This window comes from Helianthus annuus, chromosome 1, assembly GCF_002127325.2.
Source record: "Helianthus annuus cultivar XRQ/B chromosome 1, HanXRQr2.0-SUNRISE, whole genome shotgun sequence".
Taxonomy (NCBI): domain Eukaryota; kingdom Viridiplantae; phylum Streptophyta; class Magnoliopsida; order Asterales; family Asteraceae; genus Helianthus; species Helianthus annuus.
The window spans coordinates 141,069,447-141,141,535 of record NC_035433.2 but is presented as its reverse complement, the minus strand read 5'-3'; the positions used below and the strand labels follow the sequence as shown (position 1 = coordinate 141,141,535).

Genomic DNA, 72,089 nt, shown 5'->3' with positions numbered 1-72,089 from the left:
TCGTCTGAAGCCTCTATGTCATCACTTTGTTCCACTGGCTCGGAGGCCGATGGTAGTTCAGCTCCCTTCAACATATGTCGGATAGAAGCTTTGGAAGCACCAAACCTAGTAAAGCGTTCGACATTTGGAACGTTCACATAACCTGAACCCTCGAACCTGTGTTCAGCACCTTTGGCAACAACATCTTCGCCGGGGGTAGCCCCAACATCCCCAAACACAACATCAGAGGTATCATCACTCTTTATAAAGCATAAGGCAAAACATCATACCCTGATCATCCCGCATGAGCACAGGGTCACAATCTGGCTTGTCCCACAAGATGCTCACACCCATCAACACTAAAAAGTGTTCAGGAAAGGGACGAAGCCTCGAAGGACATTTCCTAAATGGCTTTTAACAACAATCTATCTAGTTAAGACTCAAATGGCTCAAGCTTGTCTAACACAGCATCAGCTCGAAGGGAACAATGGACTCTGAAATCCAGAAAAATCGATCCTTCCAAGAACCAAAGGTAGTAACCATTGAGGAAGTCAAACAAACATCAACTTGGGATATCTCAAACGTGACCCAATCGTCGTTCTTGGTCAAATGGAAGAAACATCGGAACAACAACGATGGGTCATACAAAATCATAAAACCTCAAAATGTAAAATCCCAGCAAGATCTTGAGGACGCAACTAACCAAGCGACACACGATAATACTCTAAAATATTCAGAACAAAGACCAAAAACGAATGACACAAATTGGAAAACTCGAAATGACAGCAATAAAGAGCAATCGAACCAGCGGGACACTGATCGATCGATTTATCTAAAACCCGGAGCCACCGGATTAAACTTTAGATCGATCCCCCATTATTTACAAAAAGCCTCAACTTCCTATCTAGTGAGACAAGAATAACTCACATACAGATCTTTGCTAGCACCTAGGAGAAACGATCAAAAGAAAAAGAAAGTGAAGTCTAGGCAATTATTATTACGCAAAAGGCAAAAAAATTGCCATCCATCACATTAACTGTCATTTCAAAATTCAAATCCAAAAAACTTAGACGTCTGATAACCTTTCAAGCCTTGAAGCCTTTAAGCAATAAAAATCGTGTACAAAAGTCAGAAGCATTTGAGCTTACACCCCAAATACCTCTGACTTGGGGGGCTGATGACGGGGGTAGCTCAAACCTTAATAACCTGATTAGAGACACAACAGCTTAAAAGGTTGAAAGGTTAAAAGGCTCGGAAATAGTCCAACGGTCATGAACAGTAAAAAGACAAGTCAGAGCCTTGTCACATCACCCTCTGCGTGTCCAACACTCTCACAGCCGTAAAAGAGAGTATGTGCACAGAGAACACGCTTTTACCCGCAGGTCTAAACCCTTCAACCCTCAAATGGGCAAGTCCCTCACTGTAGCCAAGGCTCACTGGTCAAAGGCTTCCTCTTATAGAATATTCTTTCTCTATAAATAACAGCCTCTTGCCATCCATTCCAGCCATTCCAGATCAACTCGGATCACTCTTGATCTCTGATCTTACTTCTCCTCTCTAGAACTTGCTCCATGCTTGTTCTATTCTCGGCTCACTACAATATTATCTCACTTAACATAGACATTCTGGGTTGAACCCTTCAATCCAAAATTCAAAGTGAATAATAACAAAGTGATCTGCCTCCACGTGCTACAAACGTGGGGGGACCCCACGACCTGCGTTAGGCTAATCGAAACCTTGAACCCTTTTACCCCTGAGATATCGCTACAGGCCTTGGTCTTGTATTTGTTGCATCAACAAGTACATATTATTAAAATACAAAAATGTATAGCTATTTGATATTAAATTACCAGATAAATTTACACATTACACATAAGTTTCAAATAGTATCAGTCCATCACAATAGTAAAACCGTCGTTACAAACCATAAGGGGAAGGGGTGATGATCACTTATCACTCACGACATCCAATTAAGTTCCGCCATTTCATCAAACATTATTCTATCACTCACAACCTTTTTTAGTGTAAATGTTCATCACTCACAACAACACCCAACAATAAACCCTCACACCCCCTCACATCCTTTCCTCCATCACGCGTTGATTTTATCACGGAATCCATGTATCACTCGTGAAATTTGATGGCTGGAGGTGGTCTGTTTTCATTTTCCACGCGTGGAAAACTTCATCACGCACAAAAAATGGCACCACCCCTCCTGTCCTAAACATTTGCCTATGGCATTATAGCTTATTGGTATTCTAGGGGAGGGATAAAGCTTAGGACTATTAGGTCTTGGGTTTGATTCTCACAATGGTAGTTTTTTCAGATTTATTAAGTTTTCTCATGAATTGGTGTATATGCATTATTACCAAGGGGGGATGGATATGATCAGATGGTTCTACTGGTGGCACGATAATACTCTAGTGACCCGTCAGTAATCTAAATTTACCATTTAAAAAAAAACCATAAACATTTTAAACTGGTTGAACAACCGGTTTCCTTCATTTAAAACGGTTCAATCAGTATAAAAAATTTATGCATCAATGATAACAGTTATATATATCCTTCAGCCAATCAAAATCATAACTCTATACTATTTTTGGGTTTTTAGACCATGTGAAGTGGAAGACAAAAATAATGCCCTCTATCCTTGGGTGTTTTGCGTCATATGGCAGTACAGTCAGCAATGAAGCATTGTGGAACATTATGTTAAAAGGGTTGTAACGGGGCTTGAAATCTTGTGGGGCATTATATTTTAATAGAATTAAATAAAAATAAAAACCATAAAAATGTTATGGGCCAAAGATTGGGAAGGTGTACGTCATTGGCCAAAAAAAATTGAAGGAAGGTGTGGAAAAAAGAACGCTTGGGACAAAATTTTTGAAAAAAAAAACGCCCAAGGGGGCGGGTAAGGAGAGTGGGGAGCTTTTTTTTAGGGAAAAAACGCCAAAAATCACCCCACTACAGGTGATCTTATGAAATGAGTAATGGATCCAGAATATCATATTTGTAGTTGGAGCCTGGAGGTTTTATGACACTCATAGAAGTATACATTATCCTTTATCTTATGAGGTGTCGCACAGAGCAACCCTTTATAGACTTCCCCATGAACCTTTCATTTCCTTCTATCCTCCCAATCTCATAAACTATTCCATCACTCACAACATCCAATCAGGTTCTGGCATGTCATCAACCATTATTTCCATCACTCACACCCTTTTTTGCTGGAAATGGTCATCACTTGTACAAATTCCATCACTCACTAATTTTTTTATTTTTTATTTTTTTACATTATAAATTAACAATGGTTAAATGATATGAAGTATATATCAAGGTTTTCACAAATCTCGCGTTTTTGTTGAATTACGATTGACTTGAACGGTTCGTCGAGATGGTTGTGCGGCTCATACAAGATTTTTAAATCTGTAAACCGTTTTTTTATAAAAAATCTGTAAACTGTTTTTTTAATAAAAAATCTGTAAATTGTTTTTTTTTATCTATAAACTGTTTTTTTTTAATCTGTAAACTTTTTTTAATAAAAAATCTGTAAACTGTTTTTTATTTAATAATAAATGTAAACTGTTTTTATTAATAAAAAAAGACCCACAACCGTTCCATTTTCAATTTTGAAAACGCGTGCTCCGTTTGACGCGTTATATGTAAAACGCGTTATACATAGGGGCGGCGCCGGTGTTTGGTTTTCAATCACGAGTGATGGGGGGTCGATAACGGACCACCCCGGGTCCTCTTATAGACTTCCCCATGAACCTTTCATTTCCTTCTATCCTCCCAATCTCATAAAACCTGCAAATAGAACCCAAAGACCGATTGTGGCGATGGACACGAACTCTCTCTCACATACCTACGTGAGTTGCATTTCCCTATCTTTTTCACAATTGTGTCAATGGAGTTTATAAACCCCATTGAAGATGATGTTATAACAAAATGTGAATTTCCCAATGTATTTAAATGATTTTGTAGCTATAAATCTTTCAAGATCATAAAAGATCACAAGAGAATTGTTATAGATTTATTTATTGGGGTATGAATAGATATTATGAATGATAGTTGATTTGGTAGAATCAATGAAAACCAGCAAAAGTATGAATGATACATTAATGCACTTACTACTTCGTCTTAGATAAAGTATCACTAGAAAGAATAATTTAAGAATAGTCCAATGGCATTATAGTCTACTAATATGTTGGGGTGGGATAAGGCTTTGAGACCATTACATCATGGGGTTTTCCTATATTTATTGGGTTTTCTCCTGAATTGGTATGTAGGCATTATAGGCTAGTGGAGATGAATATAATCGTTTTGTTCCGCTGGTGGTACAATAATACTCCAGTGGTCCGTCAGTGATCTAAGTTTGCCATTAAATTTTTTTTATGAATATACAATTAAACTAATTATAAATAAATTGATTAGTTTTATAGCTTTACCTTTTATAGGTGCATCAAGTTTCATAAAATTGTAATTGATGTAATCATAAACAATGGCATATACAGGAAAAAAAAAAACAAGTTGGTGAATTATTCCTAGATAAATTTTTATTAAATTTAATTCATTGTAATTATCTCGAATGTATGTTGTGTTTCTTTGATAACTTCAAAGATACCATATTTTATATGATTGTGTTAGCATTGATACTGGTATCGATGTTGTTTGTTCTGAATCTACGTGGTAATGATGATAATGGGACGGTATCCGCTTGGTTCGTCGCGGATAAAAACACTTTATTGCAAATACAACTTCGTTTTTAACGACATTTATACAAAAAAAAAAAAAACTATAAAATCGAATATTAGTAAACATGGGCGGAGCTAATGTTTTAGCAGGGATCGCAAGGGCTACGACTCAACCCTATCTTCGTAGTATAAAAATACCCCTCAACTCCGTCTCTGTAGTTAAAAAATACCCTTCAACTCCGTCTTCATTATACAAAGGATACTCATAAATTTTTGGACTAGTTCCGCCACTGAAGTTGTTCGGAAGGTATTGGTTTAGTTTGTCACGTTAAAGAAAAAAAATCAATCACATTTGACCTGTTCGATTTTGAACAAAACTTTTATAAACGTAGATAAAATAGGATGGTTGCAACATTATTGCCGGAAAATCTATAAAACATTACATTATAATTATATTAACAGAATAACAAAAAAGAGAAAACTAAATGCATGAAAGCTTTGATAACATGCACGTTTATGATTCCATTAAAAGAGTAAACAACATCATAAAGAAAAACCTAAATGCGAGAAAGCTTTGATAAAATGTACATATGCGATTTGATTACTTGTACAGTACTATTCGCAAATCGGTTTCGATAAAAATATCAATCAAGAGATATGTAAAAATAGATACCTTGCAACAACAAACTCGATATTATATAAAACATTTAATTTAAAAGTTATAGAAGAAAAACAAAATATTCTCGATATTAAGTATAACTATAAAGTAATCTAAAAAAATAGAAACTTAAAAAAAAATGGAAAAAAATAAATGTTAATTGAAATAAATAATAGAATTACTAATTTAGTTTTTATTCAATTAGATAAGAAAAGAGACAAAAACACCATTTTGGTAAATATTTTTGAAGAAACACCACTTTGGTAAATATTTTTTTCAGCCACACTAGTTTGAGAAAAAAACTCATATTTTATGAACACATGGGTTAAATCGTCTCATATCTTGACAAATACTTAAGTATAACTGCCGAGCTTTTGTTTTTATATCAAGGGTGGAGATACAATAGAAAGTTTATTTGGCTAGGAAGGCTATGAAGTGATCTTGACCATCCATTTAGTTAATCAAGGGCTAAGATTAAATGATGGAAATTAAAGGGAAGAAAAAGAGGCGCGTGAGTTTGTTTAGAGATATTCTAGTCAATCCAAGCCAATAGTTTCTCTCTCCTCCAATTCCCCCCATTTTTTAAACGTTAATAACTCTTTCATACGACATTATTTTTTTATAAAAATTGCACCAAAAAACGAGCGTTTTTTTATCTTTAAAACGAGTATACTATTGCTATATTTAAAAAAAAAAATTAACCCAGTTGTGTAAAACGCAATAGAAAAACCCCCAGTTACGTAAAACGCAATGAAAAAAAAAATCTAAAAAATGACATTTTTCTAAAACGCAATACACTAAAAACACAAAGAAATGTCTTTTTTGTAAAACGCAATGGCCAGAAAACACAAAGAAATGTCTTATTTCTAAAACGCAATAGACTGAAAACACATAAAAAAGTGTTTTACCTAAAACGCAATGCACAAAAAACACAAAGAAATGTCTTATTTGTAAAACGCAATGGCCAGAAAACACAAAGAAATGTTTTATTTGTAAAACGCAATGGCAAGAAAACACTTAAAAATGTCTCATTTCTGAAACGCAATGACCTAAAAAAACAAAAGAAAGTGTTCTCTGTAAAACGCAATGGACTGAAAACACCTAAAAATGTGTTTTACCTAAAACGCAATGACTAAAAACACTTCAAAAATGTGTTTTACCTAAAACGCAATGACTAAAGACACTTAAAAATGTGTTTTTTCTAAAACATAATAGCCAGAAAACACATAAAACTCTCTTATTTCTAAAACGCAATGGACACATAAAACTGTTTGTGAACTGTTTGTGAATTGTCTGTGAACTGTCTGAATTGTCTACGAATTACTGTCTTCGAAATGAGCCAATTTCTGGAAAATTAATTTTTCTGATGCGTTTTTAGTACAGCAATTTAATCGAAAAAAAAATTCCCCAGCCAGGGGCTCTGCCCCTTGAACCCCGCCAGGGGCTGCCGCCCCCGGACCCCCGCCAAGATCGTAAAACGCAATAACTAAATAAAAACCCAGATCGTGAAAATGAAATTAAAGAATTTCTTACATGGACCGAAGTCGGTTTCTTCATCAATTGACGAAATTTGAATGATAGAAACACTTATCAGCGATTGAATCGAACAAATCGAGTGATTATCTTCAAAATCACCAGAAAAAACGAAATTTTGAATGAAATTAAACTGGGTTTTCTTCGAAAAAAGCTGAAGAACACGTTGATCGGGTGGTTGAATCATTGATTGATGACGAAAATCACACTATAATGTAGTGATTATTGAGATAGTAAGTGAAGAAAAGGTTGGAGATGGTGGGTTTTGAAGTAACTGGGGAGAAGAAGGAAGAAGAAATGATGAGATTGACTAAAATACTCTTTCTCTTTATTTTAAAATTTGTCACATGTCATAATCCTATGGCTTCCTATCCTTGCTAGCCAAAATTAACTTCCTATTTGATCTTTTCCCTTTATATCAATAGACAAAACCAAAAAAAGAAAAAAAAATGGAACGGGACCTATCTAAAAAAAAGAATTATTGTAATAAATCACACATTTTTTTGAAGGACAACTATTTTATTTAACGCTTAAAATAGGATAAAGGGGCCAATAAGAAAATGAGGAACCCAAAAAACAAAAACAAATAACAAAATAATGTCTCGTACGTACATTGAAATCTCACCATCTCTCCCAAACACGCCTTTTAAGTTTTGATCTAAACTTGATCCATAAAAAGAAGTCTTCTTTGATGTTTTCCACCACTTTTGAGACGATAAATGGAGCTTTGTCAAATACTACCGCATTCCGAGCTTTTCAAATTCGCCAAAGGGTAGTGTGGAAGATCACTTGAATAGTTTTCTTCCAATCTCCCGAGCCTTTTAAACTGCCAATGCAGTCCGCCATTACTTTAAGCGAAGTACGTTGATGAGATATTGGAATCTTGAGCCATAAACGTACATGCCACCACACCGCCTTCAGAGTAACACAAGAAGCAGCGAGGTATATATCCAAAAAAAAAAACAAAACAAAACAAAACCTTCAGAGATAAACAAGGAAATGAATATTCGATCGTAAAGAAAAACAAGAAAACATTTAGGGAACTTCAAAAAAATGGGTTGCAGGTCGTGCATCTAGCATGTTAGTAGAAAAAACAATACAGAGATGAAATAATTGTGTCACATACACCACGCTTTCTTATTTAAGTATAAGGGGGGGGGGGTTGCGAGTTCGTTGCAGCGTGGCAACACCGCCGCCATCCCCTAGCAAATAGCAATGCACGGGTAGTTTGCCTAGCGACAAACCTTTGCTGAACGGGTTGAATGTTTGGAGAGTTTAAGGTGAGGGTGATTGGTGGGTGGAGTAAAAGGGTGTAGACCATGGTTCTAGGATACTTGTAGTAGGCGCCGCCAATGTTTTGGTGGTTTTAAGGTACTTGAGTACAAAATTGACATGACAACGCAGGATTGGACTGGACTAGGGTTGTACTCTGGGTGCCCCTTCGACCGATCTTCTTCTTATGTAGCCCACTGTATTTAAATATTTTTATAGCTTAGCTATTCATATAAAATCGTTATGAAAACTTTCAAAATCATAACAGAATTATTGGAAAAGTAAATGTGGTATGAAAGATATCATTTATATTCGACTAAATAACAAGATAAGATTAGTTACACACTGATTCTCCTTAGCTAGAAAATAAATGAGTCAGGTAGAATAACAACAAAATTTGATGAATCACAATTGATTCTCTATAACTTTTGCTAGGAAAATAGACGAATGAGTTGGCAGAACAAATGAAAACAAGCCAAAGAATAAGTGATTTCATCCATTAAATATAAAGAAGGGTTAATGGATTTTATTACTCTTAATTATAGGGTATTGACCAGTGGCGGACCCAGGAAATTTTTTCATGGGGTGCGGAATATTTTTAAAAATTTTAGGCCCCTAGGTATATAAGTAAAAAAACCGGTTCGTATCGGGTCGGGTCATGTAAAACAAACGAACATCAAACTAAATTTATATAATCATCAAAAACATGTCAAACCTTGTTACAAACATAATTAAAACGTCGACGCCCTACGAGTTTTCATTTTTTGAAATCTATCCAAAACATCATCTAAAATTAAAATTTAAGCAATTCTTTCTCTATATAACATAAGTTTATCGCTCCATAACATAATGTTTCAAATTTAATTTTAATTTTCAACTAATTAAGCCCTAGAAATCATAACGTAAGTTGTAATCACCCTAAAAATATATAAACAACATAATCTAAAAATATATAAACAACATAATCACCCTAAAAATCATCTAACAACCATAAACAACGTCAAAACACACAAAATTTCAAACCTATTTAACAACTTTATTACCCTTTTTTCTCCTATAATATCAACCAAAGTCATCAAAATAACAAAGAAACTTACCCGTGTTCGGATTCCGGTTAGATTTGGTGTCAAACGACGGTGGTATGGTGGCTGATTACGGTGGTCGCCGGCTTCTGGACTGTTGTCGTTGGGTGATGTTGTTCGTTGGCAGTGCAGGGACGCAAGAGAGAGAGAGAGAGAGCGGGAGAGAATTTCTAAAGGTTTTGGGCTTTAATTATTTTATTATAGTTTGAAATATTGTTAGGTTTGGTTAATGGGCTAAAACTTAGTGGGCTAACTAGTTAGGAATTATAAGTGGGTATAGGTATGGGTATTTGGGTTTAGTTAGTTAGGTATTAAAAGTTATATAATTTAGGTAGTATTTTTTTTTTTAAATAGAAGTTTACTAAAAAAAATATAAAATATAAATTGATAACACTTTTTACTTAAGGAGTGCGGACGAAAAATTTCAAGGGTGCGGTCGAAAAATTCCAAGGGGTGCGGACGAAAAATTCCAAGGGGTGCGGACGGGATTTTCGACGGAAATTAGCACTAATTTTTTTTTCACCAGGGGTGCGCCCGCCCACCTTACGGTGGGCTTGGGTCCGCCCTTGGTATTGACCCATGGTTTTATAGTCTACTGGCATCTTGGAGGTAAGATAAGACTTTAGGACCAATAGGTGTATAAGCATTATTAGGGCTGACAATTTTACACGATTAGACAAATACACGACATGAACCTACACGAAGTTAACAGGTATCGTGTATGGCCTTAACAGGTATCATACTATCGTGTACCAAACAGGTAGACACGAGATTACCTGTTAATTTTCGTGTATAAACAGGTTAAATACCTGTTAATACCCGTTAGTACACGATAAAAAATTAAATTAAATAAAACTCATCAGCCATGTGCGTGTGAGTTCCTTAAATAAACAGGTTAAATTAAATTAAATTAAATAAACAGGTTAAATACCTGTTAATACCCGTTAGTACACGATAAGAAATTAAATTAAATAAAACTCATCAGCCATGTGCGTGTAGCCATGTGCGTGTAGCCATGTGCGTGTAGCCATGTGCGTGTAGCCATGTGCGTGTAGCCATGTGCGTGTGAGTTCCTTAATTCCTTTCTATTTTCATTCCTCATTCAATTCAAAAAAAAAAAAAAAACTCTGAACTCCCTCTGTAACTCTCAGATAACATGTCGTTTTCGTGTTAACAGGTATTAACATGTAATTTTCGTGTATAACAATTGAATAGTTGTGTTAACAGGTATTAACATGTAATTTTTGTGTATATCGTGTCGTGTTTGAAAAAAAGGACACGATAAATTATCGTGTCGTGTTCGTGTATGTGATTTCGTGTATTGTGTCTTATCGTGTCGTGTCTTATCGTGTACGGGTATAAACGATATGCCAGCCCTATGCATTATGCCTAGTGGAGATGAATATGATTGGGTGCTTCCGCTGGTGGCACGATGATACTCCAGCGGTCCGTCAGTGATTCAAATTTGCCGTTAAAAAAAAACTATATTGTATTGGTCGTTGTCACTCTCAACTATCACTTTGACTCCTACCACTCTTAACTTAACACTTTGTATGTTGTCTCACTCCAGAGTTAACCAGCCACTAACTATGTTAGTTTTCTTTTATCCTACGTGGCAAGATGACATGACAAGTTAATATGTGAAATAAAAAGTTTAAGTTTCATACTGAATCAACCACTAAACTATAGGGTCCTATTTTACAAATCATTTACTTCGCCACGAACGGCTAAACCCTAATTCCACTTACATAGCAGTTGCCTTCAAACCCGCTTTCGTCAATTTAACCACTAAACCCTAAATCGACTTATCAAACCTGCCTTCATCAATTCATAACTGACCATCAGACAACTTTCAGGTGGCAACAGTTTGAAGATGACCGAAAAGAGGAGGGTGGTGGCAGATCATTAATCACATCAGAGATTTAGTAATTCGGTTGCAGATCGGTTCGGTAGATTCTAGAACCTTCGCGCTCGATTCGTTGTTGAAACTAATTCAGGAAGATGATAAGAGCGTGTTAATCGTCGTCTCACAAGGCGTTGTGCCAGTGCTCGTACGGCTACTGGATTCTGGATCTTCGCCGGAGATTTGAGAAAAAACGGGGTTACGACAACCGTTAAGAGGTATTGGTAGTTTGAACATTACGTGTGAACCAAATTCTAGTTTGATATTTGAAACAGTTACTCCCCGGGGTTAGGTTTGTGTGCTCTGATGCTGGTTGTTCAGTATGCCATGTCAGCAAAAAAAACTAACGGAGTTAGTGGCTGGTTAAATACGGAGTGACACAGCAACCCAAGAGTTAATTTGAGAGTGGTGGGAATGAAAGTGATAGTTCGGAGTGGCAGCGGCCAATACCCAATAGACGGCAATAGTTGAGAGTGATAAAATCCAATAACCATATAAAGAATGGCGTTTATGCAGTTACCTACTTTTTCTTATTAAGTTGAAAGTGATAAAATCCAATAATCATATAAAGAATGACGTTTATGCACTTACCTACTTTTTCTTATTAAAAGTTATCATTACATACTTTCTTTATAATGATGAATTATATAAATTAGTGTATTTTCGCCGCGCTACGCGGCGGGAACTCGGTTAGTGTTGGTTTGATTCGTTTCGTATTTTACATCAATCGAAAACTATAAAAATGAATACCGGTTTCGATACTACTGATACCGGTACCAATGTTGTTTTATCGAAATTGTCATGGTACAAATATGGTTTTGATATATGTATAGTTTACTATGAAAATGAAAATGAATATGTTTTTAATACAACTCCCTTTTTTAATAAAAATGTTACCGGCAGTCGTATAGTTTACCATACAAAATAATACGTTATTATGAATTCAACTCCGTTTTCAACAAAATTTATACCAAAATGTCGAGAAATTTCAGATTTTAACAACTTAACAAATGCAAGTTATTAGCAAAAAAATCAAACTCAATTATAAAGCAATTAATATTGAAAATATAAAAGAAAATATTGAAAGTCTCTATTCATTCGTATTTAGTATTAACATATGTTTATAATTAATTATTAAAGTTCCCACCTAACATCTTAATAATAACAATCAATCATCTTCTTCTTATAAAATACTTTAATAGTTATAAAATTAATAAAAGAACTAAAATATATGTTACTGTTCATAAAGACTCTAAATTCATATGTATAATTTTGAACATACTATTATTAAATGTTTATTTTTCCATATAGTTTTCGTTTAAAACGGAGTTTTGCCTCATGAGCAAGTCATCCAAGCATATACGTATATGTCGTTAATTTGTAAAGCTGTGACGCCTGGGTTTACGCTAAGATTTCTTTTTCACTACTATCTAAAGTTAATATATTTTCAATGTCTCCACCATAACGCGTGAAAATTCAATTATCTTTATCAACATTTTAGACACTTTTTTCACGGTTTAAAGCTGCAACCTTGACACACAAGTGCTTATTTTCATTAACATTAACTTTTCTAATAGTTTTGTTTTTTTATGTATATTTTCGTTCATTAACAACGACCTCCCAACTAGGGATGGCAATCAAACCCGAACCTGCTGGGTAAACCCGAAACCCGACATATTTGTGACGGGTTTGGGGTCGGTTAATCAGGTTTGGGACGGGTTTGGGATTTAGTGATATACCCGTTTCCCGACCTAATTACCCGATAAAGTGTACCCGTTTACCCGATTGTATACCCGATATAATTTCTTTTATATTATTAAATATGTATATATATGATGCATCCATTTTTTACACATATAGGTATTCTATTTCGTATACATTGTAGTTATTTGATATATATTTTTATAATGACAATACAAAACGTAACCGGTTAGTAGTTACCTGATAAATACCCAATGGGTTTTGAGATGAGTATACCCAACGAGTAAATTTTTTAAATTAACGGGTTTACCCGAAACTCGCGGATATACCCGATACCCAATAGGTATTTACCCGCTAGAAACCCGACGGGTTTTGGGACAAGCTTATCTAATCGGGTTTGGGTTTAGGATTACCTAAACTCGTCCCAAACCCGACCCATTGCCATCCCTACTCCCAACAACACATAAATTTGCAACAGTTAACATTCAGATTTTATTTTTCTTATATAAGATTACACATATTATCTACTGCCTAAGGCTATTAGGTGTAGAGGAGGATAACCCTGAAAGGATGACCCGCTACGTAGACATCCATGTCAGCGGGTGTGGGGATGAGCCTAAAGGGGATAGACTTAATGTGTGGGGGATGGACTTCAATGTATATATAGAGGCCGGTATTGTACAATATCCCTTAATGTACATTACGTACGCGATTTGTGTATAACATGCGATTTTATAATTTTGGGGAGTCCGAGTTTATCAGCCATGCAAATTTATACATGTCCGGGTTTGTATAACATGCGATTACGGGGAGTCCGAGTTTATCAGCCATGCGAATTATACATGTCCGGGTTTGTATAACATGCGATTATGACATGCGGGTTTGTATAACATGTGATTATGACATGTCCGAGTTTATGTATAACATGCGATTTCTAATCACGTACGTAATATACGTTAAGGCAAATTGTACGATACACTTTTTCTATGTGTGTGTGTTGCGGGGCGTCGAGACCCAGGTAGTCGAACTCCCTGTTCAACTTATAGGTTCGCAACATCGTTAGTTTTTCTCACGAATTTATATACCGGCCGTAATTTAATGATCCTAATCCTAGGTTGTGTACTTGTGTGTCATAATGGTCCTAATCCTAGGTTGTGTACTTGCGTGTTAAATTGTAGGTGTCATCAATCGAAAGTGTATAAAGTAATAAGACTAAGGGGTATGGTGAGGCCCATCCCCACGAGGATGGGCCGCCACGTAGGCGCCACATCATCGGCTCGTGAGGGATGGGCCTCCTTCACTTTTGAGGGGGTGGAGGATGGGGCTACCCCACATTATTTTATAATTTTCTATGTTTTTTTTATTAACTTAATTAAAACTTTATAAAAATTAAAAAATACTACATAAAACAACATAAATAAATTCCTTTCATAACATAAAAAATTACATTTCCTAAAAATAAAAAAACATAAAAAACATTTCCGAAAAATAAAAAAAATTATATTTCCTAAAAAAAAAAGCCTACGACGTCCATTTTTTCTTCACCTCTTCCTTCATCCTCCGATACACCTCGCGTTCATCCTTCGGAACCGAGTCGAGATCCAACCTCATTATCCTAAAATCCTCCGCTCGAGCATAGTAGGCCGACACGTTTTTCTTGTGACTATATGTTTTTTTTTTGCGCTTGAGTTCTTTAGGTGGCGATTCGGGGACGACTTCATCATCATCGTCAAGTTCAACCGAGGGTTGCGGTTGCGAAGTTGGCGGTTGCGATTGGAATTGATCAAGTTGAACCGAGTTGCGTTGCATGAATTGTTGAAGTGCTTGGTATTCTTGCAATTGTTGAAGTTGGGACATTTGATTGAATGCGTTAGGTGATTGTTGGAAACCCGAAAACGTAAATGGTGGAGACCCCCACGAAGGATCCATAGTCGGAGTGTAAGCGGGACTCGAAAAAAAGTTAGGATTGTTCGCGTTGGGATTGTTCGGATTGGCATTGTTCGGGTTGGGGTTGTTCGGGTTGAAGGGATTCATGATTGTATAAAAAATGAGAGTGTTTTTTTTATAAAAATGGATGAGATAATGGAAGAATAATGGAAGAAATGGATGAAAGTTGTATAAAAAATGGAAGTAAATGGTATATATTTAAAGTGGAAAATGAATTTTTTTTATTTTTATTAAATCTATCCGTTACATAACGGATATTTTTTTGAAAATCGGCCCGTCACAATCGTCCACTCGCTGCTGTTGTTGTCGTTTTTGGATGTGGGGGGGGGGGTGTGGGGGACCGGCGCCGGTCCTAGCCGGGCCTCAGCCGGCCCCCATACCCACTAGTCTAAGGATACACGGTGTGGAAGAGGGTAGTTCTCAAAGAATGCCCCATCACGTAGGATGAGTGTGAGAATGGGCCTAAAGGGGATGAACCTAGGGAAATGAAGGATGAGCCTAAATATATATGTGTATGTATGTATAGGTGTGTGTATAAATAAGAAGAGAGGACCGACAAGAATGGCTACAGAAGGACGCTGAAGACGTCGACGAACGGCGCGAGGGCTTGACGGGACAGGTACGTCACCCGTACCGTATAGCCTAATAATATATGTAATGTAACCAATTTATCAGAGCGCCAAAGATAACAACACTCGAATCTCAAAATGGCGGAATCTCAAAACTCTCTCAGAGTCTACAACCCCACCACCGGAATCTACACCTCCCCACGCCCACCACTCCCCCTCCCACAATCTCCCACCACCTCCATAACCGACTTCCTCTTCCGCAACCTCCACACCCACTCCAACTCCCCAGCCTTAATCGACCCATACACCCACAAAACAATCACCTTCTTCCAACTCAAACAACACATGACCCAACTAGCCCATGTTCTACACCACTCCTTCAACATCTCTAAATACGACGTCGTTCTCATCTTCTCCCCTAATTCAATTCTCTTTCCTGTCGCCTTTCTCGCTGTCACTTCCATTGGTGCCATCGTCACCACCGCTAATCCGTTGTACACTGTTGCTGAACTCTCACATCAGATTAGTGACTCTAAACCGAAATTGATTATTACCGTTGACCAGTTGAAGCCTAAAGTCAACGGTTTCAATCTCCCTGTGTTGGATCTAAACACGATTTCAGATCTCATCGAGAAAGCTGACAAAACGACGTCGTTAGCAAAGTATCCAGTTGGCAAATCATCTCACAAAACGACGTCGGCAGAGCAACAATCTGAATCTGTGTCTCAAAACGACGTCGTTAACAGGATCTCATATCCAGTTTTCAACTCATCTCACAAAACGACGTCGTTAGCACAACAATCTGAATCTGAATCTGTGTCTCGAAACGACGTCGTTAGCTCAATCTCAAATGCAGAACACAAAACGACGTCGTTCGCACCAACCGTCTCCCAAAACGACGTCGCGGCGATCCTATACTCATCCGGAACAACCGGATTAAGCAAAGGAGTGGTTCTAACTCACCGGAGCATAATCGCAACGTCGTTAATGGTGACGTCAGATCAGGAAGAGTACGGGGAAGGAAGAAGTGTGTTTTTGATAGTGGTGCCGTTGTTTCACGTGATGGGACTGATAACGTTCACGTACTCGCAGATGCAGAGAGGAAACGCGATGGTGGTGATGGTGAGGTTTGAGGTTGAGAAGGCGCTTGAGGCGATTGAGAGGTTTAAGGTTACGCATTTGTATACGGCGCCGCCGGTGGTGTTGGCGTTGGTGAAGCAGGTGGCGGTGGTTAAGAGGTTTGATACGACGTCGTTGGTGGAGATTGGGTCTGGTGCGGCGCCGTTGGGGAAGGATGTTATGGAAGAGTGTTGTCGAGTGTTTCCGAAAACGAAGGTTTTACAGGTGATTAAATTCATTATATTGTTTAACTAGATTAGTTCCCCGTGTGTTACACGGGTTGAACAATTTAATCTATATAGTATAGATATTTCCTGTAAATGCAAAACAAAGACAGAGACATTTACATACCATATTGACATAAATGAGTTAATATAAATGTAACCCATCAACTTGTACATATTAATTAATGTCACAGAGTTCGATAAGACGGCTCTAATGTCGGTTGAATAAGGTCAATTAGAGTCTATTTGATACCCTTTGTACGAGTTTTTATTTTTTGAATCTTTGTATTTGATTCTAAACCTATTATTAATATTATTGATAATAATTTTAGTTATATATATTTCAATAATATATTTTATATATATACCAATAATATATTTAGTCTAACATATTAATATTATTATGAATTTCAAAACTTGTTTAGCTAGGATTTAAAATTCTATTGAAGTTTTAGTTTAACAATAGGTTATTGAATTAATAATAAGAATTTGTATTAGATTAGATTAGATTAAATATTATTATTATTTGTATTAGATTAGATTAAATATTATTATTATTATTATTATTAATATTTTTAATCAATTAAATAACAGAATGACAAGTGTCTCAAAACAGGTTTCTTTTATTATATAGTATAGATTTGTGAAAAAAAAAAAAAGTTAATAGTGCATCTTGTCTAAGGCTGGCAATTTCATATATAGACACGAAAAGGTAAGACATTAACAGGTTTTGTAGGTTTTGTGTTTTAAATTGGTCGACACAATAAGACAGTAACCGGTGTAACCGGTTGGGATCGGTTTTTAACCGGTTTTTGCCAAAAAAAAAAACGTTTTTTAACCGGTTTTTTAAAATTGGTTTCGGTTATTAACCGGTTTTTCAGATCAAGAATAGTAACCGGTCACAAACCGCCGGTTTGGTTCGGTTCTAAAACCGGTTTAAAAAAACGGTTAAAAAAACCGGTTTCGGTTTTTTTTTTTTTTTTCTGGTTACGGTTCTAAAGGTTCGGTTTTTTTTACACCTCTACCTATATCTACCTTTCAAAAAAATAAAAATAATGTTAATTAATCAAAAATTAATTGTGCATCTAATTTTGATTTGTAGTTGAATATGATTATGTCACATAATTTATGTGATAGTGAACTCAATTAGTAGGTTGAATACGGTTAAGGGTAGGCTTACTTTGTTTACTGTTTTATGACAAATATATTTGAGAGCGAATTACAAGTTTTGTCCTTTATCTTTATAACAAATTTTAGGCGTGTCGTTTGTCTTTAAAATTGATGAATTTTGTGCTTAATGTTTGAAAAATCTTACACGTTATGTCATTTAGGCCTAACCCAGTTAATTTTCTTTGTTAATTCAGATTACAAAAAGGCATTTTATTCTTTTCACCCGTTTACATAAAAAAGAATTAACAAATAAAACAACCAAACAAGATTTGAGACACTGAAGAAAGTCAAAGGTCAAACCAGACTCTGATTGCGTAGCTAACTCTTACAACCCAAACACCATTTAAAAAAAAAAAAGCTTCTTTTTTCAAAAACTCAATAAATTATAAGAAGGTAAAAATTGGAACCCAAAAAGAAATGAAAGCCCGATTCTTAGGGTCTCGCTCGCTAGAAAAGCCCAAAAGGTCGGCTGATGGTTATTTGGCCCAACGACTACATTTCTATAAATTTTGGGTTATTATCTATTAATTTACTGGAGGTGTTTCCTTTTAGGTCTTTGAGCTATCGATATTGACATGTATTGTTTGTGGACTTAATTTTGTCTTTCGTTTATATATTAAAGCTCTTTATCTATATTTGTATTTATTTTAAAAATAATTATTATTAGAAAAGGCTCCAAAAGGCCTCTATGATGTAGGGGTGTCTATCAATTCGATTTATGGTTTATTCGGTTTTTAAAATTTTGTGTTCCCAACAGCAAGTCAACAACTAATTTAAACCGAATAAGCAAACAATACAACATATTAATAAAAGAAAGTTTTAAAGCAAAATAAAACAAACAAATTCAAAAAATAGTCTCAACACACAAACACAAAGTTAAAACTTCAAAATAAAGATCATAGAAATTACAAATAGTCAACAAGTCTATTACCACAAAATTAGTCAACGGATAGAAAAAAAACCCTTCAAACATGAGTCTTTCTCCAACTCGAGTGGGCTTTATTTTGAGTTGGGTTTTAAATTTAGACTCTGGGCTAATAAATTTATATGGTTTATTAAATATTATTATTTTTATTTAATAATTAATTAGATTAAGGATTATTTGGTTTAATAAATATTATTATTTTTATTTAAAAATTAATTAGATTAAGGAATATTTGGTTATCCAAATAAACGGAATAAACCAAATAAAAAAACTGTGGAACTAAACACCGAATCAAAAACCAAATTAACAATTCGGTTTCGGTTAAAAACCAAACCTAACATCAAATTCGTTAATCAGATAGGTTTTTTTGGTTATGATTATGGTTCGGTTTACGGTTTATTTGGTTTCAGTATTTTCTAAACACCCCTACTATGATGCTCTTAAATGTTAGTTTAAGACTTTAAGCTATACTTAATCAAAACCAACATTTGTAATAAATTGTGTTGCTAATTGTCATCAAAATCTTGAAGGATTACAAGAAGCTTAATCAAAAAGGCAGTATAAGTTACTTGAATCTTTATTATCTTCTTGTGTAGGGTTATGGAATGACCGAAACCGGTGGAATTATAGCAATTGAGAACACAAGGGTCGGTTCTCGCCATTCGGGTTCATCAGGAACACTTTGTCCTGGAATGGAATCTCAAATTATACATATACAAACATTAAAGCCTCTTCCCCCTAACCAGTTGGGTGAAATATGGGTTCGTGGCCCGAATTTGATGACCGGTAAGTGATGAGGTTTGACCACTTTTGCAACTTTCGACTTCCGTCCAAGGGTTTCTTTTTCTTTCGCATCTGGATCCAAAATGTTTGAAATCTTGCCATTTTCATCTGGTTTGTTAACTCCATCAATTTTTCTCCATTAAGTTAGGCGTATTTCTGTCTTTTTAGTCAACTTAAAGGTCAATTTTGCCTTTTTTTCACTTTATGTAAAAAGACCGAATTGCCCTTTAAGTTAACAAAAGAGACGGAAATACCTCTGACTTAACTGAGAAAAAGGGATGGAGTTAACGAGCTAGATGAAAATGGCAAGATTTCAAACCTTTTGGACCCAGATGCGAAAAAAAACAAACATTTGAACGAAAGTCGCAAAACTAGCCAAACCTGACGGAGCAAAATGGCATTTTACTCTAAAAGTTTTTTTATAAACATTGTCAGTTTAACTCTATTTTTTAAAAAAATTAATCAATGCCTTTTAACTCTATTTTTTTTACTTATATTCTGTGTGTATGAATATTGTGATGAGTATGTATGTTGATGTTTTATAATACAGAATATTTCCATAACAAAGAGGCCACAGAAGAGACAATAGACAAACAAGGTTGGTTGCACACGGGTGATCTTGGATATTTCGATGAAGAAGGGCGGATATATGTTGTTGATCGTTTAAAAGAACTTATCAAATATAAAGGCTATCAGGTAGTAATTCCGTTCTTATATAAACGATTCGGGTCAAAACAAGGCACCGTTTCAAATGGGGTGTCCCTATTGGCATACTTATTTGTCTATTGGCACACCAAAAAGGTGTTTTTTGTCCTATATGCACACCCTGCAGTGTCGAGTTGTGGTCAAAGCGTGACGTTTTGGCCCGGTCAACCAGACAAAGACTGACGGGTGTCGGACGGGTCTGTTGACCGGACCAAAACGCTGAGCTTTGGCCGCGTTTTGGTCCTGACAGGACCAAAACGTGGCCAAAGCTCAGCGTTTTGGTCCGGTCAACAGACCCGTCCGACACCCGTCAGTCTTTGTCTGGTTGACCGGACCAAAACGTCACACTTTGACCACAGCTCGACACTGCAGGGTATGCATATAGGACAAAAAAACACCTTTTTGGGCGGCTATCTACACACCAAGTGTAGATAGTTTGAGCCTTTCAAATGTGAATTGGTCGAAATTAACGCTAACAACCAACTTGTTGCTAGGTGGCACCTGCAGAGCTTGAAGGGCTGCTAATGAGTCATCCTGAAATCATGGATGCCGCAGTCATCCCGTAAGTAACGAATCATGTTTTTTCTGTATGTATCACATTCATAGAATACTAAACTTATATAGATATATATTTTCTTAATCTTATAGATATATTGATGAGGAAGAAGGTGAAATCCCAATGGCGTATGTTGTACGTAAAACTGGGAGCTCACTTACTAGCGAACAGGTTCAAGATTTTATTGCAAAACAGGTACAAAAACTAGAATACCGAAAACGATTTTTAATATTTAAATAGAAAAACTTAATGTAATTATTTTCATCGTGTAACCTACCGCTTTTATTTTCTCAGGTTGCACCATTTAAAAGAATAAGAAAAGTAGCATTTATCGACATTATTCCAAAATCCGCAGCAGGAAAGATTTTGAGGAGGGAGCTTAGACAGAAAGTTCAATCTAAACTCTGAGACAGAAACTTCAATGTAATAATAATGTAAGGGATTTTATTATATATCCCCGTATAAGTTTTAGTGAGGGAAGATGTCACTGAATAGTAACCAAGTTTTATACCTCTTTATTTAAGTCATTCGGCATCTCTAAATTTGCGTTGAAGTTCGAGGTTGTATGTATATATTGGGGTTTACGGGTTGCATTTCAAATTCTGAGATTGTTATACAAGTATGAAGGCGAACTTGTGTTACAAACTAATTCTAAATTTGTGGTAACCAAGTTATCGGGTCGGACATAAGGTTAGCTAAAAATAATTTCCTTTTAAGAACATTACATATAAATATCAGTATACGCATGGTTTCAGGACATGTAGTTAGATATATACACACAAAGATATATGATATGAGGTCCAAGTACATGTGATAAAGGAATAAAACTGCATACCTTCTTCGGGCATGGGAGGATCGACTTTCTAAGTCTGATAGGTCCAGATCAAGCGAAACTAATTAGTTGCCATAGTGTGTTGCTTTAATATTGATTTTATTAACAGCAATTCCTACTCAGCTTGTAGTATTTGAATGGATTAGGTGAGACGGTTTGGCGTGAAAATAAGGCTCACTGAGACCGGTTTAGCCTTAATCGATCAATTAGTACCTAAATATTCTCAAGGACCGGTCTTAGCTTTCTAGGTCTGGTTTAGATGGTCTTATATTTCTAGGCCTCGTTAAGACCGTCTTATCTTCCTAGGCCCAATTAAGAACGTTTTATCTTCCTAGGCCCGGTTAAGACCGTCTTACCTTCCTAGCCTTAGTTAAGTCCGTCTTATGTAATTAACTTTCTAGACACGATGAAGACCAGTCTTAGCTTCCTAGGCCCGGTTAAGACTGGAGCCCAAAAAGATTTGAAAGCCCGATTCTTAGACTTGCTCGCTGAAAAAACTTGAAAGCCCAGCCAACGGTTATTCGGCCCAAACGACCACTTTTTAGATATTTTTCTTGTATAAATTTTGGGTTATTATTTTTTTTAATTGATTTGAAGTGTTTCCTTTTAAAATTTTGAGTTATTCATAATGATATGTTTTGTTTGTGGATGTATTTTTGTAATTCATATCTATCTATATTTGTAACTAGTATTAAGCCCCTGCGTTTCAGCGGTTGTCATAAAACTATATCATTGTCAGCGACCACCAACACCGGAAAAGCTCGTAAAAGCAAAATAAATAAAAACAGGAAAAAATAACGCCGAGCGAAAAGCAGACGTAAAATCTTTGAATCACACACGCTCGTTGCTGAGAAATTAAACCGAAACGTGAAACACAGAAAAAATAACTAAATCCATCCAGGACCCGCATGTTGGACGAACTTGTCAAACGCAGAAAAATAGATGTGACGCGACGGGTCAGTCAAACGGGAAAAAACTATGCGAAAAAATGTTCAACCCCACACGCACGTTGCGATGCGTTAACTCACAAAATTTAGAACGAAGCAAAAAACTTGTGAAAGATTAAAAGTATGGTGGATCAAAATTGAAAATAAAAAAGAGTTGGGATTAAATTGCAAAAAATGCAAAACTTTGGGTTAAAAGTAAGAAAACAAAGGGTCTAAATTGCAAAATTGAAGTTATTTATTAATTTTAGATAAAGATAAGGATAAAAATAAGTGATATCTATATATTTATTATTAATTAATATTAATATTAAAATAAATTTATTAAACAAATATAAATAAAATTTATGAGCTTGAAGGAGAATATGTCATGTGTCATTATTTGGAGTCTTTTATTATAAGTTAGATTAGATTTTTAATAATAATAATAAAAGTTATTAGAAAATGCTCGAAAAAAGACCTGGACTGGACCTGAAAAGCATTGATTAGGTCTGATCAGGACCATTCAGCCCAGCTATTCTTAAAGGACTGGGCTTTTCGAGACCCGTCTTTTTTTAAACCTTTAAGACTGAGCCCATGCCGCCGGGTGTTTGTGCCAGCCATAACAAACATTTGCAACAAAGTGTGTTTGATGATTGCATGCCATTGTCATCAAATTTTTGAAACATTACAGAGTGTAAACCTATATTTTGATATCATGGACCACCAGGCAGGCAGCACATTGTCAGTCCCGGTTTTATCTACTCCTGTATGCCCTGGCGACTTGCTTCTTTACCTATGCTTTTGTGGCTTTGAGGGTCCAATCGTGGGTGCTACAGGACCACATCTTAAGAGACAGTGGCATATGTGGTATAGATTCTGATTATGCTTGTGCTTTGGCCTGTCTTCGTGATACGATTCCAAGCTTCGACTTCAGTCGTTTCACTAATAAGGACCCCCCCCCCCCCTAAAGCCCAACATGCATTGGCGAGTGCTCTTTTTAGTAAATTGTCCACAGAATCTAAGTACAATTTGACTTGACCGTTAGACAAAAAGCCGTTTTTGAGTGTCTCCGAGCACCACATGTACAAGATTTTCTTCTTGCTATACCTATAGATGGGTTAGGCCAGCATATGTCGTCGGTGGAGTACCGTACTATCCTTAAGTATCGCCTCATGATTCCTTTATTCCCAGTTGATGAGGTATTCCCAGTTCATTGTAGAGAGCTCCCGGGGTTCAAATACCGACATGATTTGGTTATGGATGTCATTTTTGACATATTTAGGCATGCTGGTATTTCTGCTAGGAAAGAGACACCCGTTAATTTCTTAACAGGCCCGTTGGAAGGGAGATCTACCCTTCGACCAGCCGACATTCTGGTCTTTGAATGGGTAGGAGGAAAACATGCGTGTGTGGATCTAACAGGGATTTCCCTGCTTGTGGGCTTAGGGGGTAATGCTTTCACGGTGGGTCAGGCTGCTTTAAAGGCTGCTTCGGGTAAAGTGACCAAACATGAGAAAGCGAGCACGTGTTTATCCCATTTGCTTTTGATACTTTTGGTTTTCTGGCGCCAGAGATTGTGGACCTACTTAGTCGAGTTCAAAGGGTCATGCATAGTAATGTTATGACCCCGAGATCTATGGACGTAGTTTTTAAAAGGCTTGGTTTTACTATTCAAAAAGGGGTAGTGACGCAGCTTGTAAATTCATAACACGACTCTAAGTAAATTACATGTGGTATGTTGATTACAATGGTTTGGCCCGATCTTTGCATCCCCCCCCCCCCCCTCCCTTAGTTGACCAAACACTATTTTCTCAAAGAGTTAATTATTGCATCAAATATGGATAAATGATTTAGAAGGTTATACCGTTATATGCATAAAAAGAACTCACCGCCTTTTAACATTATTTTTTTTACTTGACCCATTGAACATAACTTGGAATCTTGGATCGACCCGTTCATCAGCAAATGGGTCAAAATTGCCACCTCTTAATGGCAATCGATCTCTTTGCTACACACACACACACTTATTCTTTGCGTGTTATGAATATTGCGATCTCTTAACAACCAACATCTTAATGGCCAATGACCGTTTTAAATGTTAATTGGTCGAGATTGCCATCTCTAACAACCAACTATTTGCCAGGCGGCGCCTGCAGAGCTTAAAGGGCTGCTAATGAGACTCTGAAATCACATAGCATCCAATTACTTATTTATTAAGTATAGATATGTACGTATGTATTTTCCATATGTAATCTTTTTTATTTTCTGTCGTGCACCATTTAAAAGAGTACTAAGGTATATAGCTTTTCGGCATTTATTTTATATATATCAATGTAATGCAAGTGCTGTAATAATAATCGTTATGTATCTTATTATATATCCATTCTAAGCGCGTATATATCAACGTTTTTTCACCAGTTTTGTTCATGTTATGGTTCTCATTAGTTTTTTTGGTCAGTTAGCTCATATAACCAAACAGATAGCATCAATGGTCCCATTTGGGTCCAAAACAGTGAAAAGTACTTGTGAGTTGTGAATAACATGCTTGATATTTTGGTTATTGTCTTTGGTCAAACTTTGAGCAGTGAATACATGGCCTGCTTCCTGACCCATTTACTCCAATCAAGCCCATACATTTCGTTGAATGTCTTAAAAAAAAAAAAAAAAAAAAGCCATCAAAGTAACTAAAACCAATATTTTGATGATTGGGCGAACCGAAAACTCGACCCTTCATTTGTTCAGTTCGATGGTTTTAAACAAGTCATTTTATGGGTCGGACATAAGGTTGACGTTATCTGGTTTTTAAAAGCGGTCCAACATGTGAACCTCCAGAGCGACTTGACTTATTCGATAGCTAGTTTGTTTCTCAATACATTGGTTAAAACTTAAAAGGTTGAGATTTTTATCAAGATGATGATATAATAATATGTTAATTTTGGTTCAAGGAGTTATCTATTTATATATCAAGGTTTTGGCCACAATATGCACTAGGTGGACTCAAACAAGGTTTTTTTTTGTTGCCCCCTTTATCATATATTCAGTTGAATTAAAAATGAAACTTTATTTGTATCATTCACTTTTCATATAGTAACATTATAATTTTGTCTTAATTATGGATCATCATAATAAAATGGCGAATCAAAGTTACATAATGAAACAATATCTACCCATATCTTTTAGCTTACCTACTTCAGAAATTAATTGAAATAGTATATTTCATGAAAGATATTTTTTTTGTTTAACCTTTTGTAATTATATAAATTAACATGTTAATACTTTATACACAAGGCTACGTGTAATAGTTTAGTTCGTTTTCAGTGCGATGCCATTAAGTGTATGTTACATTACTAACACATCACGAGACCACTTTCTTTCACTTGATTTCACTACATAGTCTAATGGTTTCGTTGCACCCCAATTATTTTTAATCATTAATCTTTTTATTTAAAGATATTATCTTTTATCACAAAACTAATATTAAATAAAAATAAGTTAATTTAACAAACTAAATAAAAAAAACATTGATAGATACTAAAAAACACATTAGTAAATACTAAAAAAATACAACAATATAATATAATCTAAGTCTTAATTGTCGTTGCCGGTATCATCGTCACCAATGGCATTCTCTAGAAGATTCGCCCAAAGATGTTCTGCCAAGTCTGTTTTAAAGATTGACGTTTATTTCCGAAGAACGTGTTTTAGCCTGGAAAGCATGTTTCTCACAGTGGCGAAGGTTGACCCGAATGACGGGGGGTTCGAAAACGTATATACCCAAAAATTTCTATGGAATCGGGGGGTTGAAAACGTATATACTCAAAAATTTCTATACGAAAACTACGTATATAACACTACTGAGCGAAAAGTTCGGGGGTTCGGACGCCCCCTCCCGTCCCTTTTATACTTCGCCCCTGGTTTCTCATCAAAGATTAATATACTAACATACAATATGACACCCTCTTTGTAGTGTTGACAAACCGCTTTCAGTTCCTCTTATATTCCAATATCGTGTTATGTAAAATGATAAGTGTACATGATGTTCGTTACTTTTTCTCTATTCCACAATCGTGTCGGTTGTGCAATGATACTCTAAATTTTCCTCAATACTCCAAAGCCACGCTTAATATCTTTTCTAGCTGATTCTTCTTCTCTCTTTTTTGTTGTGAAATATACTCTTTTTTCATTATTCATATATATATGAAAATGCTTTAACTAACGTGGCCCAATCCGGATAAATCAAATCAGTAAGACAATACCCGTGCTCGTAAATTAGCACAAAACGAAGGAGAGCAACTCCATTAATCACATCATCAAAGACAAGCGACTACTCTACAATGCTAATATTATTGTTCGTGTCATCATACCAAAGTATGCATGCAATATCCAAAGATCTTATGACACCACGACCTCAAGTATTAATTTTGGGTCATCATGATCACCACAATGATGTTGACCTCGCCCAACACTTTGATCACCACGACCAAAGTATGCATGCAATATCCAAAGATCATATAACACCACGACCTCAAGATTAATTTTGGGTCATCATGATCACCACAATGATGTTGACCTCGCCAAGCACTTGAACAGTTAGACCACGCCTAGTCTGTGCCATCAATACTATCAAGCATATCGAGAAAGTCATGTACACTTTGATGTACCTCGTATATTTTGTTGGATGTCACTAAAAGTCAGCTTCCTCAAATATCTTTGACCATATAGATCAATCACACCTTTAAAAATTAATAAAAATATTATTAACAATAATAATAATAGTGGTGGTAGTGATTGTAGCCGTCATAGTAGTCATACCAACAACAGAAATAATATAATTAACAATAATAACAATAATGATAATAATATCCTTGTAAAAATTGTGGAGACTATCTCGGGATGATTTTTTGGACATTTTGAAGTGTTCGTTCCATGCCTTGTGCAAAGTGCTATATGCCAATTGATGGACTGCCAACGTGCATTTTTGTAATGCGGTGAAACCTAGTAGAAGTTGGGCATCTTCCCTTTGTTGAAAATATTTAAAACTCATGATCTAAATCGTTCATAACATACGAATAGTTGTTGGCCCATGTGAAAATGAAATAAAAAAAAATATCCGCATTATAGACCGGATTTTCAGAAAAATAATGGTTTGCCAAACGATTATGAGCACCTTCACGCTCCCCGATGAACCAATTTGCTCCTGTACGTGGTTGTGAATGGTCGGCATGTTCACGTAAAAGTTGGATCCCCAAACGAGTCGCAAAAATTATTATCTGATCTAGTTCTGAATTGGATGATGAGTAGGGTATGTTATTCATTTATTTTAAACGTAGGAAAGGTTTATAAATATTGAGAGTTCGAGGAGGGAGTTGAGTTGTGGCGTATGTAAAAATGTTATTTTCTTCAAAATAAAACTAACCGTTGGATGTGGATGTGGCGCCCACATAAAACTAGCATATTTTTTTTACATAAGTTATATATTTTTTTCCACATAAAACCTACTTTCTTCTTAATATTTCATCTCACATCCCCTCATTTCACTCAATTTCTTTCATCGAGTATATATTGTTACTTCAACTCGCTTAGCTTCGCTCTATTATTTCTTCATCAAACCCGCCCTTCCATCACCCTAACTCCACCGTTAGCAATTAGCACCGCCATAACTCCACCTCCCACAGTCCTGACTCAGTTTGGTTTATGCTTAATGCGCGTGGCATAAAGTTTGGTTTCTACTTAGCAATTAGATCTCAAACGAGGTTTATGTTAACCCTACTTATACTTTGGTTGATTTTGATGATTCTAGATGGTCCGTGTGGTTCTTGATTGTGGTTTTGGTGGTTGTAGTGGTAATAAAAATAAAAGGTTTTAATTTATCAAACTTTTTTTTTTAATTCAATAAAAGAGTTGCACACCTATGTATAAGAAATACTAATAGAAAGTTTTACAAAATTAGTTCATAATATGTATTAGTTAGGAGTGATAATCATGACATATTTTTCAAGAATTAAGTTAATTTCAGTTTAAAAAAATTACATTTAAATTCATATGAATCAACTCAAATCATATAACTAGTTAATTGGGTCTACTCAAATTACCCAACCCATCAATTGTAAATTAATATATTTTCTAAAGGATAAGTTTAATAAAGTGTCATATGTTTAAGCGAACTGAAAACAAGAAAGATGAAAAAGTAGTGACAACCCACATGCGAGTGTTCATGATTTGAAACTTTTTTTTTATTTTGCTAATATGAAATGCAAGTCCAAAGTGGTGTAAATTGACACACACTCACGTCATAATCAATATTATTATTAATAATTTGATTGCAACTTAATTGATTCCTATACAAAACTTGATCAGTAGTTGTTCATAACTAATTATTTAAGCTACATATTTACTAGGTAATTGATTACTAACAAAATCAATAATTCTGATATAAATTGAAATTCATTAAGAAAAGTTTTAAAACAAAATAATAATAATAATAATAATAATAATAATAATAATAATAATAATAATAATAATAATAATAATAATACACATGTTTGAAAATTTTCATTTTTAAAATTATTTATCTTGAAAATTTAAATCAGTTATATAATAAAGAAATAAAAAAGTTTAAAAAAAACTAAAAAAGGGTGATAGAGATGACAAGTAACTAATCTACTTGAATTGTTGAAAGCAAATTGTGTGGACAATGACAAAGTGTTAAGTTTCTATCAATGTTTCCTCCAATATTTCACCATCACTTTATCATGATGTGCCCCTCACCTAGTTTTTTAATATCCTATGATCAATTACTAGAGGTATTGGGATTTTAGTTGAGCAATTTGTATTTACATTTATAATAATATTAGGTAAAATGTTTTCATAAAAATTAAGCATGAGGACATGTATAATCAATTAGTTTATAGTATTGCTTATGTACATCCATAGTTATGAACAACTACTGATCAAGTTTTGTATAGGAATCAATTAGCAAAATAATGAGGTGATTTCTTCATATATTGTTGTTTGGTTCATTATAGTATTGATTATGTACATCCATAGTCATTAAGTGGAGAATTATAAAAACACTTTTAGAGTGGTGAATTGGTGATATAATACACTGAAAAGGATAAGAGGAAATGGATTATGTGATTAGATAAGTATATATATATATATATGTATCAAAGTTAAAACATTATACATTATAATTTTCTTCTTTAAACTGATTATATTGAACTACTCTCTGATTATATTGGCAAATTATATATATAGGTAGAGGATCCTGTACAAAGTGGAACTTTTGTGAGAAGTGTGAGAAATAATTTGGGAGTGACAAGTGTCATTTATCCTAATTAATTCAAAAGGGTATATTAGTAATTTGACATTCTTATCATTTAATTGATTTCCAAAATAACTGCCAAAAAAAAAAAATGGTGATGAGTTTTTATAGGGATTGATTCGAATTTTGAATTTTTTTTGCAAGATCCAATAAGATTATCATCTACGCATCATTCTTCATCAATTATAAATACATGAAATCGCCAGATACCTTCCCCAGATACAATAAAGTTGTTTACTTTCTGCGTCCTTTTTTGATTTTGGTGTTTTATAGCATTTACAGATGTATAGTGTTTTATCCTCAATCAATAGTGTTATATTCTGTACAGACATCTTAATTTCCTTTCATAGTGTTTTATCCCCAATCAATAGTGTTATATTCTGTACAGACATCTTAATTTTCTGGTTCATAGTGTTTTATTACCAATCAATAGTGTTATATTCTGTAGAGACATCTTAATTTTCTGGTTTATAGTGTTTTATCTCCAATCAATAGTGTTATATTCTGTACAGACATCTTGATTTTCTGGTTCATAGTGTTTTATCCCCAATCAATAGTGTTATATTCTGTACAGACATCTTGATTTTTCTGGTTCATAGTGTTATATCTTCATATAGTGTTTTATCAAGGGTTCATAGTGTTATATCTTCATATAGTGTAGGATACGGTTACCATTTTTTATTGGGGAAAGTTGCTGATTTTTAGGAGAATAATGGGGGTTTTGGTTGTGTAGAAGACGGTTACCATATTTGAAACATTTGAAAAGACACTATTGCCCTTCAATTTTACATAAGGCCCTTCTAATTAAAACACAATTTACATTTTATACCCTATTGATCTCAACCATTAGATCAAATATCCAATGGTTTAAAACACTTCTTACCCTTCTCACATTTTAAACACTTTTTACCATATCCCTACCCTATATATATATATATATATATATTGTTGATAAAGGTAAATGAATAGTAATTTTAATTTTATAATAATATATAGTTTTTTTAATTATTTATTATTTTAATAGTGTAATACTTTATTATTATATTTGCTTTTCACTTTTTAACATATTTTTTTTCTTTCCCTAAACCATATTTCCTCTATTACTTATTTTCTATTTTTAATAATTATTTTTCCTTTCTAAATCATATTTCCTTTTTAGTTAATTAGATATTTTATTAATAACTTAGATTCGTTATTTTTTTCCCTTGATATTCCCGTATAAGTTTTGTTAAAAACAAACATGTACTCAAAATATAGTATTTATTTGGTATCATAAAATGGTACGATGATAAACTGAACCGATTTTTTACGGTTTGGCTTTCTAAACAAGATTCTTCTTTTTCAAATAATGTTTGTTTTACCTTACCATTTGCTCTATTTCGTCGCAACGCGCGACGTGAACAAATCTAGTTTAAGTGAAAAATAGATGATATCTTAAGGAAATAAAATTCAAAAAATGGTTGAAAAAAAGTGTTATTTTCAACATCTTTAAGTGATTGATTATAATCATGGTTGCAGAAATCGGTCTAGGCGGCCGATTAATCGGCGCCTAGGCGCTAGGCGGTCATCTACTGCTTAATTTTGAGCTAGGCGGTCAATTAATCGGTCATGGTCAAAAATCGGTCAAAATCGGTCGTAGGCGGTCAAAATCGGTCCTAGGCGGTCAAAAATCGGATTAATCGGACAATATTAGTCGGTCAAAATCGATCAAAATCGGTCCTAGGCGGTTCTAGGCGGTCCTAGGCGGACAAAATTGGTCAAAATCGGTCAAAATCGAACCATACTATCTGAAACTTGAAGTATTTATGTGAATTTTGAAGTATTATTTTTATATTATTGGGTATATATATATATAATTTTGAAAAAATACATATAAAAATCCCATTCCGATTAATCCCGATTAATTCTGATTAATCCCGATTAATCCCTAGGCTGTACCTCACCGCCCGACTAGCGCCTAGCGCCTTCTACAACATTGATTATAATTATTGAACTTTAAACATAAGTTCCGTGAGTGATTGGTTGTTTAAACAACCCCTTTCTGAAAATGTTTTTTTATTAATGTTTCGAATAAAAACCCGGTTGTTAATTATATTGGGGTGGATATAAGCAATGAAGGATTTGGACTAGGCCTTGTGTGAGGTTGTCAGTTCGATTCCCGAGTCCAACCGGGTTTTCGTCCCACCGTGTGTTACGTCAGAGAGTTCCACTCTTGTGGTGGCACAACGACTGTCAAGTGGCAGCCGGTGGTATGGTTTCCCGGGGGAACGCCCAAGAAAGCCAAACTTTAAAGCCAGCGAGGGCCCTGTTAAGACAACATAGTCTAGCCAGAGTGGGGCAATACGGAGCTCTCCGATTTGGAGAGTATGATAACCTTATACATGAAGTTCACCATTCAAAAAAAATAATCATAATCTAGTTAGCATGTACGTTCATTTGAAACCCCATAAAAATGAATACGGGTTCTTAGATTAAAAGAATAAAGATAAAAACCAGACTTAATAGCATTCATGTCACATGTGTCACAAATTTCTTCACATATAAATTAGAACGTCTTCACATGAAAATATAAGGGTTTTTTTAATCTAATTGCAAGCTTTATTATTTTGCTTTAAATTTGTTGTAGTTTTCCTATTCCTTTGTAGATGGTGTTGACTGCTTGTTATCTTTATATAGCGTCGTGTTAAGCTTCATTCCATGTCGGATCTAGAAGACAAGATAAGGGTATCCTAAAAAAATTTCTGGACCTAGAGGTATCCTAATATTTGCTCATGGGTATCCTCGATACATAAAACAGAGAGAATATCTTTTTGCACTAATTTTACATTCCGTCGACAATATTGAGGATAACCATGCTTGTACACTACATCCACCACTGGCTTCATTTGATCAAAGTAAATAGTGTTATATATTTGTACCATGTGTTCATTTGAATGTACATTTTGTTACCAAGAACTGAGTGCTTTATCAATTATAGAAGGAATTATTTTTTTCCAAGAAGAAAAGTTCAGATTTCCCTAATCTTTAATTTTCAATATTGGGTCCTTTTAATTTCAACACATAAAATCATTGACATGGTGGGATAACATGTTTCGGCACATGACAATGGGCCCAAATTTAGTTGCCATAGTGCAAGTTTAGGTTGACTTTGTGGCATTTTGCAAAGTTCCAAAAAAGGGCCCATGCCCAATTTTTCAACCATGTATTTGTATACTTGGACATCTTTTTTAAAATATATACTAAAAGTAAATTTGATGATTTAAAATTGACATCCTATATGTGAAGGCATCTAAAGATTAAAAAAAAAAAAAAAAAAAAACCATGCATTCATATTATTTACTTAATGTGAGTGGGTGTATTGGTGAGCTGCCTTTACCATTCATCAACTAATGTGAACTTAAAAGACAATAAAAAAACAAATATAACATGCTTGCCATTAGAAAGTGAAAAATACATAAAGAACAAATGTCGTATGGAATAAATAATAGTACTATTTGTCCTAATAATTCAACTTTTAGGACATGAGTTTGATAAAACTAATTCTCATAATCACCTTTAAGTTGTATAATGCATACATGTTGGCAGATCAAATTTATATTGGGGACGGATCTAGAAAATTCTTATAGGGGCAACGTTTCAAAAAGAGGAGTAACGAAATCGAGAAAACGTCAAAATTTTCCAAAATTTGCACTACCGCCGAAGCGTTAAGGAGAAGCAGGGGCTACCCCTATTTACAAGCTATATCCGCCCCTAATCCTTCTAATATATGTGGTGAATTTGGATTACTCTTCGTATATTGCACATAAAAAGAAGTTTGGATACTAAATATCGTTTAAGGATGCCAAACTATATGTAGATCAACTTTTAAAAGTAAATATGACATGGTTAGAGAATACATCAAAGTTGAAAGTAGTGAAAATAACTAAAGTATGGACTATTTGGGTATTAAAAGAAAATAGACATTCAAATATTGATCTATGATAAGATGGTTTTCGTAATTAATGCAACATATAAATTGTGTTTCATTGTAGTCGAATCTCCAATTCATTAAATTCATAGACGGACCCATATAGAAACCACATGGGTGCAGCCAGGCGGGCCTCATGAATTTTTTTTAGTGTTATTTACACGCTAAAATCTTGATCGTTTTATATAAAGATTTGGTTAAACTCGCATGAAAAAAAAGGTTTAGTTCGGCTACTGATTAAATTTAAATAGTCAGTATCTATTCATTTATAAACTAATTTGGTAAAAAAAAAAACAGCATAGTCATATTTAGAGTTTATTCATCATTTACACACTTTATAAATCAGTTTTCGCATTGTGAAAACAGGAACTATTTGTTAAAATATAATTTCTTCAGTTCAATGTATTTCTGTAAAATTAAATTTGAAAACAAAAGGATAAAGTCAAAGTCAACGAGTCCAAATCACACCTATAGCGGTATTATTTTAGAGTAGTACTGAAATAGCCCGTTAATTGGAAAAGATTTATCTTTTCAGATATGAAAATATGATATACTGATATATTTTTTTTGGCCTTAAAAAGATTAAGGTTCAATAAGAACATAATGTTATGTAACAATCAGAACCTATTAGCAATGTATAGAGAAAATTAGGAGAATGTTTTCTTATTCATTAATTTATATACACCATATACAAATGGTACTATATATAGCCACATACATGATACATTAATACAAAATAAACTAAAAAGATAGGAGTTATGTATGTGAAGAGTTACCGTATAAATAATATATTCATAACACTAAATGAATCATTTGATGAAAAGTTTGTTTACATTTATTTATTTATCAAAAGAATGAACATGAAAAACATTTTATATATGTTTACTAAAAGAACGAACATGTCCAATCACAATTATAGTTATTATTTTATAGAATTACTAGTAGTCTATTATTTATTTAATTTTTATAAAAATTAATATGTTATATGATTACGTGTTCTTCACCGCCTGTTTGTTTACCACTGAATGAGAACCATTCAGAGGTTCACATCTGATTCGGTTAGATTGCAGTGCATTCATAGCGTTTGGTTCCAAAAAGAATGATGTCTGAATGGATGAAATAAAGTCTGAATGGTTCAGATTGTGAATAAAGTTGAATGGTTCAGACATGGATGTCTGATTCGGTCAGATTTTAACCATTCAAATCTGAATAAACCAAATAGGCCCTGTATTCTATGGGCACCACCTATCTAGTATGTGTATGTATATAGCATTTTTTTTAAAGAGTTGCACCTACGTAAACAAACATAAGAGATAATAATATTAAGTGTATTTTAAATTATATAGTATATTTAATAATGTATGTTAGTTTAGTGAACATAATAAACATGAATAAATCTATTCTTTTAACAAAACCAAAGATTCACTTGTTTTGTGTTCATGTTAGTCCATCTTAAGGTGGAAGGGGCATTTTAGGGTATTATTTTTGTCATACCCTGGCTTTGTGGAAGCGTGGTTAATTTGGTGTGACTTCTTAATACCATAGCTTAATCATAACAAAGCTATATGAATTAAAAACATGCAAGATCATCCATTAAGTTTTGAAAACCATATACAATACCATTGTTTTAACGGGAATACGCCCTAACAACCACAACCTTGTTCAACAAACATTACAAACTTAAACATAACATAAACACAGTTTAAGGACTGTGACTTGTCCAGGAAAGAGTCACATTCCCTAAACCCCGGATGATCTCGGAAACTAGTGCAGCGGGAAAACGTGCCATACCGTGCCAGATCCCTTAGTTCCCTGAAATACATGTAAGTTGAAAAATCAACAATAATGTTGAGCGAGTTCATGTGTAAGTGAGTAAATAAACCTTTGTATTTATCAAAACCCTGGTATGTAGCAAATAAGGAAAAAGAGATCACCAATGGTTTGCAAGGCCATTGATATGTTTGAAATGCAAGTAGGAAGGCTCAAACCTAGCAGATTTATGCGCCGGGTACAAAGTCATCCCGAGGTCCGTTATGCTGGGCCTGGGACTGGGCTCGCTACACCCAAATAGATCTATCGCTCTTGCCCCTCGGTCCTACCCTGAGGATTAATGACCTCAAGTTTCCGCCTACCCATTCACATGATCTAAATAGTAACCCTCCTTACGCTAACCATACCATGTATAAAGTAATCATAATCAAAGTAACATGTATTTCACCCCCGCAGTTTAGAAAACTGAAAACAGTTAAGAGAAAAGGGGGACATGAACTCACAGCGGTGCGTCTCTACCAAGTATACTCCAAGTCAAGCAGCTGTGCAACGACCTACATGTACTAACTCTATTAGACGGACGGCCGTGCCTTAGCTTTATGGTTTAGGTTTTTGGGAAATAGTTAGAGAACTATTTCGTGTTTACATTCCGTGCATACTTGGTAATTATTCTCCTTCCCAAGGATGGGGGATTTAATACATGTGCGTTCGAATTATATCATTAAGTCTCACTTAATATATATTTATTTCTAATTCCAAAATATAAATATTTTTCTCAAAAATATTATATTTTCATTTCACATAATTTTCCCCAAAAATAATACGTTGATAAAATACGCGTTCATAATTATTTCCGTAAAATGCGTAAGTTACGTTTTAACGATCGGGTGGTAATAATAATAATTACCGGTGTAACTTATATGTTTATTGTGTAAGCGATCGTATTATTTTGGGTTCGTTAACGTTCGATAATATTATTTTTACCCTAAAAATAATATTATATATTTCACAAAATAATTAACAAGTAGCATTGTGAAAAATATATTTACTAAATATATATTTATCACGTTTGATTTTGTGAAAATCCCACCTCCGATATTTTGTAAATAAAATCGTGGCGAAACTTATATTTTGAAAACATGTCGAAAAGTATTTCTAACACTTGTAGTGAAAATAATTCTAAGTGTTAGGTTTTTGGAAAAATTTTGCCAGAGTTTCCTCTGTAACTGGAGGTGGCCACGCTTTCAAGTGTATCATTTTCTTTTATAGATCAAACCAACAATTTTCTCATTTAATCAAAACAATATTCAATATATCAACAAACTAGTTAACAAGTACGTAATCGCATAATCACATGAACTTGTAGTTTTTTTCTAAAATTTATAGCGTACGTCTCCTTACATTTAGTGGATCTTCATATAAAGTAATGTGATCTCGTAAAAACCTCGTTTTTAAAGTAAATCCGTCTTTACAACTTCCCATCATCTTTTACAAAGATTGTTATTTTGTCGAAATTTCACAAGTGTTTACACACTTGTGGTTTATAAAAATCATGCTTGTTAGTGTAAGATCCATTTTTAGAAAAACATGATTTCTTTGACGCTTGGTCCTTTGAAAATACCACTTGCAGATACGTAGATCTGCTAGTTTTAAACACTATTCCACAAGTAAAACATTTTTACACAAGTTCATGATCCGCGTGTGGTAGAGTTTCACCCTTTAACCCATGTTCTATTCAAAACAACCTTATGTCATGATTCGTGATCATGACCAAACCGGGTTAAATGATGATCCGAGCTACCACAACATAGACCGGGTCTAAATAATCACAAATTTCAATTACTACAACATTTACACAACTAGTGAGCTTTTAACCATCATTTTTCATGTTTTTAGTAGACTTTAATGCACCATTTTGTAAGATTTCGAGTTTTAATCATTACACCACCTATTAACCGCTTTAGATTAGTTCAAGATAGGGATTTAAACATCATACCACTAGCTCGAGGCTAGGGAAGAATCTATGCGCAAATGAGGTGGATAAAAGCTAGAGAAAGAGGTCCTTCAAGCTCCGAGTGCACCAAGACTCCTTATGCTTGATCCTTGACACTAGAATGAGCTTGGAATGTGTAGGAGATGATTGAATGATGGTGGTTATGGTGGTGTGGGTCTCGGCCGAACTCAAAGAAGGAAGGAAGGAGAGGTAGTGTGTGTTAGTGTGTGTAAGTAATGAAGTATGATCTCAAGGGTCCTTTTATAAACCATTTCAACATTTTAACTATGGACAATGTGTTTCGTAAAGCAAAGACAAGATCTAATAAAGAATTGAGACAAATCAACATGTGGGCCATGTGTTGGCCGTGAATATAGGTGGGGGGGGGGTAGTTTGGTTACTTTTCAACTATTAGTTAGATAATAGTTAGGTTAGTTTAGTTAAGTTAGGTATTAACCCGGTTAGTTGTGCGTTGTGTTTTAAAGCGGGTGTTAGGGTATTCGGGGACCCTAACTGGCTCAGAAAAAGATGAATAATGTTATTAACAATATTTTTATGTTCCGGGTATAGTCCAGTTGTTCGATTGGATAGTAATCCGTTAAAGTGCTTAACAAAGCTTTTATGTCTCGTTAATACCATTTTTAGTGACACAGCTTATTCGTGACACTTTGGAAAGTGTCTAGTAATATTTTTCTCATGTTTTGGCACTTTATTAGTTAGCTAAAAGCTGAATTGTTCATTAAAGTGCTGAGCTTTGTGCTTGGTGCATGTCCTAGGCACATCCTGTCATTGTATCTTATTCCTAGAGACGCAGTTCTACAACCCTTGTATCCCTACACTCACTATGGGTGTAGTAAAGTCTTTCTGGCTCATACAGGCCTTAGAGGCAGTGTCTGCCTGATGCTGGCTTTATCAGCATGTTCAATAGGTTATCCGTTCGTAGTGCTACTGTGCTTTTGTGCATCATGTTTGCCACTAGAGTTCAGTATGTAAATAATGTAGTGACGGTATGTAAAGTATGATGCAGGAATATACAAGTATCAGAAATCAAGTAGCAGTTCATCAGTAATTTCAAGCAAGCACAGTAATTAAGCAGTAATTAATTATTAATTAAACCGTACGGATACCTGATTTAGTGAGGGTTGTCACAATTTTAGCCCCGTTCAATTAGACGTTGTCATGTAATTTTTAACCCTAAATATCTTAGTTCATATGTAGTCGACGGTTATGGGGGGTTATAGCTCAAATGTGTAAGAAAATGGGGTTATAAGGGGTTATAAAACTTGAGTGTGTAATGGGGGGTTATGTAGATGTGGGGTTATACATGTATATATATATATGTGTGTGTGTGTGTGTAAGAGAGGCAAATGTGTTCATCACGAGCAAGAACAATTCAAAGCCATAGCACCCCGGGAGGGGGGGGCGGTGTGCCCGAGCGCTATGGGGCGTTATGGCACCGGAAAACGCTCGACTATGGAAGGACTTAGATGGGCAAAACACTAGCGTCACCTACCACAAACACCCACAACTACCCTAGTCTAGTTTATGACCGTTCAACTTTAAAAAGGTTTATGGATGTGTGATGTTTAAACGACAACGGTTTACTGTAAACACCAATCCGCATGGCAAACCACAAGGGTGGCGGCGATGTTGCCTAGCGGCTTTGAACCCGATTTGAGTTTGCCGCATGGCACCCTCTCCCCCTTATTTTGGAATGGCAACATGAGTTCATTTAAACAAAAAACAAAATCGTATTGTTTATTTGCATCAACCTTATCATCATCATCATCATTTAGGTTTTATAAAAGAGAAATAATTGATCTTCATAACTTATATGTTTGATTATATGCTTAACTAAAAGATTAATACGCATATCAAAATCAAAGATAATTACAAAAGAGAAATATATCAAAATCATAATTCAAAATAATAAAATGAACCACATATATACTTAGTCACACGAATTATTCATGCCAAATTGCCAATCATTTTTCACACATGTTTAGTTTGATGAGATTCATTAATGAAAATTGTTTAATTATAAGTTGCTACATAATTGAAATAATCCTAAAGGTTATGTAGGGTTGCTTCCTTAAAGGATATCCTATAAAGATTCATTAATCAATAATTCATTTGTAACTAGCTTTATTAATAAACAGATAATTTACATCGAGATAGTTGGTAAACGGGCAACAAGCTGCGCCGCTACCCCTTTTTGAATAGATAAATGGGTAGCCATTTGTTTGATTCTCAAGAAATGGATTCCAACCAGCCATGGACCTCTTTTCTTTCAAATTATTCACACTTTAAATCAACCACCATATGCAACTTTGCCATTGTACATATACATACACACATATTTATATATATACATGGTTGCCAGGTTTGCAAAGCCAACTAAAAGGGTTCAAAAGTTTGGAGTTTTGCATTTTATGACCAATAATTCGATACAAATCTTAGAAATGAGTTGGTAATGATGCAAACCAGATTTCCGTACATTTTCCTTTTGTATTATCATGGGGATTACATTATTTAAATGTAAGTGGGAATAAATATTTGGTTCAGGTTACAAACACTACTATAAATAATCTTTTTTAGTGGTGGATCTAATCTAAAAATTAAGGGGCATTCTATTTTTTTTTTTTTTGATCAGGGGTATTCTTTATATAAAAACGAAAAAAATAATTTACAGTACAAAAGTTGTACGAAGACTGGGTTGAGAGGCCCGTGCTACCCCTCCTAATACACTAACTCCGCCCCTTTCTTTTCCCACATATAAGATTTATTATTGTGCTACCCCTCCTAATACACTAACTCTGCCCCTGTCTTTTCCCACATATAACATTTATTATTGTCAGCTAAGGAATGAATTGAGAAAAAGTATGTGTAAGTTAATATTTACGTGTTTCCACAACCAAAACAGGATAATAAAAAGTTGTTAATTAAGAATTTTTTTTCTGAATATCAAAAAAATTTAAAGCCCACGATGAAGAAATTGGGGCTAAGGTTTAGAGCAAACCGCCTGTGGCGCTTGTCCAAGCGTCTCAATTTAGGGCTGCAAACGAATCGAACGAACACGAACGTCGTTTGTTAAAGAATATATGTGTTCATGAACGGTTCATGAACACTTACCGAACGAGATTTTATGTTCGTGTTCGTTTGTTAAGGAAATAAATTTGTTCATGTTCGTTTGTGTTTGTTTATTAATGTTAGACAACGAACGAAAACGAACGTTGATGAATACAAATGGAAATAAACAAAAACAGACACGCGTTCATGAATAGATCATATATAAGACACTAACACTTATTAAATATTTTATTTGTCAATATCTTGTAATATTTAAAAAATATATAAAAACAAAACACTAATGAACTATCGAACACAAACGAACACGTTACCGAACGTTCATGAACATAAATGAACGAACGCGACCTTTGTTCATGTTTGTTCATTTAACTATACGAACGAAATTTCTTGTTCGTGTTCGTTTGTTTAATAAACGAACGAACACAAACGAACTTCCCGCCGAACGATTCACGAACTATTCGCCGAACGTTTGGTTCGTTTACAGCCCTACGTCTCATCCATGGCGTTTCGTGCGTTACTTCTAAGTTTCGTAACTTTAAAAGAGTGAAAGTTTTTTTCATTTTAATTATACATATTCCAAGCCACATGTCCATGTCTATTTGATCCAAATACGAGTCTAGTTAACCCTGAATCAACTCTGTATCAATTACTTTGCGGCATTTGTTTTTCTATCTACTTCAAATTTGTGTTCTTCTTTCTCTACAAGATCATAGTCAATAATGAAATATCACGGTATGTTATGTACTTTTTTTATTCATGACATACATATGTTATACCATTCATTATGGGCGGACTTACGCCTCATGCCATTTGGCATTTTAATCTTGCTTCACGCCTCTTTACACTGCATCAAGGGGCGTTTTCATGGCTTTGAATCTTCCCTCCGTGAAGCCCCTCACGCCCATAAATCCCTGCAACTCTCTTTTTGTGTGATGAATTAATTCCTTAGACCAATTAAAAAACACATCACCCCTTTTAACCACTTTTCCTTTTTAAGTTTTATTTTTATATAATTTAACTATTATTTTAATAGGTGGTGGATGGTGAAAACTTATGAAATCAAATTACACGTTAAAAGTGAATACAAGTAAGCGAGGGCTCACACTACTACAAAAAGAGGCATTTGCTATGAAATTTTGCTACGGAAAAAAAATGGTGGCAAATTTTGCTACGGGTTAGCTACGAATTAGCTATGAACACATTTTGCTACGAATTAGCTACGTATTAGCTACGAACTTTCGTCGCAAATGAATTTCGTAGCAAAACGCATAGCAAATCCATAGCAAAATTGACGAAATTAATATAAAACATATAATGTAGAAAACCGGTAGCAAAATCCGTAGCAAAACCATAAAAATAAGTATTTAGAAATAAACTAAAAAAAGTAAAATAAAATCTGTAGCAAAATCGATAGCAAAATTGTGAAAATAAATATAATAAAAAAAACTTAGTAAAATTGGTAGCAAAGTCCTTAGCTAAATCATAAAAATAAATATTTAAAAACTAACTAACTGAGGTTTAAAGAAACGGTAGCAAAATCGGTAAGTAAATAGAGTCCGTAGAGAAATTGGTAGTAAAATATAGAAAAATTCTTAAAAAGTAACGTAGCAAAATCTGTAGCAAATCCATAGAAAAATTCATTGCAAAATAAGAAAAAGAAAGTATTCAAAAAATAATTTCCCCATAGCAAAATACGTTGCGAAAACAAAAAATAAAATTAAAATTAATTAATAATAGTGGTAGCAAAATCCATAGCAAAGCTAACAAAATAAATATTCAAAAAACAATAAAAAAAGACGCGTAAGAAAACCCATAAGCAAAAATGAACAAAAGAAATATTAAAAAATAATTAATAATATATACAATAGAAAAATCAAAAGCAAAAATATTAATTACTTAAAAATAGTTAAAAAAAGTCAATTTTACACGGACTGATGTAAATATAAATACATTTAATATAGCTATCTCATACAAATAATACAAATAATACGTACTAAATTAAGCATATGGATGAGCAAATGGTGCTGGGTACTGGTACCGAATATATTTGGTACCAACTTTTGACGCTTTTGGTACCGGTATTTATCGGTTTTACCACTCAAATACCAGTACCGTACTAGGTATTTTCGGTACCGGTGCCCATTCTTGGGATTTTCAGTACCATTTGCCACCGAACTCATCCCTAGTTAAACATATTAGATCATTCTGGTAATTGATTTCTATATCGTTTTCATATTATTTGCACTCATTTTATAAATATACAAAATCCATGGAGGGGAATAGTGCCAGGCAGCTGCCTGACACTTCTCCATTGACCCGAACAAATTATGATTTTCCCCCAACTTAGAATTACGATTTGAACCCTAGTTAATATACAAAATCCATGGAGGGGAATAGTCAGGCAACTAGCTGCCTGGCACTTCCTCATTGGCCCGACAAATTACGATTTTACCCAAGCTTAGAATTACGATTTGCCCCCAGTTCAAAATTCCAGTCCTACCATCATTGAAGATTTCGACAAATTACGATTTTACCGCAGTCAAATTTACGATTTTGCCCCCAACTCAAAATTACAATGTTGCCACCGTTGTAGCTTTTGACAAATTATGATTAGACCAATGTTTTAAAATCCGATTTTTATACCGTACCCGATTTGGCTCAAAAACGGCTTAATAGAGTGTATAGCGGCACAACCGGGTGTACCGGACAGTTTGACCGGTTTGACTGGATGGTTCAATAGGTACAACTGGCCGGTTTGAACCGATTTTTAAAACATTAGACTATACCCCAGTTGAACTTACGATTTATCATGAGTTCATAATTACAGTCTTTTCATCGGATTCGTTTTTTTCTAGCAAAACTTTGATAGTGTTTTATTTTAATTGGTGGCTGAGCGCCCCGCAACGCGGGCGGGGCGTAAACTAGCATACTACAAAGACCATAAGGGGAACAATGCCAAGCAGCTGTCCGTCACTCCCACATTGGCCCAGACAAGTTACGATTTTAGCCACAATTTAAAATTACGATTTTAGCCACAATTTAAAATTACGATTTTCCCCCTTTTCAAAATTATGATTTTGGCCCTAATTCTAATTTACATTCTTGCCACTCTTTTAGCTTTTGACAAATTATGATTTTACCCCAGTTAAAAATTATGATTTTGCCCCCAGTTCGAAATTACGGTCTTCCCATCATTTTAGTTTTTCAGCAAAACTATGGTTGTGTTTTTTTTAATTGGTTGACTCGATATAATTTATATTCATGTCAGGCACCTGCCTTGTACTCGCTCATTGTATTGAAATTCGACCGGTACGATATTTTTCGCTACTAGTACCGAATTGTTCATCCTTAGTGTGTGTATATATTGTAAGGATCAAATACAAAACGATCTTAACGTTCTAAACATGAGAAATGAAGATTTTATTTATTTATTTTTCATCTAGCATGTGTTTTTTTTGAACAGTGACTTTTTTTAGTGACTCAATGTCACACCGTCTAATCGGCGAGCCTAGGTAAGTCTATCCAGACTTACGTTGTCTTAACCTGGCCGTGCTGGATTGGCCAGGCTTGGTTACGACGTTCCCCCGAAAACTATACTGCCTCCATACGAGATGCCTCGCTGAAGTAACAGTCGTATGAAAACCGGGGTGCGGCTCAGGATCAAACCCCCCTCGGTGGTTTTGTCACCATCATTGCCCAATATCCACCCCAATATAACACAACTGGGAATTGAACTTGAGTCTCCATTGAAAAACCCAAATCTTCTACCGGTATGCCACAAGTGGGGGATCATCTAGTATGTGTTTTAGTTGAAAAAAAATCTATAATAGTTCTACTAGAGCAATTATATATATTTTTTTAGGTTTTAACACTTAAAATATGCCTGACTAGTAATAATAAAAAAAACTTGTAATGTAGTTTATATTACTTTTAACAATTTTAAAAAAATGTATTATCTTATGATGTTACATTTATTAAAAAATTATAATTTGGGTTTCAACTTTTTATTTGTCGTAACACTATGTTTATTAGTTAATTGTTAAAAAAAATACAAAAATAAATTTATGACATCCCATAAAATCATTTTCCCTCTGCTAAAACCACTTTTTTCCCTCCACTAACCCACTTTCCCCCAAAACTACTTTAGTTACCTCTCAATTTCAAAAACAATTTAGCAACTCCCCCCATATTACCCTATTTAAATAAATATATAGTTACATCCTCTATATCTTTAGATTCATGCCTCTCTATAATCTTCTTCCCTTCTCTCTTTCCATCTCACGAATACCAATCTGTCATCAGTTCTTGGTCATGAAACAACCGGTATATTTTCTTTTAACAATTGATAAGTGTTTCTATTATATTTTCATTATACTTTACTTCTATTTAGTCCATCTGGTTTGGTTTGTAGGACTACTAAAACCTTGTGAAGCATTCATGTTTATGAACAATAGGCCCATCAACTGTTTGATAATTTGCCCTAACTAGATGTTGATGTTGGGGATACACAAGGAGACAACCACTGATTCATGCATGCCTCAACTTTCGTTTGTTTGTTTGGCTGAGATGTACAACGAAGTAAGGAATTTTGTGAATCAAGTAGTTTATTAATGTCCTAGAAAAGAACCCTTGGAAATGGTTTTATAACCCTTGGAAATGGTGTTTTATTAATTTTTTAGAGATTATGTGGAACATTCTCTCATTTCTTCTTACGAAACAAGGCTGATAAAATTGCATACAAATATTTTATAGTCTTAGACAATGTACATTGGTTCATATTGATGGAGGTATGCCTCACATGGAACAGTGGTACACCTTTATCTCTACATATTAAATTCTTATCTTTGTACATTTTGAATTTACAGTTTATGTACTAATGAATTTGCTACTTTTTTATATGTACAAATGACTTCATTAGATGAGAATGACAACGATGGATGAACATGGGACTTGTGCTCAAAATTCAAGAGATAGCAATATCCATAAACCTTACCCATCAAATGGAATGGTCCATATGATGTCGAACTGCTAGACATTACAGAATTCTAAACTTGTGATTAAGGAACATAATTTGTATCATATTTAGAGAATTTGTATAATTTTGTATTTCATTTGAATAATATGTACAATTTTGTTGGTTTATATAAAGTTTAATTATATAATTTTTTGGGTTGAATTGTGTTTGTATGTATACGTATTGGTTGAATTATATAATTTTATAGATTTTGCTAGTAATATTTTTTTTATATTTAGCAAAAGTTATGGTAAAATTTTGTAGGTAAATTCCATAGTGCAATTTGTGGCTAAAACAGTAGCAAAATCAGTAGCAAAAGTTGTAAATGAGATTTCGTGCTAAAATTTCGTAACGAATATTTTCGTAGCAAAATTTGTAGCTAAAATAGTGACGCACCGTTTTGTAGCTAAGATCGTAGCAGATGTGATCCCGTAGCAAAAATGCTTGCAATACATAACAAATTTCCGTATCTAACATTCGTAGCAAAAACTACTTCGTAGCTAAAAATCAGTAGCAAAATTTCATAGCTAAAGTCTCCGTAGCTAAAAACCTCTGTAGCTAAAAATTCATAGCAAAATTCTGTAGCAATTTTTTCGTATCAAATTGGTGACTAAAATAGCGATGACCATTTTTGTAGCTAAAACCGTCGCAAATATAATTTTCGTAGCTAAAGTTTGTAGCAAATAAATTAGCGACGAGACTTGTAGCTACGGACCAAATCCGTGGCAAATCTGTAGCTAAATGGGTGTTTGCTATGGATTTGCTACGAATTTGACCATAACAAATACCTAATTCTGTAGTAGTGTCATGTCTACGTAGCATGGACGTGAAGTGAAAAATTTGAGACCATAACACATAGTCTTAGATAATATTATGCTAAATCGTTAATTATTGTTGGATCTCGTTTTAGACCATGGCTAATTGATTTGTTAATTCAACTAAAACTTATGGTATGAATAGACATAAAACCTTCACTGATTTGGATATCAAAATTGTTCAATCTAAAGGGTCTTGATAAAACTATAAGGTTAAAAACTTATAACCTAAAGGCGAACTTTCATGTGTTTTCATTATACCTAAGCAATTTAATAAAAACAAAATGATTTACATCAACAAATAAATTACAAACCTGCTCAAGGTAGCTTTGAGCAAACTGCAAAGTATCACCTATGCAAAGATCTTTAATAATAAGGCCAAATGCATTAATGCCAAAGCTAAACACGTCGTGTTTGTAGGTTGACGGGTTTAATCTGACCTGAATCCGAAAATTTTAAACGAACCCGAACATGAACTGAACCCGAAAATCGTATATGAACCCGAACACGACACGTTCAACCCGAAGTTTTTTAATTTTTAGTTTTTTTTTTCACAAATTGATATATTAAAATCAAAATTTTACTAAGAAACACAAATGTATATAATATAATTACATTTTAATTATGAAATCTTATGTTAATTTCTTTTTAAAAGATATTATTATGGCATAAAATACACACATAATTTAATTTATGACATAAAATATATTGTAAAAAATAAAACATAATATAAATGGGTTAAACGGGTAGACCCGCCAACCCGACGGAGTTGACCCAAACCCAACCCATTTAGCTAAACGGGTTGGCGGGTTCAACCTGAAAATGACTTGAATCCGTTTAGACTAAACCCAAACCCACGAATTTCGTGTTATGTTCGTCTTGTGTTTTCGAGTCGGGTTAGAAATTTACACCCTTGATTGAGTCCCACATAATGATACATGAAATATCATGATTTATGAGTATATTTTTATGTATTGTTGGATTGTGATAGCTTGTTTGTTAAATTTGATACAAAGTTATAAATAATCAAATAATAGGTTATTAAAAACCGGCTACCAACATGAGCCTCATGGGTTTTGGAATTATGGTTAGAGTTGCAAATGAATCGAGCTAAGCACCTTTTCAACAGCTTAAATTACATAAAATTCGTTTTCGGCGGGGCTCAAACCCCTGATCTCAAGGGGAGCAACACTTTAACTCCAATGAACAACAACTTAAGAGGGCTAAGCACATATACTTTTACTTTACCGGTACTCGAGCTTGAATCATTTATTATTTGCTATATATATAATTATTTAATTATATTATATTATATACAATTTTTTTTCATGTAATAGTACTTCTATATATGAACAACTTGAATATTTTTTATTATTTTTGTCATAACTTTATTATATAAAATATTACGTATCTTATTAATATTTATTATATAAAATATTACGCATCTTATTATAGATAGTACGCTGGAACTCCTGAATTCACTCTTTAACTAGAGGAAGCGCCTAAAAGGGAAGCAACCGTACGCTTGTTCAGACTTGACGGTCAAGTTTTTTGTGAGCGGATATCGAATGGTTTGCGAATGACTCGCTCCTTTACAACCTACCTAAGATTAACATTAATGTTTAGACATTTTTCTAAAGGTGGTAAGATTTGTTTTCTTGACTACAACTTTTATTGTGAACATCATACTAACTTTGGATAATTTAGATTTAGTTGAACAGAAGTCTCCCTATACTAATAAATGAAAATCTTTTTTGGACACGTGTTATTCTCTGGTTCATTCTCACCTTATTTTCCTACTTATCTCTCATCTTAAATAATAATAATAATAATAATTTTAAACAAAAATATTAGATAAGAATAAATATTTAGATTAGGATAAACATTTGTTTTCATTATTATCATATTAAATAATAATAATAATAATACTAATAATTTTAAACAAAAAATAGATAAGAATATAAACGATTATTTTTATTATGATCATATTAAATAATAATAATAATAATAATTTTTAACAAAAAAAATAGTTAAGAATACATATATAATAAGTAAATAGTACAATAAAGTTCATTTTTAAAAAATAAATCTTGACGACTGCATGTGTTAACATATAACATTATATTTTATTTAACACGTGCAATAAATAAGTTTTTTTTAAAGATATATCTTTTTTATTATTTATTATATACAATTACATTTATGCAAAATAAAAAAACAAAGTAAAATGTTATAATATAAGTAAATAGTACATCAATGTTCACTTTTAAAAAATAAAATCTGATGACTGTTTATATTAACATATAACATTATATTTTATATAACACATGTAATATATGAGTTTTTTTAAATAATCTTTTTATTATTTATTATATAAAATTATATTTATACAACCCGTGTAGTATACGAGGTTATAACCTAGTTTAATATAAAAAACAAAATCCTCCGTTATCATACGTGACTTTCGGTGTTTTCCTACTGTGTGAGCACCGAAACCGTTGTGTTTAAAAGTAAACAAATATTATTTAGGACACACAATGACAGAAACATTAGTTTTTCCAAAAGACACAACTCATTTTTGCATTTATTTCAATAAAGATCTGACACATTTAGACCAAACTTAAATAATTGTACAATAAAAGTCTTTTTCATACTGGAAGAGAAGGTGATTAGTTCATCGATAAAATTACTTTATATACTATATAAAGAAAACAGAAATATGCTCAAGTACGATTATTTTTTATATATTCACAGCTCACTGTTTATTTTATAAAATTGCTTGCATCGAAATATGTATAATAACTAATTTATGTCCCGCGCTAGGTCAAATATTTCTCTACCGATTAAAACAAAATGATATCATGATTTTGCTAGAAAAAAAAAAAAACTAAAATGACGAGAAAACTGTAATTTTAACTAGGGGCAAAACTGTAATTTGTTATGACCAATGAGTGAGCGCTAGCGAATAAAAATTAAACCGAGTTAACCATTTAAAACAAAACACTACTATACGTTTGAAAAAAAAAACAAAAACGATGGCAAGACTGTAGTTTTGAATTGGGGGAAAACCGTAAGTTTGACTGGGGTTAAAATCGTAATTTATCAAAAGCTACAACGATAGTAAGATTGTAATTTTGAACTAGGGGCAAAACCGTAATTTTGGTTGGGGATAAAATTGTAATTTGTAAAAATGTACAACGATGGCAAAACTGTAATTTTAAACTAGGGGGTAAAAGCGTAATTTTAAACTGGGGTAAATTGTAATTCTAAACTGGAGTAAAATCGTAATTTGTTCGGGCCCTATTCCCCTCCATGGCTATTGTATATATAAAAAATTTTGTATGTCTATTTTATTTTCTATATAACATCTAATATACTTTATATTTTCTTTGAATATGTGAAAGTTTTTTTTTTTTTTTGTATATAATTTATTTTCACATATCTACATTACTTTTTATAAGTATAATTTTATAAATCTGATTTTTTTTGTGAGCTATAAAATGAGTCACGCGTGTGTTGTTTACGTACCGAGACATTTTATGACGATTCGACAAAAACACCCTCTAAATATTAATCTGTGTATATCATGGTATAGAAGTAAATATTGTCTAACATGGATATAGTAGAATAATTATATAAATAAATTGATATACTTATAGTTTTATTTAAAATATTATTATGTAGTTGTATCATGTTTTTTTTTATTCTACATGCTCTTACTCTAATATACAACTCAAATTTTGGTGGTTAAAGTTAATAATTTCCATACCCGAATTTCAACCTCTTAAAATAATATCTTCACTTGATTTAGATATATTAGTTTCCTGAAGACAAAGCTCATCAAGATATTGTGTATTGATGATAAATCCAAATATAAAGTTAAATTAGTTAATATCAACTATCAACATCATCATTTTCCTTGAAGTTGCATAAAAATTAATAGTATTTTCCGTTTATCTATATTATATTAGTTTTAGAGAAGTTGCATAAAAGTTTATAGTATTTTCCTTTTATCAATATTATATTATTTTTAGAGGTGACAAAACATGCAAGTGCCCATATCACCTATTTAATATGTTGTTCTAGTTAAATATTTTATCTTAAATCAAAATATAGATAAAAACACAACTTAGTTCAACTCATATTATAAGTAAAAAGATCCTAATTACCACCTCTACTCATTTCATAAAAATCTCTAGAAAAACATCCATTAAAAATTATAATGAGAATATTATGATAATATAATAATCAGAACTTAAATACTGCAACATCTTTATTATAATTTAGAGTAAACTTCTGTTTTGCTCCCTGTGGTTTGATCACTTTAACGGTTTTGCTCCAAACCTTTAAAAATAGCCATTTTACTCCTAATGTTTCGGTTTTTTTGCCGGTTTGCTCTCTGCCTCTAACTCCATCCAAATTGTTTGTTTTTCCATTTTGCTCCCCGCAGGGAGCAAACTGGCAACAAAACCAAAACATCAGGGAGTAAAATTGCTATTTTTAAAGGTTTGGAGCAAAACCGTTAAAGTGACCAAACAACAGGGAGCAAAACGGAAGTTTACTCTATAATTTAACCATGTCATCTTCACTCTTAAATGTATGTGAAGTGTGAACAAAAGAATCTTTGTAACTTTGTTACTAAAGTACTTTGGTTATTCTTTCTTTTTTATTTTTTTCCTTTTAAAAGTAAATTAAAAAACCAAAAAATAAATAAAGTAAATATAGATCCAGAGTCTTGAGAGTCAGAAAAAGATATACAGACAAAAGAGAAAGTGTATAGGAGAGAGGAAGAAAATACTAAAATAAAGAATCAAAAAATATTATAAAAAATAAAATATTAATAAAAAAATGGCATCAAAAGAGTTTGAGGAGGAGATAAAGAGAGGCAGTGGGCAGTGGAAATGGTCTGAAATGCAAAGGGGTCTTGAAGTTGTCTCTGAATACCCAAATCACCCCTTGGGATCACTCACTGAAACTGAAACCAATATGGAAACTGAAGGAGAAAATAGTAAAAATGCAGAGAAAGATAAGGAGGAGATATCAGTTGGGTTTAAGGAGTTGTTCAGATTTGCTGACAGTTTGGATTATGTGTTGATGGGAATTGGCTCAGTTGGAGCCTTTGTTCATGGCTGTTCTTTGCCTATCTTTCTTAGATTCTTTGCTGATCTTGTTAACTCTTTTGGGTCCAATGCTAATAACATTGATAAAATGAGTCATGAAGTGTTAAGGGTATTAATCTTTTTCATGTTCTTGATCTTTTTTTCAGTAAAAAATGTTTTTTTTTTTCAAATTCTTGATATTCTTTCATAAAAATATGATCTTTTTTTTTTCAAGTTCTTGATCCTTATTTTCTCAAATTCTTGATCTTTTTTCATAAAAAAAATGATCTTTTTTTTTCAAATTCTTGATCTTTTTTCATAAAAAATGATCTTTTTTTCAAATTCTTGATCTTTTTTCCCAAAACATGTTCTTTTTTTCAATTCTTGATCATTTTTCATAATAAAAAAAATGATCCTTTTTTTTTTCAAATTCTTGATCTTTTTTTTTTTATAAATTCTTGATTTTTTTTTAAATTCTTGATATTCTTTCGTAAAAATATGATCTTTTTTTTTTCAAGTTCTTGATCCTTATTTTCTCAAATTCTTGATCTTTTTTCATAAAAAAAATTTGATTTTTAATTTAAATTCTTGATCTTTTTTCATAAAAGATGATCTTTTTTTTGCAAATTCTTGATCTTTTTCACAAAATATGTTCTTTTGTTCAAATTCTTGATCATTTTTCATAATAAAAAAATGATCTTTTTTTTTTCAAATTCTTGATCTTTTTTTTTTTTTTTATAAATTCTTGATTTTTCTTGTTTGGATTTGCAGTATGCATTTTACTTTCTGATAGTAGGAGCTGCAATATGGGCATCTTCATGGGCAGGTATTCATAACTTCACACTAACTTTTCAACTTTTAGTAACATTTTCATTCTAATCATATTATAATTTTTTAAAAATTTTGCATGATTTATGTATTAATTTGCAGAAATATCATGTTGGATGTGGACTGGAGAAAGACAATCAACAAAAATGCGAATCAAATATCTAGAATCAGCATTAAGCCAAGACATTCAGTTCTTTGACACTGAAGTCAGAACTTCAGATGTTGTATTTGCTATTAACACTGATGCAGTTATAGTTCAAGATGCCATAAGTGAAAAGGTAAAAAAAATTTAAAAAAATAAAAAATAAAAAAAATGTTTTTTAATTATGCAAAAAGCATGGTTGCAAAAATCGTGACTAGCCAGCGCTTAATCGCTGACTAGTCGCTAGTCGCCCATCAACTGAGTAATTTTCAGCTAATCAGTAAAAAAATCGCTAGTCGGCCTAGTCGGCCCTAATCGAGACTAGTCGGTCGGGAAAAATCGGGAAAAAACAAAAAAAATCGGAAAAAATCAGAAAAAATCGGAAAAAAACACACGTTCCGGCCAAAACCTCCCAAATTCTGGTCGAAACTTGTCCACTTAAAAAATTAACATATAAAAATATATGTATATATGTATAAAAACTTAAAATTATACATAAAAAGTCCGATCCGATTAATCTCGAGTAATCCCGAGTAGTCGCTAGTCCCTACCTCACCGACCCGCTAGCGACTAGCGAGTTCTCCAACCAAGTAACACATAAAAAGATTGTTTTAGTTATGAGTTTTTTGTTTGTGGCAGTTGGGAAATTTTATACATTATTTGGCAACATTTGTGTCTGGATTTGTGGTGGGATTCACTGCAGTTTGGCAATTAGCACTTGTGACACTTGCTGTTGTGCCTTTGATTGCTATAATTGGAGCTATTCATATGACCACATTGGCTAAATTGTCTTCTAAAAGCCAAGAAGCTCTTTCAGATGCTGGTAACATTGTTGAGCAGGTGAGTTTTATTTATTTCTCTTAAAATCCTATAGATATTTTAAGAAATTAGCGATTTTCGTCGGTTTTATGATATGAAATAATCAAATTTTGATCTGGGTATTTCTGAATTTGAGTTAAATTCAAGATTAGAATCAAGCTTCCCCTGTTTTCCTATGTGGGTCAAGATAAAAAAAAATAATCTTTTTTTCATTTTTATCAAATGGGTGTCCACTAAATTGAGCAAAAATAAAGCGTAAATTACTTTTTGAGTACCTGTGTTTTAGTGTTTTTAATCATTTAAGTCCAAAATCAAAAAGTTTAACGTCCCGAGTCCTGAATCGTTCGTTTTATAACGTTTTGAGTCCCTGTGTTTTAATATTTTTAACCACTTAAGTCAAAAATCAAAAGTACAAGTGTTAAATAGTTGGGTTCAAAATGTTATAAAATGAGTGGTTAGGGACTCGGAGCGTTAAACTTTTTGATTTTGGACTCAAGTGATTAAAAGTTAAAACCACTAAAAGACAGGGACACAAAAATTAATTTACTCAAAAATAAAAGAAAACTTAAAAATAACAACTTTTTTAATTTATTTTCCTTAAAATCCTATATATTTTAAGAAATTAGTGATTTTCCTCTGTTTTAAGATACAAAATGATCAGCTTTTGATCCAGGTAAGCTCAAATTTGAATTAAATTCAAGATTAGAAATCAATACAAATTTTTTTTTTTTCATTTTTAAGAAATGTGTGTCCCCTAAAAAACATCTTTTTTTTTTATATTAATGTCTATGAATTTGATCTGAATTCAAGAAAAAATCAATCTTTCCATGGTTGTCTATCTTGATATTGCAGAATTTGATCTAAATTTAATCTATAAAAAGAAAAAAAAAATTATCTTTGATCTTTTTATATGTGTGGATGTTAAATAAATTTGAGCTGAATTCTGGAAATTACTTTCTTGTTCTATAAAAAAAATGCAGACAATTGCACAAATTCGAACGGTTTTGGCGTACGTTGGCGAGTCAAGAGCATTACAAGCCTACTCTGCAGCACTAAAAATCTCACAAAAGCTTGGATACAGAAGTGGATTTGCAAAAGGATTAGGATTAGGAGCAACTTATTTCACAGTCTTTTGTTGTTATGCACTTCTTTTATGGTATGGAGGCTATCTTGTTCGACATGGTTACACCAATGGCGGACTCGCAATTTCCACAATGTTCTCCGTCATGATTGGTGGACTGTAAGTACTCTTTCCTAGAGCTGCAAACAAACCAAACGTTCAGCGAACAGTTTGTGAACTGGCGGGAAGTTCGTTTGTGTTCATTCGTTTAATAAATGAACGAACATGAACAAGAAATTTCGTTCGTTTAGTTAAATGAACGGACATGAACAGAGGCCGCGTTCGTTCATTTATGTGTGTGAATGTTCGGTAAACTGTTCATCATGAACGCTTGTCTGTGTTCATTTGTGTTTGTGTTTATGAACATTAGTTTGTGTTTATGAACGTTTGTTACCTAAAATTAACAAACGAATATGAACAGGTTCATTTCCTTAACGAACGAATACGAACAAAAAATCTCGTTTGGTAAGTGTTAATGAACAGTTCGTGAACACATATATATCCTTAACAAACGAACATGAACAAGGTCTTGTTCGTGTTTATTCGGTTCGTTTGCAGCCCTACTCTTTCCCTCTCTAAAACTTCAGATAAATCTTCTTGTGTTCAAATTTTTAAATTTTCAAATTCGACAGTGCGTTAGGCCAATCTGCTCCAAGTATGTCTGCATTCGCAAAAGCACGAGTAGCGGCAGCTAAAATCTTTAAAATAATCGATCATAAACCAAACGTCGATAGAAACTGTGACGCGGGTTTGGAGTTGGATACGGTTTCGGGTCAGTTAGAGTTGAAAAATGTCGACTTTTCGTACCCTTCACGACCGGATGTTAAAATTCTAAACAACTTCACTCTAAGTGTTCCTGCTGGGAAAACCATCGCTTTGATCGGAAGCAGTGGTTCTGGGAAATCCACTGTTGTTTCGCTTATCGAAAGGTTCTACGATCCTACATCAGGTAATCATAATGTACACAGCATTGATCGTAGAACGATTGTAGAACGAAAAACATTTATTATTATTTTTTTGTTTAATTTTATATAGGACAAGTGATGCTTGATGGGCATGACATTAAAGGACTGAATTTGAAATGGTTAAGGCAACAAATAGGTTTGGTTAGCCAAGAGCCAGCCCTGTTTGCAACCACCATCAAAGAAAACATACTTTTGGGTCGGCCCGATGCATCTTTTCTCGAGATTGAGGAAGCGGCACGTGTCTCCAATGCTCACTCGTTCATCATAAAGTTACCCGATTCGTACGATACTCAGGTTAGTAAGTTTGTCAAATACAGTTCCATAATGATAATCTTGTTAAGGGTTGGGATCACCAAATTTTTCCCTACAACCTCCCCCCCCCCCCCCCCCCCCCCCGCGGGCGAGGCCCGGATGACTCGAGTTTAAACATTGGTGGTGATGCATCTTATCAAAACCTAGGTTTTTTTTACCATCCTGGCATAAGGGCAATTTGGTCATTTAAATCTTCAAAACCCGACCCATGACGGCCCACCTAGGTAATTCTCAAGTTTAGACATTGGTGTTGCTGTATGGTTGTAAAAATCCTAATTAGTCGCCGATTAATCGCTAGTCGGAGGTTCACCGAGAAATTTTTAGCTGATCACCAATTAATCAGTAAGCGGTCAACATGGTCAAATCCAGTCCTAATTGGCCAAAAATCGGTGGCCACTAGCAATTCCGGCCAGATTCTTGACCAAAACCTGTAAATTCAATTAATCTTGTCTACTTGAAAATATGGGTCGAAGAAAGTGTTAAAACATGTCTACTTAAAAAAAATACACATAAAAATGTGTGTATATACATATAAAACTTAAAAAATACATATAATTCTAATCCGATTAATCGCTAATCGGTACCCCACCAGCCGACTACCACCTAGCGATTCTTACAACATTTGGTGGTGACAGATCTTGATTGTTGAATGTTAAGTCATTTAGCAAAACACTATACTAATACAATATAATCGTGTTCGCCTTATCAAAACCTACACATTTTAGTATCTAGGCGCGCAAGGGTATTATGGTCATTCTAAATCTTTAAATCTTGAATTTTAATACATTTGGAGGGTGAGGTGGGGCTTTCTTTAGTTAAAGTTGATAGCTTTTGGTGTTACTTACTTAATATTTCATTCTAAAGATTTTAATATGAGTGGCAAATTTGGTCAATAAAACAAACCTAACTTTTGCAGTTTTGCTTATAAAAGTCAAATTTGGTATGTGAAATTTTCTTTGGAGGGAATGCATTAATTAATTTAAAAGTACAGCATGGTATTTTGAGTCAACATTGCATGTGCAAATTTATGCAAGAAACAAGAAATTAACTGCAACACAGTGGATGGGAAGGACAATAAATAGATAAATAAATAAATAAATAAATATAAATAATAAATTTTGAATTCCCCACATGACTGACACACAGTAGATTTTGTTTGACTATGATCATGTTCACTGAACCCTTTGACCAAGTAGCAACCAATAGGGAACTTAGATAAACTGCTTGCATTCTTTGACTTTTAGGTGTCAACACAGGCTACTCACAGTTTTAAACATGATGTGAATATGGTTTAGTTTAGTTTGTGAAGAAACATAAATAAGGGTTAAGCCCTACATAAATAAAAGCTATGTAGCACGGGACTCCATTTATGTGACTATACCCGTCTCGGGTACTTGTCGGGGACGGAAACATCATGGGTACTCGTCGGGGACGTTTCCTAAACGTTTACAATGTCGGGGACGTATCTGGTAGAAGTATCCAGCCCGTTTCCATTTATTTTTAGGGTTTTTACCCTTTCAAATTCCACAACCGGCCATTAAATAAATAGACCTATCATATTCGGCTTCTCTAATCTCTAAACTCTCAAGTCTCATCATCTCTAATTCTCTATCGATTGCCGATCTCTCACTAGATGAACCGGAATTTGAAAATGATTTGATTATTGATAATTAATTACCTTTGGGAGATGTAGTATTTTTGGAATTTGTTTAATGTATTTTTAATTTTTTTATATTTTTTATTGCCGTACCCGTATCTTGGAATTTTGAGTTTTGCTGTTTCTCGTTCCCGTATCGTCCCCGTACCCCGGTCCCGTACCCGTTCCAGTGCTACTTAGAATAAAAGTTTGCAGCTTACGGCTCGCTCGGAAAAACGAAGAAAGTTTGGCTCGAAAAAAGCTTGATTGTAAACGAGCCAGCTCGGCTCGATTTGTAAGCAAGTCGAGCCCGAGCTAGGCCTGGCTCAGCTTGTGAACCATCTCGAATTATTTTATTTTTTATATATATTAAATTTAAGTTTAGATGTATTGAAAAAAAATGCGGGAGAGGGTTGAAGTGTTAATATTTTAAGTTTAATTAATCAATAACATATAAATACATAGGAAAATAAATAAAAGTTATACATAGAATACTTTTAGTATGCCTTTCAGTATTTAAATATTACAAAAATAAAAAATAATACACACACATATATATATATATGTAGCTTTTATTTCTATTTTTCGTTTCTTACATTATCAATATTTGTAAAAAAATACAGAAATTAACGAGCTCGACCTCGACTTTTCAGCTCGATAAATAAACGAGCCGAGCTGACCAGGGGCGATGCTTTGAAGGGGCCAGGAGGGGCGCCCGACCCCCCGAACTTTTCGGCCAGTAGTGTTATATATGTAGTTTTCGTATAGAAATTTTTTGGAATATATGTTTTCGACCCCCCCCCCCTCCCGTTCTATAGAAATTTTTGGGTATATACGTTTTCGACTCCCCCGTAAAAAATTTCAAGCTTCACCACTGGAGCTGCTGACCCAGACTTCCACTTATTATTTTTTTTACAGTCGAGTCGCCCCAAGTAAGCCTTAACGACGTTTACATGCAGGTTGGGGAGAGAGGTTTACAACTATCAGGCGGTCAAAAACAGCGAATCGCAATAGCACGAGCAATGTTAAAGAACCCGTCAATCTTGCTATTAGACGAGGCTACAAGCGCTTTGGATTCAGAATCCGAAAAGTTAGTACAAGAGGCTTTAGACAGGTTTATGATCGGAAGAACAACGCTGGTGATCGCCCACCGTCTCTCCACCATACGCAAGGCGGATCTCGTGGCGGTTTTGCAACAAGGTGGTGTTTTGGAAATTGGAACTCATGATGAACTTATTGCCAAGGGTCAAAATGGTGTTTATGCTAAGCTTTTAAAGATGCAAGAAGTTGCTCATGAAACTGCTTTGAATAATGCCAGAAAAAGTAGTGCAAGGTAATTTATAAGATAGTTATGATTTTGTGACACATTAAAAGGCGTCGCTAAAGTGAAACTAATACTAGTAAAAACTAGATAGTGATAGTTTAGTGTCACTAATGAGTAATGACACTGTCTTTGAAACTCATTTCCAACTTCAGTACTAATGCTGATAGTCAACTTTGACCATAAAAGTCAACACAATAGTCAAAGTGACAAAGTTGTTGCATAGGTTTTTTTTTTTTTTTTAATCATAGATTGTTCATAGTTCGGTTTTGATGTTTTTTAATCAAACTGTGGTTTACCAATAAATCTATAGGTTTTAGCATGTCCAAGTTAGGGACTAAATGCGTTACAAAATGCAAACCATAGGGACCATCCATGTACTTTTGGAAAAAGTTGGGGGCTAAATGTGTTACAAAGCGCAAACCATAGGGACCATCTATGTACTTTTGGAAAGCTAGGGACCAAATCCAAAATTTTGATATACCACAGGGACCATCCGTGTACTTTACTTAAAAAAGTAACAAACCTTTCGGTACGGTTTGAAATTTTCTAAACGACCAACAAAATTTTTTAAACTGACCGTGAAACAAAACCGATAACATGTTTGGACGGTTTACTTACAAGTTACAACTGTCACATAATTTTCAGGCCTTCGAGTGCAAGACCGTCGATTAGTTCCCCGATAATGACCCGAAACTCATCTTATGGGCGATCACCATACTCGCGAAGACTATCCGATTTCTCAAACTCAGAGTTCAGCCTCTCACTCGACGGAGGATACCCGAACCACCGGCTCGAAAAGCTTCCATTTAAACAACATGCAAATTCATTCTGGAGGCTGGCCAAAATGAACTCACCCGAATGGACCTATGCTCTGGTGGGCTCAGTGGGTTCGGTCATATGCGGTTCACTAAGCGCATTCTTCGCATACGTTCTAAGTGCGGTTCTTAGCGTGTACTACAATCAAGATCATGAATACATGGTTAAAGAGATCGGAAAATATTGTTATCTGTTGATCGGGGTGTCGTCGGCCGCGCTTATTTTCAACACATTGCAGCATTTTTTCTGGGATGTTGTTGGCGAAAACTTGACGAAACGGGTCCGAGAGAAGATGTTGGGTGCGGTTTTGAAGAACGAAATGGCGTGGTTCGATCAAGAGGAGAATGAGAGCTCGCGGGTGGCCGCGAGGTTGAGTTTGGACGCGAATAATGTCCGGTCCGCGATTGGTGACCGCATTTCGGTTATTATGCAGAACTCCGCGCTCATGTTGGTTGCGTGCACTGCGGGTTTTGTTCTTCAGTGGCGCCTCGCTCTTGTTCTTATCGCGGTTTTTCCCGTGGTGGTTGCCGCAACTGTGTTACAGGTTTGTCAGTTTTATTGAATTCCGTGAACCAAACGCAGAGTAAAACTTTTATTTGATTGTTTGTTTTTTTTTTTTTTTTTTTTTGAACAGAAAATGTTTATGGAAGGATTTTCGGGTGACTTGGAAGGTGCGCACGCGAAAGCGACACAGCTGGCGGGAGAGGCGGTGGCGAATATGAGAACAGTGGCGGCGTTCAACTCGGAGTCGAAAATAGTCAACCTGTATACGACGAGTCTTGACGGGCCGCTACGCAGATGCTTCTGGAAGGGGCAGATAGCGGGAAGTGGGTTCGGGATAGCTCAGTTTCTTCTCTATGGTTCGTACGCGGTCGGTCTTTGGTATGCATCGTGGCTCGTAAAGCATGGGATATCCGACTTCTCGAAAACCATTCGTGTGTTTATGGTTCTCATGGTTTCGGCCAATGGTGCGGCCGAAACGCTAACCCTAGCTCCTGACTTTATTAAAGGCGGTCGAGCCATGAGGTCAGTGTTTGACCTTCTTGACCGGAAAACGGAGATTGAGTCGGATGATCCTGACTCAACTCCGGTTCCTGACCGCCTTCGAGGAGAAGTTGAACTCAAACATGTTGATTTCGCTTACCCTTCTCGCCCTGACACCCTAGTGTTTAGTGGTCTTTGTTTACGGGCTCGAGCCGGAAAGACTCTTGCCCTAGTAGGGGCAAGCGGGTGTGGGAAGAGCTCGGTTATCGCACTCATACAAAGATTCTACGAGCCGACATCCGGACGTGTGACAATCGACGGAAAAGATATCCGTAAATATAATCTAAAATCACTACGCTGTCACATCGCCACGGTCCCGCAAGAACCGTGCCTTTTCGCGACCACAATTTACGAAAACATAGCGTATGGGCACGAGTCAGCAACCGAAGCCGAGATTATCGAAGCCGCCACACTTGCAAACGCTCACAAGTTCATATCTTCATTACCCGACGGATACAATACATTTGTGGGCGAACGTGGGGTGCAACTGTCGGGTGGGCAAAAGCAACGTGTCGCTATCGCACGTGCCTTTTTAAGGAAAGCGGAGATTATGCTACTAGACGAGGCCACAAGTGCACTAGACGTAGAGTCGGAAAAGTGCATTCAAGAAGCGCTTGAGCGTGTTTGCTCGGGGAAAACTACAGTCGTGGTAGCGCATAGGTTATCAACGATACAAAGTGCTCATAGCATTGCGGTTATTGATGACGGTAAAGTGGTGGAACAAGGGTCGCACTCGCATTTGTTGAAAAACTATGTTGATGGATGTTACGCGAAGATGATTCAGTTACAACGATTCTCACACGGGCATGAAGTTGTAAACATGGCATCCGTTGGTTCGAATTCGTCAAGTATGTGATGAATTCGAATATTTTGTGTTTTAATTTATTTTTTTTTAACCTTTTCGAGTGTAACTTCAATGTATGTTGTAAGTTTTAGTTGTCTAGTATATGAAAAAAAAGTTTATAAACAAAATGACTTTTATTGTGAACACAACGTTAATTTAGGAATTCTACAAGTTAAACAACCATTTTGATACACAAATAAACATTTGTTATAAAATTAGTAATTTGCGTTTTATTTCATATAAACACTATTTAAAAGGAAATTTATGCCACCTATTTTTCTTTTATTTATAAAATATACCCACAAGGTGACAACGTATCGCTATCATGGGTGAAGGATGGTGGGGGCGGGAGGGGGTGGCCGACCCCCCGAACTTTTCGCTTAGTAGTGGAGAGTATGTAGTTTTCGTATAGAAATTTTTGGGTATATACATTTTCGACCCCCCCTCTTATAGAAATTTTTGGGTATATACGTTTTTGATCCCCCGGTCGAAAATCTCAAGCTTCGTCACTGATCGCTATGGAATCTTTAACAATCCACGTGAAACATAACGAGTCTCTCACATGAGAGGTAAATCAAGCTTATTGATTCCGGCCTTGATGATTTTTTTTTCTTTTAAACTTTAGATCTCTTATTTAAAAGTTCAAGATTCGTCGATGCTTATCAAAGCATTTACTCTACAATCATATGATTATTTTACATGAAAAAGGTAAATGATATATATTTGAGCATATAAAAAATAATCGATGCAAGGACCCCACATGATCCAGTTATGCAAATAAAAAAAAAAAAAAAAAAAAAAAAAAAAAAGACAAGACAAGGCGTGTAACTTCCAAACAAGTTTTTCACACACTTACGATACACCTTCCATTACATGCCCCATTTCGTACGACAACATCATTCCACCACTTATTATTGAAGCCTAATAATATCGCATAACATTTAAATATTCTTTTTAAACAAATATCTTTATCTTATATTATTTAACACTTTTATGCATCTAGGTTTTCTTCATCGAAAAATACTTGTTCACGAACATGGTAGTGTTTAAGATATAATTTAAACATGTTTGGATGTTTACGGTCCGGATTTAAACAGGTTAAAACGATAAAACAATCATGACAATTTTTTTTTAACTTGCATTTTTTTCCTTCTTCAAATTCGACTAATCAGTTGGTTTGTGGGTTGGTTTATAAAGCACGACGTATCATTCTAATAACATATAATAAAACCATGAATATATGATAATCATGCCTCTTGGAGAAATATCAGGGTTCAAATCCTTGCATGGCATGAGGTGGAATTGGTATTTATTGGTGTATTTAGGATTAATGTTTCCTTTGACATTCAAAACAAATATGTTAGGACTTAAAGTGGTTTCAAATATGGTCAATGAAAGTCAACATCAGTTTGAAACCAATTGTGGACGGAAAACACCCTAACATGTTCAAATCGGTTAGCGTTGGGTTGAAACCAGTTTTTGGATTAAAAAACCCAGGTTTTGGTTAGAGTTAAATGTCATTTTAGTTCCTGTGGTTTGGACCATTTTGCCAGTTTAGTCCAAATGTTTCATTTTTCGTCTGTGGGTCTAAAAAGGTTTCATCGTTGCGTTTTTAGTCCATTAGATTAGCTTCATCCATTATTTCTGTTAACGAGAAGGGCAATTCGGTCATTTTATATGGCTGAGTTGCCCTTCCAGTTAAAAGAATTACGTATAAAATGATTGAATTGCCCTTCTCGTTAACTAGAAAAAATGGATGCAGTTAACCCAGTTGACTAAAATGTCAACGGTGAAACATTTTTGAACCCACATGTGAAAAATGAAACCTTTGGACTAAACTGACAAAATTACCAAAACCACAGGGACTGAAATAGCATTTAACTCTTTTGGTTAAGAAAACAACTTGGTTAAAAACCGGCTTCAAAATCAAAAACCTCGAGTCTATTTAAAACTAATGGTTCGGTCTCTAACCAAACCGGTTTTTTTTTACAAATAAGTTTGGAAACCGGTTTAGATGTCACCTCTAATGTCATATAATCTTAGAAATTTGTGATATTCTAAATGTTACCTAGTTTGAAAGCCCAATAATTGTAGACACCCTTTTATCACATGACACATGAGGAGAATGTGACATGATAGCATATGCAATTGTAGACATGGACTCTTGAGTGACAAAAATGAAATGAAATGATATGGAGTGCACAAATCATCATAAATAATAATTTGGGTAACGGTTGTCAGTAAATGTTATGATGGCACGATCCATGTTTGTGGAGACCAGTTAGGACCCAATAGTACTGGTTGGGGTCTAGTGGTCCATAATAATAAAAAAAAATCATAAGTCCAATGGGTTTGTAACCATCAAATTAGGTCATTATATCTAATTTTCGTGAATAGTTTGGAATAAACATCAAATTTAAGACTTGTTTATTTCATTTAAGGACAATTTATTATACGTAAACAATTCGTACATTCAAAACTATGCGTATTTATAGTCTAGTTCGACCAGTTTTTAAGAAAATTATAGGTTGAACAGCTAACTAGTGTTTAGTAGAATGACAAACCAAACCGGCCTAATATCAAAATTTGTATCGGTGTGGGCGTTTATGAACATCTTGGGTTATTTGGACACGTGTAAATTTTCAACGGGTATCTGTGAGGCGAACTAAAGAGCACAAAATATCAAGCGAGTTACAATGAGCAAAAAAAGATTGAACGGGTCAGAATGGGAGTGCAACCTAAAGACATGTCTCCATTGTACACCGTCTTTCTCTACAGGGCTTGTACAATCTTTTTTTTTCTTTTTCTTTTTTTTTTTTTTTTTTTGTAAATTTCACGATAAAGACTAAATTACGTCTTGCTTATCCATATTTCCATTACAATGTCCAAGAGGGATTGAATTGTGGCTTAGTTTGTAATCCTTTGTTTTGAAATCTCAATGCGATCCGAATCACCCTTCCATAATTTTGATCCCAATCCCACAATGGTTGTGGCCGCAGTAGCAACTGGCGTGCCAAATTGGTTTTAGTTCCGGCAACCAATAAGAATAACAATGCGGGTACCCAACAGGTGGTGGTTGGTACAGTAAAGAGAATTCATGTTAAGCGAAATGTGTTTCGGCAAAATTCAAGCAAATATAATAGAATGTCACTTGATCATCTTGACATGTGTTAAGTTAGCAGATCCCGACGTGGTTTCAAATCCTAGCAAGTACCAAAAGCGAGCGCAATCCATGTAGCAAGTGGGAACTCATTAAAACTTAAAACACTAACAACAATTAAGACTTATAACACTAATAATAGCAGCAATAAGAAGAAAGATAGTGATATCAGGAAAATCGATGCTATATCGGACCATAATATCGGTATTGGCCGATATTTGACACCAATATTGTATATGGGGACCGATAACCGATATATCTAGACCCTATATGATATCGGCGGAAATGTGGAAGATTGGAAGTTCCAATTATAGCGCAGGAGCTTGGGAGGGACGATTAGGGTTCAGCAGACATCAGTTGTCGTCGTGTTACGCAGTGTGATAGTATGATTAAGGTTATAATATTTGGGCCAAAAATAACATAAAAAAAGTACCGGGCTTTGTATTTGGATTGCAGCCTAATAAAGAAAAAGATAAAAATCTGGGCTTACCAATGTTCTCACCGATATGACCCGAGATAACAATCTCAAAACACTGACGATATCTCGGTATATATCGCCGATATTCTCGCTAATGATATTTCAACCGATGTTCTAAACCGATATTATGAACCATGACCGATAACCGATATAGCACCAATATATCGCCGATATTGACTGCTTGCATATACATAATTACATATTACAAAAACGAAACGAAGTTGTAAATAATAAAGTGTGGTGAGGTCTTTTTACACGGCCAGTTCCTGGTTTTAAATTAGACCAAACCATCAACCCTGGTGGGATCTCCAATCAGGTAATTTGCTTCAAAAAAGGGTAATTTGCTTCAGTTTCGCCAGTTCAGTAGATTTCAAAGGTTTATCAACATTACTCGGTTATTTAAATGCATCCGAACACAATACATGGTTAATCTGTTTTAATAAGCCAACCCAACAGCCCTATGACTGGTTGCCCTTTGTAATTATAACCATTAGAAAACTAACTTCCTGGATTAACGAAGCTAACCAAATTCAAAATTCAAATTGACAAGAACAAGATGGATATGAGTTATGTGATATCATATTCCTATGAAAAACTTGATTCTTACATTTGCGAACTGAATTTAAGAAAATAAAAAGTATCGACATACACATAAACTAAGCTCACATCGACATTAGCTTCGGCCCGTTATCAGGCATGCCCATTCCTGCTGCCAGGTCAGCATCAATCTGTGTATGTGGTGCAGGGCCCGCCATTACCTTCAACCTGAAAACAGCAATAAAAGTTCAATAAAATATTAAGCTTGACCCAAATCAATCAGGGCACCAAGGATGCGGGTTGAAGGTGCAAATCTAAAAAACCAAATATGGTTATTTCAACTCAATTTAGGAAAAAAGTTTGACCAAAAAGTTAAATGTTGACCAGTTAAACAGGTCAACTTGTTCACGACCTGATTAGTAAACAGGTTAGAAATGACAATCCAACAGGTTAAACAGGCCAACCCAAACACAACTTCCTTAGACTATGGGGTATGGGGCGTGCGTTGGGTACAAACGCCCAAGTCACCACCCGGGTGGGCTTGGGTTTCGGCGTGGCCCCTTGGGCGGGGGTTTCAGCCCGGGCGTTGGGCGTGCCTAGCGATTTTCCGTGGCCGGCTATCATTGGCTGGTTGGCTAGGTCATAGCGGCTATGTTTAAACGCGTGCTGGCCGAAAGCTTTCGCTAGCTACCGGCACAACGTGGGGAACGACCGGCACAATTTAAACGCGTGCCAACACAAGTGGAGCGAGCTACGACCGAAGCACGACCGTTTTAAAGTCTACTACGACAGCGTCCCGGGCGGTGATATAAGTCATGAAGACCGGGTGGCGGTGGCAAACATCGAGTTCCGGGGCAAGGAGCGGAAGCCGTTTGACAAGCTCGCCCTGTTCGGAATCTACCTAACGCTTTAGGCCTTTTTTTTTAATTTTGTAATCTTTTTTTTGTAGAATTTTGTAATTTTTAGGAAATTTTAATAATAATTTTAGGCTTTTTTTTTTAATTTTGTGTGTATTTTTTAATTTTAGGCTTTTTTTCTTATTTTTATAAAACTGGCCAACCCAAGCGGGCTAGCCACGCCCCGCCATACCGACCCAACACGTCACTCACCAGCGGGGGGGCTCGAATTCCACGTGTCAACCCATGCTCCAAACCCCCCACCATACCCCACGGTCTTATTAAATGGGTTAAAAACAACAACTCGAAACTAGATTATATATGTGCCAAACTTCATCCCAGCCTCCCAGGTTAATTTATTGAAAACCATGGCTAACGAATTTTTTTCATGTCAAATAATCAACATAAATCAGATTAATAATCATTAAGTGCATAACAACAAACAAACTACTGATAAACAACCCTTGATCCAACATAATAACATCTCCCTTAAGAAGATCTAAATTTCTAACTTTGGATGTCAAACATTCACAACTAACTTGTAGAATCTAACATGCATTGACAGGCCGACCTAGTATTAAACTCAATAACAAACTTGGTAAATAAAAAATTATAACATCTTGAATCTGCAACAATTTAATAACCTACTTAAGTACTTATGTCTAACCTTTAACTTCATATTTGAAAACTATTTTTGATCTACACATCAAATAGATAGCCACATTAAGCTACAAACATGGTTGTTAATGGCGAATAGTGACAAATAGCAATAAGGTACCTATATGCTACATGGCGAATAGCGATAAATAGCAGGCGGTATTTTATAAATAACGATGTACTAGAAAAAGTTTCAATTTTTTATATTTATATTATATCAAAGTACCCTAGTATATACGCTACGCCCCGCTTGCGGTATGCGCATATAACTTATATATGTGCGGGCCATCGAGGGGAAAAGTGAAAGTGCACTAATTTTAACGTTATTTTACTAATTTTGTGAAAATAACGTTAGAAGCTGAGGACGTCATTTTACTAATTTTGTGAAAATAACGTTAAAAGGGTACATGCACTAATCGGTCTTTGTCCTGATTGCCGAGTGTTATGTGCCTTATGTCCAAGGCTTGAAGCAAAACTACTATCGAGCCGGGGATCTCAGTGGAAGCAGCCTCTCTATTCCTACGGGGTAGAGGTAAGGCTGTCTACATCTTACCCTCCTCAGACCCTACCTTTGCTTTGCTATTGGTGGGATTTACCGAGTATGGTGATGATGATGACCCTAGTATATACGCTATTTTACATGTATATTTAACAAAACCCTAAATATTTAATCACTAATTAAATTTAAACTAAATAAATAAAAAATAAAACTGAAATCCCGCTATTTATGGCTAAATACCCTGTAGCAACCTTCGACCTATACGCTACCTATTTGCTATAGCGACCGCTATCGACAACTATGGCTACAAAGTTGAATAAACCATTTATGCACTAAAAGACTAAAAAAATCAATATTCATGATTATTAAACCGGAGAACAATCTCAGCAAACCAACCTCAACAACAATCCACAACAAACACATTCAAATTGATGACTTCTTTTTTGTTCTAGATATCATAATAATAACCAAATTAAGCGGAAACATACCGCTTCTTGTGCCGTTTAGTCTTGAAATGTTCATCTCTCACAGCCGCATTAGCAAAATACCGACTGAAACAAACAACAACATTTAATTAAAAAAAAAAAAAAAACTAACTACAAATAATATTAAACGAAAACATATGAAACATATAAAATTGAATTACTTACTCGCAGTGTAAACAATAATATTGACCCATTCCAGGAAGATCTTCATCTAACGGTAACGGCGTCTTCTCATCCTCTGGTTTCTTAAGCTCATCATAAACAGCATCATCACGTGAGAAAACACAGTTAAAGAAACAAAACATACAAAAAGTCTGGTAATTTCCAGTTAAATTCATAAAAACCAACAGAAAATAAGAGAAAAACGATAAAAAGGATATCTTTAACGAGGAATTTAGCGAGACGGAAGGTTTTGTGAGAGTATCGTCTCTTCTTCACCCTTCTGTGTGGACATTTGCCTCCCATCTTGCCTTCTAATTTGGGTTTTTTGGTACGGCAAACCCTAGGTTAGGGTTCTGAAGCGAAAAGGAAGAAGAAATTGTTATTTGGGGTATTATATGTTGGATCGTGGCTGGGCCATTACTAGATCCATATGAAGCCCAATTTTGGATGGGCCATTATTTTTCGTTTGTGATTGTGGAGCAAACATTTTTTTAAAGGCAAGGAAAGGAACGACATGTCAACCATCGTGACATCGGATGCTGTGACTAAGGTCAACTACTCGACCGCCGCCAGCCTCTTAGATTTTGGGCTCGAGCTCGGCTCGTTAGTAAAATTTAAAACTCGAGCTCGGCTCGAAAGCTCGATATAAGTATATATGACGCGAGTTCAAACAAGCTAAAGCTCGACCCAAGAGCTCTTTTTTGGTGTTATTGAGCCAAGGCTCGACTCGAGCTTGGCTTGACAGTTTGAGAACTCAATTAAAAAAAGATCATTTAAAAAGTAATTGATAGTTTAAACCCTAAAGTATACTAAGCTCCATAAGGCTCGACAAGCCTAAACGAGCTACACTTACAAGGCTCGAGCTCGAGCTCGGGCTCGATATCTAATCGATCCTAAATTCAAACTCGGGCTTGGGCTCGAGCTCGATAAGGCTCGGCTCGTTCGAGATTTTTATCGAGCCGGTCTTAAATAGCCCGCTAGCTGCTCGACTCGTTTAGACCCCTATTAACATGTCACACCCTGGTAAGTCCTTACCACTCCAAAGGATTTATGGGTATTAGTTGCAAACAACCATTTAAATATTGGTCCCACTCACTCAATATATATGGATTATTCTATGCTCTCAATTGCTATCATCTCATTGATCATTCAACTAGTACAACCTAATCCCATATAAACATTTGATGTTCAAAGTGGGCGATGGGGTCACGGGATCCGGCCGTCGTATTGGTTATGGTTATGGAAATTAACATATGTTAATAAGGAAACTGAATGAATAGTGTCTGCCAGCTAGCTGATTCATTCAGTTTCCTTGTTATCTTTAATTTAAGCTAAAAACACAACTAGCCGTCACTGTGGGAACACAATTAATGTTTACGACGGCTATGTCTTAACTTTTTTGTATGTCTTTTCTCCATCGGTCTAAATCAACATTAGTCAAATGATGACTAATCTTTTTTTTTAACGGCCAACAAATCAATCTTGAGTATTCTCGGGGCACCCACTGGACAAATAGAGTACTCCGAGAGTAACCCGAGTCGTCCACCACCACTTCCGGGAAAAACTCGATAACCCACCTGCCCGTAGGAACGACGATGAAATAATGACTAATCTAATATGGTGTTTAGAGCTTGTTAACATAGAGCCAACTTTTAAAGCTAATCTTATAAGAAGTATTAAAGCTGATTGTATAAGAAATTATTATCTTTTTTAATGATGAATATTACTTCTTTACATCAATAATTATAAATTATTTCTTTATTGTCAAGCTTTGAACCTGATACATCTCCTTTAAGAGGCATGTGCCTTTAGCAAGTGGGCTACCCTAGACAAGAAGTTATTATCTGAAAGCTAACCTTTCATTTCTACTTTAAGGTTTTAACTAGAAGAAAACAACAAAGTTAGATAGCATACTTAAAAAAATCTATTATAGAGTTAAATTCGGTTTTATTTCCTGATATTTGACTAAAATAACTGTTTTCCTCAAAAAGATTAATAGTATCGATTTACCTCAAAAAGTTTCATAAGTTGTTTCGATTTTACCCACCCTTAACAACATCTATTTTCTCCGTTAAGTAACGGAGGAAACGAAGAGCATATGAAGCCCAATTTGGATATTGGTTGGATGGTGATGGCCCAATCTTTAACACTTTCCTAATAGAAGTTTGGCCGGTTTATAGTTTTATTTACAAAAAAAAATTAATAATAAAGAATTAGAATTCTATATCCTATCTTGTCATAAACAAAAGAGGGGTGAGGTTAAATATTAGAGATAAGAAATTTCTTATGAATATCGGTACCTACCGAACATACACAATACAGATTCATTTTCGAATTTAACTCAATTTCGAATTTTCGATATCGGTACTATGCGTTACAGTACCAGTTCGTGACTTATGATGGTACCTTACCATATAGGTGCTAACCGAACATATACGGTACAGTATTCAACTTTGGTTTTAGCTGAATTTGGATATCGGTACTATGCAGTTTGGTTCGACACCACTATCAATCTCATCCCTATTTAATACAGTTGCAACACTGTATCTAGTATGAGGTGCTTTGGGCTATAAAACATGTCGTAACATTTAAGAACTTTGATGTACTCAAGTGAAGTATTAAGACGATATGATTTAGGGTTTATGGATGGTATAATATCTGATAAGGTTAACTTAGTTCATATGTCGTCTATGTTGGTGAAGTAAACATATTGAAGATAAATAATCCTAAGTGTGCTTCGAAACACCTTATGTGAATCTCACATTTTGTGCTGACAAGAGAGATGTTAGGTTGTATAGAGCACCATGTATCATCACATTTGCATGTTTTGGATCCACGAGCACAAAAAATTACTCTGAAAGCTTCAGAGTTAACAGGTAGATGTGTAACATGTAACATCCTGTTAATTCGTTACCACTCCACTAATATTAAGAATATGATTCTCCAATTTTCATAATGATTACTGAATTATATTAATGTAAAGAGCCATTTAAATAGTGGCTCATTCCAAATGAACATATTATGATCAAAGTGTACGATGGGGTCGCGAGACCCTACGGTCATAATGGTTATAGGGGAAATATCTTTGTTTTAAGCTAAAAACACAAGTAGCCGCCATTGTGGGAACAGAGTTAATGTTTACTACGGCTATGTTTTAACTTTATTGTGAGTCGTTCTCCATCGGTCTAAATCAACATTAGTCGAATGATGGCTAAACTAATATACTCTTTAGAGCTTGTTATCATAGAGCCAACCTTTTAAGCTAATTATACAAGTGACGATCCGAAAGCTAACTTTTAATAATAAGTTTAAGGTTTGATAAATCTAGAAGGAAAAGACAAAGTTAGATAATAGATAGCATTAATCGAAAATTTAACCATCTTATTATTATTCTTTAGAACAAAACTATTATACAATCTATACTACAAACAAATAATACTCATGAAATTAAACTGTATCTCTATTTGTATTAAGCCAATTCCTCAACCACGTGATCAAATGATCATTAGATGACAAGATCAGGGTTCGGATTGTTTGATCGTGTCAAGTTCACTTCACATGATCAAGCAAGCAGCGTTCGGGTTCTCGTCACTGAACATCCCTGCATCCGGCACACTAGAATCATTATAGTATGTCGGGGGTGGGAGTCCGTTCGAGTATTGCATGACATATCCATGTTAAAAAAATGAAACACCATGATCTTGGTTATAATAAATTT

At 34.7% G+C, this 72,089-nt stretch overlaps 3 protein-coding genes across 3 annotated transcripts; 2 read left to right on the top strand and 1 right to left on the bottom strand.

Annotated features, from left to right (window-relative positions):
- The first annotated feature begins 15,358 nt into the window (after positions 1–15,358).
- LOC110881739 (4-coumarate--CoA ligase-like 7) lies at positions 15,359–21,359 on the top strand. The gene is made up of 6 exons (XM_022129909.2): positions 15,359–16,679; positions 19,370–19,559; positions 20,107–20,252; positions 20,756–20,823; positions 20,910–21,012; positions 21,112–21,359. Exons 1-6 carry the CDS (start codon positions 15,474–15,476, stop codon positions 21,223–21,225), a joined length of 1,827 nt encoding a protein of 608 aa, XP_021985601.1. The 5' UTR covers positions 15,359–15,473; the 3' UTR covers positions 21,226–21,359.
- A 29,948-nt stretch (positions 21,360–51,307) lies between these two features.
- Positions 51,308–61,652, top strand: LOC110881735 (ABC transporter B family member 1). Its single transcript, XM_022129905.2, has 10 exons — positions 51,308–51,777; positions 52,419–52,473; positions 52,578–52,753; positions 53,257–53,457; positions 54,417–54,676; positions 55,189–55,505; positions 55,592–55,815; positions 58,429–58,802; positions 59,439–60,153; positions 60,244–61,652. The coding sequence occupies exons 1-10, from the start codon at positions 51,397–51,399 to the stop codon at positions 61,507–61,509; spliced, it is 3,969 nt and encodes a 1,322-aa protein (XP_021985597.1). The 5' UTR covers positions 51,308–51,396; the 3' UTR covers positions 61,510–61,652.
- Positions 61,653–65,646: 3,994 nt separating this feature from the next.
- LOC110881725 (zinc finger protein 593) lies at positions 65,647–68,748 on the bottom strand. The gene is made up of 4 exons (XM_022129900.2): positions 68,590–68,748; positions 68,375–68,483; positions 68,213–68,275; positions 65,647–65,900 (listed from the first exon to the last, which is right to left on the bottom strand). The coding sequence occupies exons 1-4, from the start codon at positions 68,672–68,674 to the stop codon at positions 65,798–65,800; spliced, it is 360 nt and encodes a 119-aa protein (XP_021985592.1). The 5' UTR covers positions 68,675–68,748; the 3' UTR covers positions 65,647–65,797.
- Between the last annotated feature and the right edge of the window lie 3,341 nt (positions 68,749–72,089).

Bases quoted from the DNA above. Each gene is read 5' to 3' on its own strand.
- LOC110881739 (XM_022129909.2), top strand. From the start codon at position 15,474: ATGGCGGAATCTCAAAACTCTCTCAGAGTCTACAACCCCACCACCGGA. The intron at 19,560-20,106 runs GTAAGTGATGAG...TTTATAATACAG, and splicing joins TGGCCCGAATTTGATGACCG to AATATTTCCATAACAAAGAG. The intron at 20,824-20,909 runs GTAAGTAACGAA...TTAATCTTATAG, and splicing joins ATGGATGCCGCAGTCATCCC to ATATATTGATGAGGAAGAAG.
- LOC110881725 (XM_022129900.2), bottom strand. From the start codon at position 68,674: ATGGGAGGCAAATGTCCACACAGAAGGGTGAAGAAGAGACGATACTCT. The intron at 68,484-68,589 runs ATATCCTTTTTA...GTGTTTTCTCAC, and splicing joins CGCTAAATTCCTCGTTAAAG to GTGATGATGCTGTTTATGAT. The intron at 65,901-68,212 runs GTATGTTTCCGC...TGCTGTTTTCAG, and splicing joins ACTAAACGGCACAAGAAGCG to GTTGAAGGTAATGGCGGGCC.
- LOC110881735 (XM_022129905.2), top strand. From the start codon at position 51,397: ATGGCATCAAAAGAGTTTGAGGAGGAGATAAAGAGAGGCAGTGGGCAG. The intron at 52,474-52,577 runs GTATTCATAACT...ATTAATTTGCAG, and splicing joins ATGGGCATCTTCATGGGCAG to AAATATCATGTTGGATGTGG. The intron at 53,458-54,416 runs GTGAGTTTTATT...AAAAAAATGCAG, and splicing joins CTGGTAACATTGTTGAGCAG to ACAATTGCACAAATTCGAAC.